This window comes from Coregonus clupeaformis, chromosome 23 (assembly GCF_020615455.1).
Source record: "Coregonus clupeaformis isolate EN_2021a chromosome 23, ASM2061545v1, whole genome shotgun sequence".
NCBI classification, from domain to species: domain Eukaryota; kingdom Metazoa; phylum Chordata; class Actinopteri; order Salmoniformes; family Salmonidae; genus Coregonus; species Coregonus clupeaformis.
Genome location: NC_059214.1, coordinates 40,423,311 through 40,495,399, shown reverse-complemented (window position 1 = coordinate 40,495,399; position 72,089 = coordinate 40,423,311). Strand labels below are relative to the sequence as shown.

Here is a 72,089-nt window from a genome sequence, read left to right as displayed (position 1 = left end):
TCCGCATGCCTCACATCAGAAACAGTTCGAAACAGCTTGTGCATATATTATGACGACATTTAGTGACGTTTTTGTTTGTTTGCGCTTCAGCAAGGGTTCTACTATTCGTGCACACAACATTTCTTATTGAGGCAAGCCGAAGTTCGGTAGCAAAAGTCTACGCCCCTTTGTCTGTGATTGTTCAACAGTAGGGATTCTTCAATTAAGTGTTTCTTGTCATTCAACGAGAGACAACACATTTTCATTAAAAACATTTTCAATTAAGAAATACTACACCAAACATCTTATTGTTACATGCTTTGTTTTTTCCATTTATGTTTTGAAGTTGGAAATCAAATCAAATCCAATTTTATTGGTCACATACATGTTTAGCAGATGTTATTGCAGGTGTAGCGAAATGCTTGTGTTTCTAGCTCCAACAATGCAGTAATATCTAACAAGTAATATCTAACAATATCACAACATATACCCAATACACACAAATCTAAGTAAAGCAATGGAATTAAGAATATATAAATAAATATATGGATGAGCAATGTCAGAGCGGCATAGACTAAGATACAGTAAAATAGTATAGAATACAGTATATACAGTGGGGAAAAAAAGTATTTAGTCAGCCACCAATTGTGCAAGTTCTCCCACTTAAAAAGATGAGAGAGGCCTGTAATTTTCATCATAGGTACACGTCAACTATGACAGACAAAATGAAAAAAAAAATCCAAAAAAATCACATTGTAGGATTTTTAATGAATTTATTTGCAAATTATGGTGGAAAATAAGTATTTGGTCAATAACAAAAGTTTCTCAATACTTTGTTATATACCCTTTTTTGGCAATGACACAGGTCAAACGTTTTCTGTAAGTCTCCACAAGGTTTTCACACACTGTTAATGGTATTTTGGCCCATTCCTCCATGCAGATCTCCTCTAGAGCAGTGATGTTTTAGGGCTGTCGCTGGGCAACATGGACTTTCAACTCCCTCCAAAGATTTTCTATTGGGTTGAGATCTGGAGACTGGCTAGGCCACTCCAGGACCTTGAAATGCTTCTTACGAAGCCACTCCTTCGTTGCCCGGGCGGTGTGTTTGGGATCATTGTCATGCTGAAAGACCCAGCCACGTTTCATCTTCAATGCCCTTGCTGATGGAAGGAGGTTTTCCCTCAAAATCTCATGATACATGGCCCCATTCATTCTTTCCTTTACACGGATTAGTCGTCCTGGTCCCTTTGCAGAAAAACATCCCCAAAGCATGATGTTTCCACCCCCATGCTTCACAGTAGGTATGGTGTTCTTTGGATGCAACTCAGCATTCTTTGTCCTCCAAACACGACGAGTTGAGTTTTTACCAAAAAGTTATATTTTGGTTTCATCTGACCATATGACATTCTCCCAATCCTCTTCTGGATCATCCAAATGCACTCTAGCAAACTTCAGACGGGCCTGGACATGTACTGGCTTAAGCAGGGGGACACGTCTCGCACTGCAGGATTTGAGTCCCTGGCGGCGTAGTGTGTTATTGATGGAAGGCTTTGTTACTTTGGTCCCAGCTCTCTGCAGGTCATTCACTAGGTCCCCCCGTGTGGTTCTGGGATTTTTGCTCCCCGTTCTTGTGATCATTTTGACCCCACGGGGTGAGATCTTGCGTGGAGCCCCAGATCGAGGGAGATTATCAGTGGTCTTGTATGTCTTCCATTTCCTAATAATTGCTCCCACAGTTGATTTCTTCAAACCAAGCTGCTTACCTATTGCAGATTCAGTTTTCCCAGCCTGGTGCAGGTCTACAATTTTGTTTCTGGTGTCCTTTGACAGCTCTTTGGTCTTGGCCATAGTGGAGTTTGGAGTGTGACTGTTTGAAGTTGTGGACAGGTGTCTTTTATACTGATAACAAGTTCAAACAGGTGCCATTAATACAGGTAACGAGTGGAGGACAGAGGAGCCTCTTAACGAAGAAGTTACAGGTCTGTGAGAGCCAGAAATCTTGCTTGTTTGTAGGTGACCAAATACTTATTTTTCACCATAATTTGCAAATAAATTCATAAAAAATCTTACAATGTGATTTTCTGGAATTTCTTTTCTCATTTTGTCTGGTCATAGTTGAGGTGTACCTATGATGAAAATTACAGGCCTCTCTCATATTTTTAAGTGGGAGAACTTGCACAATTGGTGGCTGACTAAATACTTTTTTTCCCCACTGTACATATGAGATGAGTAATGCAAGATATGTAAACATTATTAAAGTGACTAGTGCTCCATTTATTAAAGTGACCAGTGATTTGTAATCTGTGTATATAGGCAGCAGCCTCTAATGTGCTAGTGAAGGCTATTTAACAGTCTGATGGTCTTGAGATAGAAGCTGTTTTCAGTCTCTTGTTCCCAGCTTTGATGCACCTGTACTGGATGATAGCGGGGTGAACAGGCAATGGCTCGGGTGGTTGTTGTCCTTGATGATCTTTTTGGCCTTCCTGTGACATCGGGTGCTGTAACTGTCCTGGAGGGCTGGTAGGTTGCCCCCGGTGATGCGTTGGGCAGACCCCACCACCCTCTGGAGAGCCCTGCAATTGTGGGCGATGCAGTTGCCGTACCAGGCGGTGATACAGCCCGACAGGATGCTCTCAATTGTGCATATGTAAAAGTATTTTGAGGGTTTTAGGTGCCAAGCCAAATTTCTTCAGCATCCTGAGGTTGAAGAGGCGCTGTTGTGCCTTCTTCACCACACTGTCTCTGTGGATGGACCATTTCAGTTTGTCAGTGATGTGTACGCAGAGGAACTTGAAGGAGGTGAGGGCGTATAGCTTGGTCTCATTAGTGGGAAGGTGTTTCACCTGTGCTGGCCCAGGTGCTATTTAAGAGTGGCTGGCCCAGTGCTCCAGTTGTCTTGATACTGTAGATGCGGAGGGTTAACACCTTTAGTTGACGCTCCCTATTTAGATTTTTAGACAAACAATCCTTTATCTGATTTCGTTTTGCTCTACCTTTTTGGTTTGCTTCCTGTCTTTAAGTTTGGTGTTGGTTTTTCTTTTGTTTGCCTCTTCTTGGGCAAATTTAGTGGGCACTCATGGAGGGTGTCTTTTAGGTTCCAGTTGTTGTTGCAGTCAACTTTCAGTGGACACCCCATGAGTCTTTCAGAACCCCTCCTAAAACCCCACCTGTTTTTTTTGGGTTGTTGGTCAGTGACTCTTTGTTAGTTCCCTCTTCTGTTTGAGCAACATTTATGGTTTTCTTGCTGGGGAACGTAACATTATATTGAACAAAAATATAAACGCAACGTGTAAAGTGTTGGTCCCATGTTTCATTATGCACGCTCAAGTTTTCTTTTTTTTGGTCTTATTTCTTGTTTGTTTCACACAAAAAAATGTTTTTGCATCTTCAAAGTGGTAGGCATGATGTGTAAATCAAATGATACAAACCCCCCCAAAATCCATTTTAATTCTAGGTTGTAAGGCAACAAAATAGGAAAAATGCCAAGTGGGGTGAAAACTTTCGCAAGCCACTGTATTTCAATTGACTGATTTCCTTATATGAAATGTAACTCAGTAAAATCTTTGAAATTGTTGCATGTTGCGCTTATATTTTTGTTCAGTGTAGTTAGATGTGAAATTGTGCAACTAAGACCTCCTCTGAAATAACATCAAAATTAATTACAGATTTCTTGAGTTATCTTTGATTAATTCAGACTATTTAGAGCAGGGGTGTCAAACTCATTTTAGCTCAGGGGCCACATGGAGGAAAATCTATTCCCAAGTGGGCCGGACCGGAAAAATCATGGTATGTATAACTTCAAAACAACAACTTCAGATTGTTTTCTTTGTTTTAATACGATCAACATACAACATAAAGCTGGAGCCTGAGGACAGTGTGTCCAAACTAGTACAAGCACAACATCACTATTAATCATAAAACACGTCAAGTTTATTTGAAAATTCTAAAGAAAAAGAACACACAAACACACAATGCCTCAGTGATTAACAGAACTGTTTCACATATCACAGAACTATATCAGGGTGTCATTTCTCAGGCAGAAATGTAGATAAAAATAATGAAATCCTGTTCCCCAAACAAGTGCAAGAACCACAGAGTCAAGAATAGGTTAAATATACAAATAAAATAAAATCAATTAAAAACAATAGTACATCAACATAAAAACATATAAACATAAATCTGAAAGCGTTGCTCAAACTCCCGTAACAGTCCTGTTTTTTTAAATCTTTGAACCGCTTCATGTCTGCCACATGTTGGGTCGCGCACACATTTTTCAGACAGGGGAAGTGAGCTGCATCACCACCGGCAAGTTGCGTCTCCCACAATGACAGCTTCAACTTGTAAGAACGTATGCTGTCATAATACTGCGTGACAACTTTGTTGCGCCCTTGCAGCTGTTTGTTCAAGTTATTCAGGTGCTCTGTAACATCCACCATAAATGCAAGGTCCTGCATCCATTCTCCGGAATTAAATTCTAACACTGGTTTGCCCTTTTCTTCCATAAACTGTTCAATTTCTTCTCGTAAATCAAAGAAACGCCTCAGCACAGCACCTCGGCTTAACCATCTTACCTCAGTGTGGTATGGCAGGCCATAGATGTGGTCTTTCTCTCTGAGATGGCTGTCAAACTGACGGTGATTCAGGCTTCTGGATCGGATGAAATTAACAGTTTGGATGACCACCTTCATGACGTTATCCATCTTTAATGACTTGCAACACAAAGCCTCCTGGTGCAAAATACAGTGAAAAGTCAAAAAATCACGTCCTCCATTTGCAGATTGCACTTTCTCTCTGAACTTTGTCACAACGCCTGCTTTTTTCCCCGATCATTGAGGGCGCACCATCTGTAGCCAGGCTGACAGCGCGGGACCAGTCCACTCCGACCCTGTCCAGCGCGCCCGACGAGTGCGGTAAAAATATCAGCTGCTGTCGTTGTATCTGTCATCGGCACCAACTCCACGAACTCCTCGGTGACGGTCAATGTGTCATCAACTCCGCGGATGAAAATGGCCAGTTGTGCAACATCTGCAATGTCCGTGCTTTCATCAATTGCAACCAAAACGCAATAAATGACTTTACTTTTTGCTTCAACTGGCTGTCCAAATCCACTGAAAGATCGGAAATCCTGTCTGCAACTGTGTTTCTTGTCAGGCTGATATTTGCAAAAGCCTGCCGCTTTTCAGGGCACACAATCTCCGCTGCCTTCATCATGCATGTTTTTACAAATTCACCCTCACTAAATGGTTTTGAAGCCACTGCGATTTCATTAGCAATGAGGTAGCTAGCTTTCACTGCAGCGTCACTGATGTCTCGGCTGTGAGTAAACACAGACTGCTGTTTCTTCAGACCCGCCAACAGTTCATTCACCTTCTCTCATCTCCGCTGTCCTTGAAAGTTGTCATATTTGTCGGCATGAAGACTCACATAGTGGCGACGAAGGTTATATTCTTTCAGCACTGCAACATGCTCTGAACACACCAAACATACAGCTTTCCCATTCAATTCCGTGAATAAATAGGATGACCATTTTTCTTGGAACACTCTGCACTCTGCGTCCACTTTTCTCTTTTTTGACAGAGACATATTGGGGCAATGAGGGTGCCAAAGCACATACTGTTAAAAGTAGAAGCCGTAATAAATATCGCGGGCAAAACAAAGTAGCTCATTGGCTGCACGTGCTTGACCTACTTGCTCTGCCTCGGTATAAACAGTTTGCTTGCTTAACACAATTGCTATTGCGCCATCCAGTGGACGCAATTGGAACAGCAGTTTATTTTATTGAAAAATTGCAGCGCATTTTTATACTTTACAACAACAACAAAAAAAAAAGTTTTTATTTTTATTTATTTTTTAAATCATATCTGATCCTCATATCTGATTTTTTTAATCATATCTGATTTTTAAATCATACCTGATCCGGCCCGCGGGCCGTACGTTTGACACCCCTGATTTAGAGGAAGTGTATACTGGTTACGACGTCTCAAGAGGGACAAACAGTACTATTGCCGCTTTTTTCTTGTTTTTCAAGCGAAGGTCTTTAAGGGAGTATGCGAGGCACAGACGTTCACTTCACCTAGCTGAGTTCTGCTAGGAGAAAACCGAACCTAGTATGCAGATGCCTTTAGGACTCACACTCAGTGGTTGTGGTGTCTGTTTGGTTCAGTTGTTGTAGCCTTTGATGGACCACACCTGTGGAAAACTCATTATGGTTGACCATCCTCTCCTTGGATAAAAGTATCTGATGAGCATGTGAATTATATATGAACATATTCCCTTTTGATTAACTATTCAACACTTCAATAAATGTTGATATGAAGGTCTATGGATGAACAGTTGAGACTCTTTAAAGTCCTTCTCCAATCTCTTTTTCACCTCATTTAACACCTGATTTACTTAGAAAAAAGACATCTCAATAGGTGGTCCAGGGATGACATGGCACAAATGGGAGGAGGTGGGCCTTTCCTCTTTTGTTGTCTATTGTTCCTCACGCAAGGGGGAAGGCCGATGACATCACAGATTCCCATCAGGTCAACTCCTTGAATGCCCTACTCATTGAAGATTGCAGTCGTGTCTAAAAAACACTATTTTGCTAAAAAAACATATTTGTTTACCCTTTAGTGTGTGTACTTTATTGTATTTATACTTGGGATATCGCTTTTCAACTGGAAAAGTTCAACAATCGGTGGAGGACGTCTTTAAGCATTGTGGTTGCACATAAGTAAAATATTCACATCTGAAACAAGTAAAAAACTGTCCTTCTCCTGAAATACTGGCCTGGTTAAGAAACACCCCATACAGCAGGGTCTCCTAAACCGTTTAAGCTGCAACCCTCCTTCTCAATTACTTTTAAAATGTCCTGATAAATAAATAAAATTATAGGAATATATCCCCCAGACTTTAGCTGTTACAGAGGCTGGAACTAGCCGTGACCCACCAGCTGTGTAACACTGCTGTGAATAGAGCATTCAGAGTATCAAAACTAGTTGAACATACACTACCGGTCAAAAGTTTTAGAACACCTACTCATTCAAGGGTTTTTCTTTATTTTTACTATTTTCTACATTGTAGAATAATAGTGAAGATATCAAAACTATGAAATAACACATATGGAATCATGTAGTAACCAAAAAAGTGTTAAACAAATCTAAATATATTTTATATTTGAGATTCTTCAATAGTAACCCTTTGCCTTGATGACAGCTTTGCATACTCTTGGCATTCTCTCAACCAGCTTCATGAGGTAGTCACCTGGAATGCATTTCAATTAACAAGTGTGCCTTCTTAAAAGTTAATTTGTGGAATTTCTTTCCTTCTTAATGCGTTCAGTTGTGTTGTGACAAGGTAGAAGATAGCCCTATCTGGTAAAAGACCAAGTCCATATTACAGCAAGAACAGCTGAAATAAGCAAAGAGAAACAACAGTCCATCATTACTTTAAGACATGAAGGTCAGTCAATACAGACAATTTCAGGAACCTAGCAGTTAAGAGCGTTGGGCCTGTAACCAAAGGTCGCTGGATCGAATCCCCAAGCCGATGTGTCCTTGAGCAAGGCACTTAACCCTAATTGCTCTTGTAAGTCGCTATGGATAAGAGTGTCTGCTAAATGACTATAACGTAACGTAAGTGCAGTCGTAAAAACCATCAAGCGCTATGATGAAACTCGCTCTCATGAGGACTGCCACAGGAATGGAAGACCCAGAGTTACCTCTGCTGCAGAGGATAAGTTCATTAGAGTTACCAGCCTCAGAAATTGCAGCCCAAATAAATGCTTCACAGAGTTCAAGTAACAGACACATCTCAACATCAACTGTTCAGAGGAGACTGTGTGAATCAGGCCTTCATGGTCGCATTGCTGTAAAGAAACCACTACTAAAGGACACCAATAAGAAGAAGAGACTTGCTTGGGCCAAGAAACACGAGCAATTTACATTAGACCAGTGGACATTTGTCCTTTGGTCTGGAGTCCATATTGGAGATTTTTGGTTCCAACCGCCGTGTCTTCGTGAGACGCGGTATGGGTGAACGGATGATCTCCGCATGTGTATTTTCCACCGTAAAGCATGGAGGAGGAGGTGTTATGGTGTGGGGGTGCTTTGCTGGTGACACTGTCTGTGATTTATTTAGAATTCAAGGCACACTTAACCAGCATGGCTACCACAGCATTCTGCAGCGATACGCCATCCCATCTGGTTTGGGCTTAGTGGGACTATCATTTGTTTTTCAACAGGACAATGACCCAACACACCTCCAGGCTGTGTAAGGGCTATTTGACCACGAAGGAGAGTGATGGAGTGCTGCATCAGATGACCTGGCCTCCACAATCCCCCAACCTCAACCAAATTGAAATGGTTTGGGATGAGTCAGACCGCAGAGTGAAGGAAAAGCAGCCAACAAGTGCTCAGCATATGTGGGAACTCCTTCAAGACTGTTGGAAAAGCATTCCAGGTGTTAGGTTCTAAACAAACCGAGTAAAACTCACGGACGATTAGTGAAGCTCAACCAAGTTTATTCACCCACTGGGTCCCGCAGCTGCATAAGACAAAAAACATGTTCCAACCAACACATTTACTATATATATATATATATATATATATATATATATATATATATATATATATAATCCAATTTAGGTGAACTCCTCCTTCCCTCTAAACATTACATCTTCATTGCTAGGCAGGAAGTTAAGTGATGTGGGTAATAAACTGCTTCTTCTCCCTCAATGTGACCTGACCTGACCTCAACCCCATTCCTCACTAATCCACAGCTCTCCACCCTTATCAATAACTGTAATCATGTGATTGCCTCTCTTTTAATCAGTACATTCCAGAGCCCCCTGGCTCCTATCCAACCTTAATTGACCCCACCATATACATTCCTCCTACAGGTAACCATTAACTTCTGGTGTATAAACCAGACTATGGCACTCCTCATGTCTCTAGTATAACTGATGATTAACAATATTTAAAGTTTAGAAATCCGAACCCATCACAGGTGAAGCTGGTTGAGAGAATGCCAAGAGTGTGCAAAGCTGTCATCAAGGCAAAGGGTGGCTATTTGAAGAATCTCAATGATCAAATATATCTTCATTTGTTTAAAACTTTTCTGGTTACTACATGATTCCATATGTGTTATTTCATAGTTTTGATGTCTTCATGATTATTCTACAATGTAGAAAATGGTAAAAAATAAAGAAAAACCCTTGAATGAGTAGGTGTTCTAAAACTTTTGACCGGTAGTGTATAGGGTAGAGAATAACCTGTCAGATTTCTGATGATAGCCTGTGGGTATCTGATGATAGCCTCTGGGCTCATAAAACTCTAGACATTTAAGTCTGTCACTGGAATGGAGCTGGGCTTCTAACTAGCTTATACGGAGAGACCTTGGAGCAATGACAGCATTGTAAGACTCTCCCCAGCTCTGCTCTACCTTAACGGTTATAGCAATTTTGCATACCTCCACTACTACTTAGCCAAAGTGCATTATTTTGTATGTCAAATGGTTCCCTAGATGTTCAACTGGAGATACTGTATAGTACATATTGTATTAATACTGGGTACACTGGATACCAGACATAAATTGTGTTTCTGAAGGTGTAAAAGCATTATACATGTAAGCACATTGGAATTATTATCCTGTTTTGCTTTCTGAAAAGCATCCAATGGATCTTTGAATCTTTACTGTTTTTCTTCTCTTAGTAACCATGTGTGGATAAAGTGATGCTCCTCTTCTCTGTTGAGCACTGAAAACATTAGAGTGAAACACACTTGCCTGATTAAAGGTTTGTGTTACATTACCTCCCTGACAAAGACACAAATTACCTAATAAATTGACTGTGGTGTGTTTGTGTGTGTGTGGTTGTGTGTGTGTGTGGTGTGTCCCGAGTTCTGTGTGTCTGCAAACTCGCACGCACTCCCTTGAAGTTGTAACCAAACAATCAAACTGCCCACTGCTGACAATTACTTCATTGGTTGTTACCACATTGAGATGCTGTGCCTTCGTCAGCGACCCATCAGATCTTAGACAGCATAGTCATAGCACAACAAATCCCTTCAATAGACAGACTCTTTCTCTGAATGAAGGCACAAACGTATTGACTTGACACCCCATGTTGTCTGCAGGTTTGATGTTTGTTTATGGCTTGGCTTGTGCAAAGCTTGGTGGTTAGCCTACATTCAAGTACTGTGTGCCTCAATGAATACCACCTCATGATGTAGGACTGGCGGTCAATGACTGCCATAGGCCAGAGAGTGAAGTGGGTATTAAATTGTTCTTATTATGACAGCCGTGGAACTCAAGATATGTGCCATGCGTAGAGAGTGCGAAGTGACTGAAATTCCTACCAATACTGTAAATGGCACAACTACGAATTTGGTCTGAAATGTTTCCGTTTGTTACTGTTTGAAATGCCACTCTGTTTTTCAGTTATATTTTATTGCTGAGATTGAACATTGCTCATTGAGGTGTATTACAATGCATATTGATATTTTTTCAGCATAAAATCCATACTGATATTAATACCTACTCCAAGCACTTTATATGAGTATTTCTTTTTCATTTCAGTTTGTTTTCACTTTTAATTGATACTAAAGTAAACACATTTGTCTATGGCAAGAGATTAAAAGGAATCGATTAAACTGCTATGCTGCTTTGAATATCCAAGCCAAATACACAAAAACTGTTTTCAGGAAAACAGCTTGAATGAGATGAATTAGAGATCAAAGCCCTTTATAGAAACAATAATTATTTATCCTCTGTGAGAACATTTTCAAAGGCTAATTGAAGTAAAGGATAAACACCTGAGCCTTGTTTAAAAAAACATCACCTGCCATAATGATTGACACTAGGGTCACAGTAGCCAGCACTCTGACAGCATCTCTCTCTCTCTCTCTCTCTCTCTCACTCTCTCTCTCTCTCTCTCTCTCTCTCTCTCTCTCTCTCTCTCTCTCTCTCTCTCTCTCTCATTCTTCCCTCCATCCCACTGACTGTCTTGTTTTCCCATTTTCAGTTTCTCTAGGTCTCCTACGCTCCTTTCTCCCCATTCTTAATCAGTCCCACTCTTTCTTACTTCCTCACTTAATCATTTCATAGACTGACACAAGCTCAGTCACTAAAAGAAACCACAGAGACTGGGACAGGAGCCTACCGTACTCTTTCTCCTCTCTCCTTCCCTCTCTCCTCATATTTCTAATTAATCCATCCCTTCTCCCCACCCAGCTATTGAAGGGATTCCAGAATAATTATTTAAATAATGTGACCTAAATTAAACCCCTGCAGCCCCTTCTTTTACCCCTCTTAACATTACCTTAGGTGGCCGTTACCATGATGTCATGATGTAAGACAGGGAGGACCATCTGGCCCCAGTCTACAGGCTGGGAATTGCCTTTGTTGTTATTAATGTATATGTTATGTAGTTATGTTAGGCTTCAACTTGTGTTAATTGGGCTTTTTTATTATTTCCCTGTGAGAATATACTCATGATCCCAGTGACATTTGCTTTTTTTCTTCCTGGCTAATTACCCATTTCTAAATCATGATGGATCACCCAGGTATGGTTTTAAATGGTGAAGAAGTTAAAATGATCAGAGCTGATGGCCTTCATGAATAATTTAGTGGTAAGTTGGGTAATTTCAATAAAGAGGGATCGGGGAGCATGACAGCTGGGTTTAGAGATAGGTAATGATGACAGTGAATGGTGTATGTGTGTGTGTGGTGCTTTACTAATTCTAATACATAGCAGCCATTGAGGACTGGCATTTCATGCCCCCACACACTACCTTCATGGATAGGATTCTCATACATTAATGATTATCATCATCATCATTATCTCATTTACGCTATAAGACACTTGAACAGACATGCACCCAAACAAGCACTCAAACAGGACAAGCAATTAGGGTGTGTGTGTGTGTCTGTGTGTGCACGTGTGTGCGTCTGTTTGAATGTGCGTGCATAAGTGTTATTGAACAACAAGTTTTATCCCCTTAGTGTTGGGGGATAAAACTCCTAAATGATATGTTCGTTTTTATGTGAAGAAAATGAACATCGCCCACACACTTAGACACTTTGCTTCTCCTTGGTCTACAGTTAAAAAACAGGTCCGCTTTGACCAGTCAGACATACACACTAAAATGACCACCACACACTCATAAAGGCTTCAATTTCTATTTGACTTTGATTGGAAAAAGAAATTCTCATTTGTGTCAAGAGAAAAAATGGACACCATCAAATACACAGAACTCTCTCCGCTGGAGTTAGAAGTGGTTACCCAGGCAACATCAACATTGTCTATGTTTATAAAAGAAGCATCAGTTCTATGCTTAAGTAGGGTTGAGATCAGAGGACCTGGTAGTAGAGTGGCGATGGTGGGTTCCCTATGAAAAAGTGGGAGGGTTTATAACAACAGATCACATCAATCATAGGTACAACAACACTTAGTGCAAATGAGTCCCACGCCTTTACAAGGAAGGTCCTTTAGCCCCCTGAGCTATGCCTAGGAATCTCTCAACATATACATCTTCATTAGCCTACATCCCACCAGTACACATTTCTGTATTTTTATACTGCATGAAGGAAACACAAGAAAACACAAAAATGTGCTCTGTCTCTTCAGGTAATGACAACAAAAACCCACATTTATTTATGGACGGGCACAATGTATATACACAAATATATATTTGTATATGGTGTATGATAGCTTAGGTACCAGTACGTTTGGTTAACATTCCACTCCTTGACGTGTCATTGTGAAACATCTTTGGCACACAAGGAGTGGAATGTTAGCTAAACAGACTGGTACCCAAGCTAGGTGTATGAAAATATTTGGGGAAATGTATCCCCTCGTGCCCCCTGGCTGTTGCTGATAATTTAGCATTAGCTCAGTTGTTCTCTTCTGGTGTTACTAGTTTAAGTGTTTGTGAGGCAGGTTGTGTCTTTTCCTCTCGCTGTACTTCCTGCTTCCTACAGCTTATCGCTGTATTCACGCGTGGACAGATTTTGACGGGAGTGGACCCTCTCGCTTTGCGTATTCCTCTCTGGCATGAGTCTCACCACAGAGCTACTGAGCATGTTCCAGCACAGGAACCCCCTTTCCAAAGGTTTCCCTCCCAAAACAAGGCGAGATTGTGATCAAAACCCTGCACATCTCACTAGGATTATGGGAGATTCAGTCCTTACAGGCTCACACACAGCTGATGCTCTCATCTTGGTCCCTGGGTGCCTTGTCGTTGTCTGAGTTTGATTTGGTCCTTACCAGGGCTCGTAAGGAGTCCTTGGGTCCTCCACCACTTTGGGCCCCATTCCTGAGGGAACCCATTTCCTCCAGGGGCAGGTGGGTGGAGTTATAGGCCAGTGGAGGGATGGTGTTAACCAACATGAGCTGCAGAGGCTTCCTCTCTGGGCTGTACTGGCAGCGTACATAGCGGGAGAAGGCTGCACGGTACGTCTTGTTGAACAGAGTGTATACCAGAGGGTTGACGGCTGAGGAGAGGTATCCCACCCACACGAACACATTCAGCAGCCCCCCCATCACCCGTGGATCACAGTTCACGGGGTCGCACACCACTGCCAGCACGTTGGTGATGAAGAAAGGACACCACATGACCACGAACAGGAAGAAGACCACACCCAGGACCTTGGTGGCCTTCTGCTCATTGCTGATTGACTGCATTGTACGACGCCCGTACCGCGGGTCCACCCCGGCCCCGCCGACTCCTCCTCCCACCCCTCCTGTGTCACGGCTGAGCGAACGCCTGAAGAAGAGCTTCTCTGAGGAGAGCGAGGACTGTGGGAAGAAGCCCAGGGTCAGGGTGGTGCTCCACTTGGGCCGGGGCACCAGCTGGTCCAGGCAGAGGGTAGCCTCGTTCTGCAGGGCGCTGATGGTGAGGAAGTAGGTGACCACCATGATGGTGAGGGGGATGAAGAAGGCCACGAAGGAGCCCACCAGAACGAAACTGTCGTCTGTCAGCAGGCAGCTGCCATCTTTAAATACCTTGGTGTGGTCCCGCAGGCCTAGGACAGGGATGGGCATGGAGATACCTACAGAGAGACACAGAGAGAAGTTATTTTGGTGTGAGGTTTGCGTGTGTTCCACTTCTTGAGATTTCAAAGTAATTTTCTACAGCTTGTCTCTGCCTAAACCATAGCACTGTGGCGCTTCAAGATTGTACCAGTAATATCAAAAAGTAAAAAAAGTCAACAATCATAGCGCACCTGTTGCTCATTCCCACCGTAAATCAATCCACCAGGGCAGGATCCTCTTGCATTATTAATGCAATAGTCCTCATATCACCACTGTCTGCCCACCAGGACAGATAAACCCTGCAATTTCCCCTCACTGACCCAGCACTATTATCATTAGCGGCCAATAACTGGATTTGGGAGAGAGAGGGACAGAAGCATCTGGAGCCATTCACTATGGCTTTCATCCCCATAGCAACACAGTTAGATGCAGAGACCCTAATGCCCTCAGGGAGGAAGTGCAACTGGCCTGACACTGACAGACATTTTGGGGTTCAGAGTAGGAAAATAGACAGGGAATTAAAATCACATCACTTTAGGCATGGGTAACAGATTCAATTATTTATTACCTCCCATTTGCAAGTATACTGAACAAAAATATAAACGCAACATGCCACCATTTCAAAGATTTGACTGAGTTACAGTTCATATGAGGAAATCAGTCAATTGAAATAAATTCATCAGGCCCTAATCTATGGATTTGACTGGGAATACAGACAATGCATCTGCTGGTCACAGATATCTTTACAAAAATGGGCCTTAGGATCTCGTCACGGTATTTTTGTGCATTCAAATTGCCAGCGATAAAATGCAATTGTGTTTGTAGTCCGTAGCTTATGCCTGCCCATACCATAACCCCACTGCCTCCATGGGGCGCTCTGTTTACAACGTTGACATCAGCAAACCACTCGCCCACACGGCGCAATACACGTGGTCTGCAGTTGTGATGCCGGTTGGACGTACTGCCACATTCTCTAAAACGATGTTGGAGGCGGCCTATGGTAGAAATGAACATTCAATTCTCTGGCAACAGCTTTGGTGGACATTCCTGCAGTCAGCATGCCAATTGCACGCTCCCTCAAAACTTGAGACATCTGTGGCATTGTATTGTGTTACAAAACTGCACATTTTAGAGTGACCTTTTATTGTCCCCATCACAAGGGGCATCGTTGTAATGATCATGCTGTTGAATCTGCTTCTTGATATGCCACACTTGTCAGTTGGATGGATTATCTTGGCAAATGTTCAGAGAAATAAGCTTTTTGTGCGTATGGAACATTTCTGGGATCTTTTATTTACAGCTCATGAAACATGGGACCAACACTCTACATGTTGCTTTTATATTTTTGTTCAGTGTACATTAGCATATTTCTCAAATTCTGTCTGGTCTGGCATCCTGATCTGAAGGAATTAAATAGTCCCTCGTTTTATTACACATTCATGACTTTGCTTGGAAGAAGGATGAGACTTAAACTCAGGAGTCATTTTCGGGGTTAGGGTGGGTTATACGTCCTAAACGACTGCTCTGAAATGACTATTTCCTTGCTCTTCCTCTCTGGGCCTATGAAAGCTATGTTCTCCTGGTAGGTTGGGGTAGTGTTGGGTTATTATTGTAGACTATACACACACACACACACACACACACACACACACACACACACTACACTGACACTCTCACACAAAACCCACACACATTCACTACATACGCACAAACACTTTCACACTCATCATATGCTGCTGCTACTCTGTTCTTGATTTTACTCATATTATTATAAATCCTGATGCCTAGTCACTTTACCCTGCCTTCATGTACATATCTACCTCAAATACGTCATACACTTGCACATTGATCTGGTACTGGTACTCCCTGTTTCTAGCTTAATTATTGTGTATTTTATTCCTCTTGTGTTACTATTTAAATGTTTTATTTATATATTTTTTAAACTCTGCATTGTAGGGAAGGGCTTGTAAGAAAGTATTTCACAGTAAAGTCTACCACCGTTGTATTCGGCACATTTGACAAATACAATTTGATTCGATTTTCTGACAAGGCTCCAGTTAGTATTTTTATTGTCATATTTAGGAGGCCAAAAATCCATCATCATGCCTGTATACCCAGAATCCAGAAATAATCAAAAGATACGTTTTGTCTGCGTTTTTATTCGCCCTGGTGACCTCCTCCCACTTGGCACACACTGGTTAAATCAATGTTGTTTCCACGTAATTTTAATGAAATTACCTGGAACCAACGTGGAATAGATGTTGAATTGACGTCTGTGCCCAGTGGGCCCCATCTAAAGATATACAGTGCATTTGGAAAGTATTCAGACCCCTTCCCTTTTTCCACATTTTGTTACGTTACAGCCTTATTCTAAAATTGATTACATTGTTTTTTCCCCTCATCAATCTACACACAATACCCCATAATGACAAATCAGAAACAGGTTTTTTGAAAATGTATTAAAAATACAAATGGAAATATTACATTTACATAAGTATTCAGACCCTTTACTCAGTACTTTGTTGAAGCACCTTTGGCAGCGATTACAGCCTCGAGTCGTCTTGGGGACTTTCTCCAATTATTTTTTATTTTTTAAAATTCATTTAGCAGACGCTCTTATCCAGAGCGACTTACAGTTAGTGAGTGCATACATTTTCATACTGGCCCCCCGTGGGAATCGAACCCACAACCCTGGCGTTGCAAACGCCATGCTCTACCAACTGAGCTACACGGGACTACATGTGATCTTCTCTGCAGATCCTCTCAAGTTCTGTCAGGTTGGTTGGGAAGCGTCGCTGCACAGCTATTTTCAGGTCTCTCCAGAGATGTTCGATTGGGTTAAAGTCCAGGCTCTGGCTGGCCACTCAAACTCCAAGCGGGCCGTCATATGCCTTTTACTGAGGAGTGGCTTCCATCTGGCCACTCTACCACAAAGGCCTGATTGGTGGAGTGCTGCAGAGATGGTTGTCCTTCTTGGAGGTTCTCCCATCTCCACCGAGGAACTCTGGAGCTCTGTCAGAGTGACCATCAGGTTCTTGGTCACCTCCCTGACCAAGGCCCTTCTCCCCCGATTCCTCAGTTTGGCCGGGTGGCCAGCTCTAGGAAGAGTCTTGGTGGTTCCAAACTTCTTCCATTTAACAGTGATGGAGTCCACTGTGTTCTTGGGTACCTTCAATGCTGCAGAAATGTTTTGGTACCCTTCCCCAGATCTGTGCCTCGACACAATCGTGTCTCGGAGCTCTACGGACAATTCCTTCGACCTCATGGCTTGGTTTTTGCTCTGACATGCACTGTCAACTGTGGGACCTTATATAGACAGGTGTGTGCCTTTCCAAATCATGTCCAATAAATTACATTTACCACAGGTGGACTCTAATCAAGTTGTAGAAACATTTCAAGGATGATCAATGGAAACAGGATGCACCTGAGCTCAATTTCGAGTCTCATAGCAAAGGGTCTGAATACTTATGTAAGTAAAGTATTTCAGTTTTTTATTTTTGTTATAAATTAGCAAAAGGTTCTAAAAACTAGTTTTTTGCTTCGTCATTATGGGTATTGTGTGTAGATTGATGACGAAAAAAAAATATTGTATCGATTTTAGAATAAGGCTGTAACTGGAAAAAGGGAAGGGGTCTGAATACATTCCGAATGCACTATATAGAGGGGGTTGAGACTAAAAGGAGAGAGAAAGCTGAAGTTTTTCTTCGAGTGTCATGAGCACTCTCTCTCCCTGGTAGCAACATTAATTGCATTCAATTATCTTCCACTCTGCTCACCTCCCTCTCTCTACTCAGCCTAACTAGCTCCACCTGCCCTGCTCTGCTCTTGTTACCTGGCCAGCTGCACTGCATTTCCCACTCACCATCCTCACCTTGCCTCACTCTGTTCTAATTACTCTGCCAGCTGAACTGCATTTCCCCACTACCTCTCCCAGTATATCAAGCCCTGTTTTTCAGCCAAGCCCTGTCAGATCGTCTTCAAACCCGGACCAGTAACCTGCCTGTCTGCGCTCTGACTCCTGTTTGTGATACCGATCCTTTCTTGACTGCCTCCTTGTTCTACTGCCCCGTCTATCCCAACCTGTCTTCTGGACCTCGACTACTCTCCGATCTTCAGCCCCTCCGGTAACTCGTTTCTGCCTTCTGTCTCTCACCACGATATTTGCCCAGCCCTGATCTGTACTTCTGCCTGCCATTCATATTGCTGTTGTGTGTGTGTGTTCCCCCAGGTCTCCGACCACCAGATGAGCGTGCCCAGACGTTTCACCACCCTCAGCCCGATACGCCGCTCCATCACTGGGGAACACACACACTAAGCACTTGGACTGGACACCCCGGACATTTGGTGACCCCCGGAGCACAGGTACCCACAGGAGGACCCTGAAAGACCCCTGACACCCCTGGGACTCCTCTTCCCGCCTGTAACCTTGAATAAAGAACTCTGAATTTGAACTTGCGCTCTTGGGTCCTCTTCTGTTCTTGACAGAACGATCTGACCATCATGGACCCAGCGCACTCCCTGACCACGATGGAGGAAGAGCCAGAGAGGACTGCCCTACAGCGACTGGAACGCTCTGAGGGAGACATAAATCGGATGGCTGGCGACATCGCTTCCCTTCTCCAGCTATTCAACCAGCAGCAACAACAGTTCCAACTGCAGCAACAACAGCTAGCCCAAGCCCTGCAACTACTCTCAAGCCCGGCTACTCCACCTGCACCCCCCTGGTCCTTTTGTTCCTGTACCACCGATACTCCTTCATCCCTCCGCTGGAGGTCCCAATGCTGCAGGCCCGGCAGTGCTGCCACCAGATCCCCACGCTCCTGAACCAAGGATTGGGAACCCGGAACGTTTTGATGGCAACCAGAAGCAAGTAAGACCATTCTTGAGCAGCTGCCGAATCCAGTTTGCACTACAGCCCAGGACTTTCTCAACAGAGGGAGCCAAGGTGGGGTATGTCATCACACATCTCACCGGTCGAGCTCGGTTGTGGGGAACGGCGGAATTCGACCGGCAAACCCCAGCCTGTGCCTCCTTCAGTGCCTTTGAGGAGGAGATGTTAAAGGTCTTTGACCTAGGCTCGCCAACAGCCGAAGCGTCACAAGCTCTGCTCACCATCCGTCAGGGCAATCGGACAGTGGCAGACTTCTCCATTGACTTTCGTACCCTGGCCAGTCAAAGCTCGTTTAACCCAGAGGCACTGGTGCAAGCCTTCCTCCATAGCCTGGCGGACTATATCAAGGACGAGCTTGTTTCCCATGACCCGTCCTCAACGCTTGATGCCGCCATTGACCTTGCCGTTCGCATTGACCGCCGTATACAGACCCGGAGGAGGGAGAAGGGCCGTCTCAGTCAACCTGCCATCCGTACTCGGGTCGATACCGCTTCTGTCCAGCCCCTGCCTGTCAAGTCCCATAGCCAACTCAATCAGCCTGAGCCCATGGAGATTGGCCGTGCCTCTCTGACTCCCGAGGAGCGTCGGGCGCCGTCTAAGCTCCAACCTTTGCCTCTACTGTGGTGGCGAGAATCACCGTGTCGCTACTTGTCCGGCAAAAGCCGCAGCTCACCAGGTGTAGGGGAGATCCGGGTGAGCTCAACAAGCCTTCAGTCTCCCTCCATCCGAAAGACCCTGCTTCATCTCCGCCTTCAGCTTTCTGACAAGACTCATACATTGGCCGCCCTTGTGGATTCCGGGAGCCGAAGCAAACATCATGGACCCTGAGCTTGCACAGCAACTGGGCGTGAACCATCATCAACTGACACAACCCATTCCTGCACGAGCCCTGGATGGGCATCATCTTGGCACTGTCACTCATATCTCCGCCCCTGTGACAATCCTGCTGTCAGGAAACCACCAGGAGTCCATCCAGTTTCACCTCCTACACTCACCTGGCCAACCACTCATTCTTGGATACCCGTGGCTCCGTCAGCACAACCCCCACATCGACTGGGAGACAGGAACAGTCCGTGAGTGGGGAAGGAGTTGTCACCAGACCTGTTTAAGGGGGGCCACCCTGCCCGTTCACCGGGAAGGATCTAGCGCTACCTCCGACATATCCAATGTTCCGGCCTGTTACCACAGCCTGAAAGAGGTGTTCAACAAATCCAAGGCGACATCTCTACCCCCACACAGACCCTATGACTGCGCGATTGATCTCCTGCCTGGCACAGCACCTCCCAAGGGTCGTCTGTATTCACTGTCAGCCCCGGAAAGAAAGGCCATGGAGGACTACATTAATGACTCTCTTGCCTCCGGGATAATTAGGACCGTCGTCTTCCCCCGCAGGAGCGGGATTCTTCTTTGTCGGCAAGAAGGACGGTTCTCTTCGTCCCATGCATAGATTACCGGGGTCTGAACGACATCACGGTTAAGAATCGCTACCCACTGCCCTTACTTTCGTCTGCCTTCGAACTGCTGCAGGGAGCCACTGTATTCACTAAGCTGGACCTTCGCAATGCCTACCATCTGGTGCGGATGAGGGAGGGAGACGAATGGAAGACAGCGTTCAACACACCAACCGGCCACTATGAATATCTCGTCATGCCCTTCGGCCTCACCAATGCCCCAGCAGTTTTTCAAGCCCTAGTGAATGATATCCTCAGGGACATGCTAAATACGTTCGTATTTGTGTACCTTGACGATATTTTAATATTCTCAAAGACTCTGTCAGAACACACGCACTTCACGTCCGGTTGGTCCTGCGCCGCCTGCTGGAGAACTCTCTTTTCGTGAAGGCAGAGAAGTGCGAGTTCCATGCCAAGACCGTTTCATTCCTGGGGTATGTGGTGACCGAGGGCAGCATTCAGATGGATCTCACGAAGGTGTCGGCTGTCACTTCCTGGCCAGTTCCTGAGTCTCGGAAGAAGTTGCAACAGTTCCTGGGCTTTGCCAACTTTTATAGGAGATTCATCAGAAACTATAGCACAGTGGCTGCACCCCTCACGGCGCTAACCAGCACTAAACAACCGTACCAATGGACATCAGCTGCTGATAAGGCCTTCAATATCCTCAAGACATGTTTCACTTCTGCTCCCATCCTCCAGATGCCAGATGCAGCAAGGCAGTTTGTGGTGGAGGTAGATGCTTCGGACGTGGGAGTGGGTGCAGTGCTTTCTCAAAGAGCAGCTGAGGATGGCAAGATGCACCCCTGTGCCTTCTACTCCCGTCGGCTAACCCCTGCCGAATGCAACTACGACATTGGGAACCGCGAGCTGTTGGCTGTCAAGCTCGCCCTTGAAGAATGGCGGCACTGGTTAGAGGGGTCAAAGGAACCATTCGTAGTGTGGACAGACCACAAGAACCTGGAGTATATCCAAACAGCCAGGAGGCTGAACTCCCGTCAACAGCGGTGGTCTCTGTTCTTTACGCGCTTCAATTTCACGCTCTCCTACCGCCCGGGATCTCGCAACATCAAACCTGATGCTCTTTCCCGGATGTTTCAGAAGGACGAGACCACCGCCATGACAGCTCCCATTCTTCCCAGCCACTTGGTCGTAGCGGCCCTCACCTGGGAGATCGAGAAGCAGGTCATGGAGGCTCTTCGGGACCAGCCAGGTCCAAGCACCAGCGCCCCCAACCGTCTGTTTGTTCCAGCAAATCTCAGGTCACCTGTGATTCAGTGGGGGCACGAATCCCGTCTGGCCTGTCATCCCGGCATCACTCGCACCCTTCATCTGGTCCGCCAGCGGTTCTGGTGGCGGGGGATGAGACGGGATGTCCGAGAATTCATCCGAGCTTGTCCCACTTGTAACCGAAACAAGACTCCCAACCAGCCTCCTGCTGGGTTGCTGCAACCCCTACTCATACCCAAGAGGCCCTGGTCCCACGTTTCACTGGACTTTGTTACGGGCCTTCCGCCCTCTGACGGACACACAGTCATCCTTACCATTGTTGACCGCTTTAGTAAGATGACCCACTTCGTGCCCCTTCCCAAACTACCCTCTGCTAAAGAGACCTCCCAGGTGGTCCTGGAACATGTGTTTCGTATCCATGGCCTACCCCAGGATATAGTGTCAGACCGGGGCCCGCAATTCTCAGCAACCTTTTGGAAGGAGTTCTGTCATCTCCTTGGGGCCACCGCCAGCCTATCGTCTGGATTCCACCCGCAGTCAAACGGCCAGACTGAACGCATGAACCAGGAGCTGGAGAAGGCACTGAGGTGTGTGGCTTCCCAAAATCCCCGGGCCTGGGCTCAACACCTGCTCTGGGTGGAATATGCCCATAATTCACTCACCAGTTCCTCCACCGGGCTCTCCCCCTTTCAGTGTGTCTACGGGTATCAACCTCCACTGTTTGCCAGCCAGGAGGCGGATGCCACCTGTCCGTCTGCTCTTGCGTATGCCCGCCGCTGCCGCCGCACTCTGGGCCCAGGCTCGCACTGTGCTCCTGAAGTCTGGAACCAGCTACGCCGTCGGTGCCAACCGACGGAGGACCCCAGCACCTACTTACCGGGTTGGTCAGAAGGTCTGGCTGTCTGCCCGGGATCTGCCGCTGCGGGTTGTATCACGAAAGCTGGCCCCTCGCTTCATTGGTCCTTTTCCTGTGCAGAAAGTCATCAGTCCAACGGCGGTCCGACTTCAGTTGCCCGCTTCCATGCGGGTCCACCCCACCTTCCACGTCTCCAAGGTCAAGCCGGTCCATGAAAGTCCCCTGGTCCCTGCAGCTCCGGCGCCACCTCCTCCGCGCCTCGTAGATGGCGGTCCTGTCTTCACCGTCCGGCGGCTGCTCCGCTCTAGGCGAAGGGGTAGGGGTCTCCAGTACCTCGTTGATTGGGAGGGATATGGTCCAGAGGAGAGGACCTGGATCCCGGCCAGGAGGATAGTGGACCGGACCCTTATCACTGACTTCCACCGACTACATCCTGATCAGCCTGCAATCCGTAGGGGCCGTCCAAGAGGGGTTCCTAGCCGTCCGGCCCGCCCTGCTCCTGTCTCAGTGCCTGTCCTGTCTCCCGACCGTGACCCTCCAGCTCCTTCTGAGGATGAGGAGATTCACTCGGACCGCTCGGAGGAGTTCTGACCCGCCGCCTGCTCCCCTCCACCCTCCCGGCATGATGTTGTTCTTGGGACTTCTGGGGCCGTCCCTTGGAGGGGGGTCCTGTCATGAGCACTCTCTCTCCCTGGTAGCAACATTAATTGCATTCAATTATCTTCCACTCTGCTCACCTCCCTCTCTCTACTCAGCCTAACTAGCTCCACCTGCCCTGCTCTGCTCTTGTTACCTGGCCAGCTGCACTGCATTTCCCACTCACCATCCTCACCTTGCCTCACTCTGTTCTAATTACTCTGCCAGCTGAACTGCATTTCCCCACTACCTCTCCCAGTATATCAAGCCCTGTTTTTCAGCCAAGCCCTGTCAGATCGTCTTCAAACCCGGACCAGTAACCTGCCTGTCTGCGCTCTGACTCCTGTTTGTGATACCGATCCTTTCTTGACTGCCTCCTTGTTCTACTGCCCCGTCTATCCCAACCTGTCTTCTGGACCTCGACTACTCTCCGATCTTCAGCCCCTCCGGTAACTCGTTTCTGCCTTCTGTCTCTCACCACGATATTTGCCCAGCCCTGATCTGTACTTCTGCCTGCCATTCATATTGCTGTTGTGTGTGTGTGTTCCCCCAGGTCTCCGACCACCAGATGAGCGTGCCCAGACGTTTCACCACCCTCAGCCCGATACGCCGCTCCATCACTGGGGAACACACACACTAAGCACTTGGACTGGACACCCCCGGACATTTGGTGACCCCCGGAGCACAGGTACCCACAGGAGGACCCTGAAAGACCCCTGACACCCCTGGGACTCCTCTTCCCGCCTGTAACCTTGAATAAAGAACTCTGAATTTGAACTTGCGCTCTTGGGTCCTCTTCTGTTCTTGACATCGAGTTGGTCTTTTCTTAACCAGGGAGGGAATGTCATGAACTATTTTTGGCTGACTTAGAGAAAGAGTTAGTTTTTCTGTAGCTACTGCGTTTGTTGAAATCCAGGGCATGTTTAAAGGATGAACCAAGACATACCTGAAATGCAGAAAAGCAATCGCGTCAAGAGCACTTTGGAAATTCAGGAAGTTGAGAAAGAGACATCTGCTTGTGTGGGTTGGGATGTGGAGGCAGCTGACATATAGTCAAGACAATCTTCTGCTATCCAGATGGCCATGGAACCCTGAATCAATCATATAACTCAAGTCCAACATTTCATCATATAATGTGTATTAACATCATATATGATGTTAATATTCCTTCTACTCTGTTGTTATCCCCCCCCATCACGTATCTTTACTCCATTCCTCCCTAGTATTAAAGGTTGTTTGGACTAGCTTCACGTTGCCCTGGGTGTGTGTTAAGTGTTTTCTGTAGAGCAGAGCAGCAGTACATCCAGCCCAGCAGTTGGAGACCGACCAAAGAACACATACCTGATCCAGACATCTCAACCATCTCTGCCATGTTTCCACACTAACACGTCCACACCAGAACCACAGATACAAAGAGCTCCGGGTTGGAGAACACACTAGACTCAGACCTAGGATCAGTTCACCCTTCCCAAAACATGAGCTTAACCCCAGGAAGAACAATAAATCCTAAACTGACCTTAGGTCAGTATCTCTGCTCTGTAGGAGCAATTTGCTCCTACTCCAATAAACACAGCTCAGCTAATTATATCTCCATATTTGCCCCCAAAAATGTGTGCCAGTTTCATTAACATGGAACTGTTGATGCCAACATGTACATTGTTACGGCTTTGGTTATTGCGTGTTTCTTTGTTTGAGGAAACTATAGCTCAGTTTGTCTGAAGGGAGAGAAATAGCTCCGGGGGAGGCCTTCAGTCTCTGTCTTTCAGACCAACACTGAGGCACAATACATTACAGAGATACAGGAAGCTGTAGGAAGCTCCTTAATGATTCAATGGGAAAGAAAATGACTGCTGGTTTCAAAGACCAAATAGTAGTATTATTTAATTGAGCTTGGCGGTCTTACAAAAGTTATCTTGTTTGACATGAAAAGTTAATAACGTCCTGGTCATGGCCCAGGAACTTTCCTTGGTCATGGCGGGGTGAGGTGGGTGTGAGTGTGTGGACTCGTGCATATGAGTTTGTTAGAGCGTAATGTGTGTACGTACAGTATTTGTTATGTGTACAGGATGAGGTGTGTGTGTACGTGTAGATGTGTATGTGTGGGGTTTTGTAAGGTCTTCAGCGATATCTCTCTGTGGTAGCAGTCTTGTGCAATAGGCTGGGCAGTAGCAGCACTGTGTTCCAGGGTTTGTTTAACAGCATACATTATCTCAGTTCTGTGTAACATCACAGAGTGGGGGATGAGACATAACATGTAGATAAGCAGCAGTGACATACATCATCTTATTTAATTTGCAGGCAGCAGCGTATCATATTATAGCGCTCTGCCTGGGACCTGGAACCTGTGGAATGGTGAGTCATATCGGGAGTTAATTCCTCCCAACGTTGTGTGTTGTCTCTCTCTGCTTCCCTGGTTCTATGTGACATTGTCCCTCCCTGCCTCCCTGGGTCTCTACACAGCATGACTGGATCATTAGTGGTTGTATTGAGGCATTGGTTGAGGCAATAGAAAGGAGCCACACAAGTCATTGACTACAGCTCAGCGTTCAACACCATAGTGCCCTCCAAGCTCATCACTAAGCTAAGGACCCTGGGACTGAACGCCTCCCTCTGCAACTGGATCCTGGACTTCCTGACTGGATGTCCGCATGTGGTGAGGTTAGGCAACAACACATCTGCCACGCTGACCCTCAACACGGGGGCCCCTCAGGGGTGTGTGCTTAGTCCCCTCCTGTACTCCCTGTTCACCCACGACTGCGTGGCCGTGCACAACTCCAACACCATCATTAAGTTTTCTGATGACATGACGGTGGTAGGCCTGATCAGCCTATATGGAGGAGGTCAGAGATCTGGCAGTGTGGGGCCAGGACAACAACCTCTCCCTCAATGTCAGCAAGACAAAGGAGCTGATCGTGGACTACAGGAAACGGAGTGCCGAGCACACATATCGACAGGGCTTAAGTGGAGCGGGTGTCCACATCACTAAGGACCTGTCATGGTCCAAATACACCAGCACAGTCGTGAAGAGGGCACGACAATGCCTCTTACCCCTCAGGAGGCTGAAAAGATTTGGCATGGGCCCTCAGATCCTCAAAAAGTTCTACACTTGCACCTTTGAGAGCATCTTGCCTGGCTGCATCACCACTTGGTATGGCAACTGCTTGGCATCTGACCGCAAGGCGCTACAGAGGGTAGTGCATATTTTTTGTCACTGGCCTACACACAATACCCCATAATGTCAAAGAGGAATTATGTTTATTGAAAATTCCCCAATTAATTAGAAATGAAAAGCTGAAATCTCTCCATTCAATATGTACTCTACCCCTTTGTGATGGCAAGCCTAAATAAATAAACATTTGCTTAACAAGTCGTCACATGATAAGTTGCATGGACTCACTGTGTGCAATAATGGTGTTTAACATGATTTTTTGAATGACTACATTATCTCTGTACCCCACACATACAATTATCTGTAAGGTCCCTCAGTCGAGCAGTGAATTTCAAACACAGATTCAACCACAAAGACCAGGGAGTTTTCAATGCCCCGCAATGAAGGGCACCTATTGGTAGATGGGTACAAAAAAACTGACATTGAATATCCCTTTGAGCATGGTGAAGTTATTAATTACATTTTTGGATGATGTATTAATACACCCAGTCACTGCAAAGATACAGTCGTCCTTCCTAACTCACTTGCTGCTCAGGGATTTTACCATGAGGCCAATGGTGACTTTAGAACAGTTACATACTGTAGTTTAATGGCTGTGATAGGAGAAAACTGAGGATGGATCAACAACATTGTAGTTACTCCACAATAGTAACCTAAATGACAGAGTGAAAAGAAGGAAGCCTGTACAGAATAAAACTATTCCAAAACATGCATTCTGTTTGAAACAAGGCACTAAAGTAATACTGCAAAAATTGTGGCAAAGCAATTAACCTTTTCAATACAAAGTGTTATGTTTGGGGCAAATTTTCAAGCATAGTGGTGGCTGCATCATGCCATGGGTATGCTTGTAATCATTAAGGACTGGGGAGTTTTTCAGGATAAAAAAGAAACGGAATGTAGCTAAGCACTGGCAAAATCCCAGAGGAAAACCTGGTTCAGTCTGCTTTCCACCAGACACTGGGAGATTAATTTACCTTTCAGCAGGACAATAACCTAAAACACAAGGTCAAATCTACACTGGAGTTCTTACCACAAAGACAGTGAATGTTTCTGAGTGCTGAGTTACAGTTTTGACTTAAATCTGCTTGAAAATCTATGACAAGACCTGAAAATGGTTGTCTAGCAATGATCAACAACCAATTTGATAGAGCTTTAAGAATTTTGAAAAGAATAATGGGCAAATGTTGCACAATCCAGGTGTGGAAAGCTCTTAGAGACTTACCCAGAAAGACTCACAGCTGAATCGCTGCCAATGGTGCTTTTATTAATACCTGTTTTACTTTTCTATTATTTCTCTATTTTCTTTCTCTCTGCATTGTTGGGAAGGGCCCGTAAGTAAGCATTTCACTGTTACTCCACACCTGTTGTTTTGCGATGCATGTGATGAATAACATTTTATTTGAAGTCTGACAGGCAGTTGTCATGATGAGAGCTGATCGACCCTCTAATATTCTCATGTCAATAATTTTTGGTTAAACAAATTTACATCTGGTTATTTGGACCCTAAAAGTTGGTTGATGAAACAACTACAGCAGGGCATGTCTCATTTTAGCTGCAGCTTTAGCTTCGCGACAGAAATACTTGGGTGTGCCGACTTCACTTAACAGAAATGACTCGTACTGTTCTGTGCTAAGTCTAACGCCTTGATGTACCAGGCTGCATTAGTGGCTCATTATTTCATTTTCATGCTAGGCCATTGACTTGATCAGCTGGATATCAACTAGGCCATTAAGTCCTGATTGTTCAGTCGCCTTGACTCTTACATAAAAATATTTTGACCTTGAAACTTAAATTACAGCTGTTTAAGAGTCATTCGCCTTCTTTCATTCCCTCGTTCACTGCCTCCCTCCCTCCTCCAGCGGTACAATGTGGGGGTGTTTGACAAAGACTAGTTTCTAAATATTTTTTCTATAAAGATCTCAGAAATTCAGTATAACTACTTAACATTTCCTGTCTCCTTATGCAAGGAATTAAAACAGTTTTCATGGGCACACACATCTAAAATAATGTATGCGATTGCAAATACGAATGCTTCTAACCGAAAGAGTCACCTTACCTTGATACTTAAAACCTAAATCGATACTGTCATGAACGTGGTTCTTCAATAATTATGCATAATACTTGTTGGATGTGCATTTGGTGTCGAGCTGTTAAATTACACCGTGGTGCTTCACCACACATAATCTGATTCAGGAAGGAATTTTCGGAATGATAGTCAAGTGACAACAGCTGTTGTGATAGTGCATGCGATGCAACCACACTGGAAAAAACATTTTTGCGAGGAATGTCCAGAATATTTTGTATCATTCGTTACACCAGTGAAGCCTGGATCCACGTTGGATCTAATATCCCTAGCGAATTGAAGTTGATAATCTGTTGTTGTCTGCTTGATTTCAGAAGTAGTGCGTGGGTAACCCCCCCCCCCAAAAAAAATGTGTTTTGCCATATTACAACCTACACTGTATGTGTCATGATAATTGCGTTGTTTGCTGTTAATTCATATACCTCGTGATATATAGGCCTAAAGGCCGAGACAATAAGAAGACAGTGGCAGAATAAATTCAACCACACCTTTGTTTTATCACAAAACCGGATAGCAACCTCTGTCTGTTGAAGTCCACGACGCATATTGCATGTAACAGAAAGTTACATAACCTACAGCATGGTTAAGCAAGTTAATGTTTCCGACATTTTTGGACCACTAAACAACTATTGATTTAGAACCACAGAGAGTTACTGCAAGTTGCAAAGAAAACAGGAGCTGCCTCCACTATTCCAGCACCATTTCAACTTCAACATTATCAAATCACCTCTGCTTAGTCTAATACACTGACAACTAAAAGATAACAAAAACAATTTAGTCCAATCAACATAAGCTAAATATGATGTGGCTGTCCATGGTTCTGATTTCTGTGTGTGCGTGCACGTTCGTGCACGTTCGTGCAAGTAGAAAACACGTTGACTCACCCTACTTGTAGAGAAACGCCAATGCCATCCTCTTCTCTTTCATGTTGATGAAATGGTCTATCACTCTGTCATACAGTACACACTTTTATTTTGTGTTGTCCTAGGCTACCTGGCTAAAATGCTTGCTCGCTAACCTAACTTCCATTCATGGGCAACGTTAGCTATTAACATTAGCCTTCTACATCTAGCTACTGTACATATTGAACTTCCATCCTCTCAGGCCAGGGGCACAACAATGTATGACTTAATGGTTGGATCAGAATCGCTGTTATAATCATTGGCCAGTACGGAGAATGAAGTAAAACCACAAGTCCAAATCCCTATCTCCATCCATGGCTAATTTAGGAAAGGGCCAATTTTAGCAACTGGAGGACAACAACACAAGGAGATGAAAAAATTCAAGTTGTTTCTGTTAATGACATATTCTCTCAAAGCGATTTGATAGGAGAGACAACTTTTTCTTTGTTGCCAAGACCATTCATAGTTGAGCTCGCTCAGTTTAGCTCAACGCTGATTTTTATACTTTTTTTGGTAAAGGGAGGCCAAATGCTCGCTGGCTTCCCTTGTATTCAATGCTACGGTGGCAAGGAAAATTATGAAACACAGAGATTATTTGATGGTTTTCTATTTATATTTTTGGTAATTTTGGGGGGGAAATATAAATTATTTGATGGTTTCTTTTTTTTTTTTTGTGATTTTTTTGGGGAAGCCTGGCTTCCCTTGGTGACCTTGAATACACATCACTGCTTGATTTACAGCAGGGTCTTGTTAGAGTTAACAGAGAAAGCATCAAGATAATGAGTTCGGATTGGACACAGAGTCTACTGTGCGCGATTGTGTAGGATAGACTATCTTGCGCAACACCCAACGGTATTCCTAATAATTATTCTGGATATAGTGACAACAACTTACATAGCCTAGTGGGCTTTTTCACAATATAATCGGGTAATGAAATAACATGACAAATACATTTGTTTCCATGTTACAACTGAAATGTTAAACGAGACAAGCATTTCTGTATAGAACTTTGTGACATCTGCTGATGTAAAAAGGTTTTATGAATACATTTGATTGAAATATGATTGACTACTTGGATTAGAATTTGGAGCTCAGAAATTCAAGTACTGAAATAGGCCTACCTTGAAAATCTGACATTTCCTCAATTTGGTACTTGAAAGTCCTTGTCATTATTGTGGCCAATTTATAAGTTATCCTGCTCCCATATAATTATACAGTGGGGAAAGAAAGTATTTAGTCAGCCACCAATTGTGCAAGTTCTCCCACTTAAAAAGATGAGAGAGGCCTGTAATTTTCATCATAGGTACACGTCAACTATGACAGACAAAATGAGAATTTTTTTTCTCCAGAAAATCACATTGTAGGATTTTTTATGAATTTATTTGCAAATTATGGTGGAAAATAAGTATTTGGTCAATAACAAAAGTTTCTCAATACTTTGTTATATACCCTTTGTTGGCAATGACACAGGTCAAACATTTTCTGTAAGTCTTCACAAGGTTTTCACACACTGTTGCTGGTATTTTGGCCCATTTCTCCATGCAGATCTCCTCTAGAGCAGTGATGTTTTGGGGCTGTCGCTGGGCAACACAGACTTTCAACTCCCTCCAAAGATTTTCTATGGGGTTGAGATCTGGAGACTGGCTAGGCTACTCCAGGACCTTGAAATGCTTCTTACGAAGCCACTCCTTCGTTGCCCGGGCGGTGTGTTTGGGATCATTGTCATGCTGAAAGACCCAGCCACGTTTCATCTTCAATGCCCTTGCTGATGGAAGGAGGTTTTCACTCAAAATCTCACGATACATGGCCCCATTCATTCTTTCCTTTAAACGGATCAGTCGTCCTGGTCCCTTTGCAGAAAAACAGCCCCAAAGCATGATGTTTCCACCCCCATGCTTCACAGTAGGTATGGTGTTCTTTGGATGCAACTCAGCATTCTTTGTCCTCCAAACACGACGAGTTGAGTTTTTACCAAAAAGTTATATTTTGGTTTCATCTGACCATATGACATTCTCCCAATCCTCTTCTGGATCATCCAAATGCACTCTAGCAAACTTCAGACGGGCCTGGACATGTACTGGCTTAAGCAGGGGGACACGTCTGGCACTGCAGGATTTGAGTCCCTGGCGGCGTAGTGTGTTACTGATGGTAGGCTTTGTTACTTTGGTCCCAGCTCTCTGCAGGTCATTCACTAGGTCCCCCCGTGTGGTTCTGGCATTTTTGCTCACCGTTCTTGTGATCATTTTGACCCCACGGGGTGAGATCTTGCGTGGAGCCCCAGATCGAGGGAGATTATCAGTGGTCTTGTATGTCTTCCATTTCCTAATAATTGCTCCCACAGTTGATTTCTTCAAACCAAGCTGCTTACCTATTGCAAATTCAGTATTCCCAGCCTGGTGCAGGTCTACAATTTTGTTTCTGGTGTCCTTTGACAGCTCTTTGGTCTTGGCCATAGTGGAGTTTGGAGTGTGACTGTTTGAGGTTGTGGACAGGTGTCTTTTATACTGATAACATGTTCAAACAGGTGCTATTAATACAGGTAATGAGTGGAGGACAGAGGAGCCTCTTAAAGAAGAAGTTACAGGTCTGTGAGAGCCTGAAATCTTGCTTGTTTGTAGGTGACCAAATACTTATTTTCCACCATAGTTTGCAAATAAATTCATTAAAAATCCTACAATGTGATTTTCTGGAGAACAAAATTCTCAATTTGTCTGTCATAGTTGACGTGTACCTATGATGAAAATTACAGGCCTCTCTCATCTTTTTAAGTGGGAGAACTTGCACAATTTGTAGCTGACTAAATACATTTTTTCCCCACTGTACATTATTTCATTTTTTATCCGTTTTTGTGAGAGTTGTGGCCACTTTCGTTTGTGTCCGCAGCTTCAATTGAAGAGTGTTGCGCAACTCTGTTGCGTTAAAACCACATGCGGTTATTATGACGACAACATCTAATGTTGGCTTCAACTTGGCTTTCCATACAAATCCTTCCATTAAAAAGGAACCTGGTTTTTGGTAACTTTCTCATGATAAAGACAGCGATAGTGAGATTCATGCTACCACTATTCATGGATTTATTATGTGTGCCTGCGTCGGCCATATAGGCTACAGAAAAATCACCATGCAGCCAATCTATTTAGTCAGGCAATGTCCACATTATTCTCACATATTTTAGAATGGAGTAATAATTTGAAAATCAATGCATTGGCAAGGCCTAAAAAAGTAATTATTCTTAGTGGTAATGGCCTCCCTACTTTCTGGCCTTTTTGGCCTAAATGCATTATTCTTAAAGTAGTAATGGGGGGTGTTTATAAATTATATAATTGTATAACATTGAGGTCTGTGAAAATTACAATTAAGTGCTTGAAAAAGTCCCTGAATTTGACTTGCCAATGTCTGTATGGATAGTCCTACGCCTATGTTGTTGTATAGGTGGAGTTATGGGGCAATTAGCAAATATTCACTTTTATTCCTCTAAGTACACAAAATCTTTTTTTTATTTTTGTTTCAAACCATTTTGAAAGGTTTATCCCAATGTCACCCATTGGCCCCATTATTTATAGAAAGACCCACATGCTCTCTCTTCCTCTCTCTCTCTTCCATCTCTTTCCCTCTCTCTCTAAAGCAAGAGGGCGGCATATACTTGTGCAGTCTTCCAGTCTCTTACCCACAGAGATGGTCCAGACAGCCATGATCTTGAGGCGGGCCTTGGTTCGGGAGTTGAAGCGGCTGTGGTGGAGGGGGTTCCTGATGGCGATGTAGCGGTCCAGAGAGATGGCACACAGGTGCATGATGGAGGCTGTGGAGAACAGCACGTCCAGGTAGATCCAGATAGGGCACAGGTCCGAAGGCAGGGGCCACCAGTGGTCTGTAGGGGAGACACAGGGAAAACGCAATGAACTCTGGGAAATGTTTTTTTGCGGAGGTACCTTTTTTTTTACAGAGGGAATTAAATACCAATTACAGTAAGCCTGTCTTGTAATGGGAATACCAGTTACAGTAAGCCTGTCTTGTAATGGGAATACCAGTTACACGATATATGTGAGACTTTTAGCACCTACCACATTTGTTTTTATGGAATTGGTGTTGGTTGTAAAACGCATTTGCAGAGACAGTGAAGTTTTTACAGAGTTGTTGGGTAGTAATAGCCACTAAAAAGCTTCTTATGAGGTGACCAAAACACATAAAATAGAATGACTCAGATGCGTGGAACACCTCCAAACCCTCTAAAACATAGTTTGTGTCTGAGGTTCACACACAGCGCAAATCAGCCTTTCTCAGAATGTGCAAGGTAGTTTAGAGAGGCCCCTGTGCCCCATCTTTTGAGAACCTGTAGCTACATCCCCCATACAGACAGGACTAAATACAACCTCCAAATGAAAATAATGCACAGTAAAAGTGCAGAATAAAGACCGGGCAGTAGAATTGGATAGTCTGATGCATGTTCCTAATGCTGAGTTGGGACACATCCCCACACCAGGCCAACACAAATATACTGCCTGGATAATAAGCTGGAGATAGGGAATGTCACTGTTGGCATCCACAGTCAGACGTGGCAGTTACACTGTTTCTCCATTCTCCAATTTATCCTCCTCTATTTCTCTCTCTCTGTTGGGAGGTCACAGACTCCCTCTCTCCTGAAGGAGAGCCTTACGTAAAGCCTGTTTATTTGGACTCTTTGACTGATCGTCACAGACTGACAGCCCTATATCTCTCTCTTTCTCTTCCTTCCTCTCTATCTCTGTCTTTCTCTTCCTTTTCTCTCTCTTCCTCTCTCTCTCTCTCTCTCTCTCTCTCTCTCTCTCTCTTTCTCTCCCTAGCTATCTGTCCATCACACTTCATCACTCTTTCTCACTTCTCTCTTTCCTCTCCCATGGAGGTGGAAAAGGATTAGACCTCCAGCAATGCTAATGCCTCTTTCTACGTCTTTTTTTATCAGCAACTCTCTCTCACCTCTCTCTCTCTCTTTCTTTCTCTCTCCCTCTCTCTCCCTCTCCCTCTCTTACCTCTCTCTCTCACCTCTCTGAGGTGGAAAGTCATTAGACCTCAAGCCGTCCCAGCATGCATTTCTCTGTGGTATAAGATATTTTGGTCTGCCGTAATGGATGGAGGGAAGGGGGAAGAAAATGGACCCAGTCTATGTTAGGATCTTATAATGATGATGATGTGCCACCTGTGGCCTGTATAGTGTGGTACATTCCCTTATGCCGGGCATAAACTACACGTTTTTGCCGTCCCAGACAAATTTTCATGATCGGGGTGAAATCCTATGAATTCGGGCTAAGATCAGTACGTCGGGACTCGCGTAGTTTGAGCGGGTCAAGGACGAACCGATGATGGCTGTTCCGTTCTCCAGACCCCTGTCAGATGTCCTGTGTGCATCTTGTAGTATGAGCAGTGCTGCAACGTGATTGTGCAAGGACTGCTGCCAATAGCCAATGAGCACTCAGTATGTGAGACCAAAACAATGACGGCGAAGAGGAAAGCAACAAAAACACGCACCGTGTGGACCGAGTTGATGGAAGACAGATTGGTCAAGCTGTGGAGAGAAATCCGGTGCCCCAGATTTTGCTCTTTTTAGACCATTCCATTGGTCCTTAAGTGAAATCTCGTCCCACCCGGGGCACCGGGCCATGCAAAACGAACTCCACCAATAGTACATCTGTGTCCTACCATGACAGAAACCAAAAATATAATTTCATATTATCATGATTATTTTATACATATTCTGCACCTCTGTCTCTTTTTTTATGTTTCTGCACATAATAATGTGTACACTAATAAAGCAGCTTACTGTTTGCGTGTCTGCATTTTTTTCCTACAACAACCGAGAAACACAAGGCAGGATCAACTAGGGAATCATCGTGTCATGTGAGCACCCACGTACTGGGGTTGTGGATGGACGGAATGAAAGATTTGGGAAAATGCGAGCAAGTTAAGATTTTAGAAGTTGTGTAGTGTATGCCCAGCATTAGTCTCTAAGCAGAGCCTGCCTGAGTTAGCTCCATCCCACCCTGTAGGATTTAGCCTAAATTAGTCTTTCTGTCCTGCAGCCAGAGAAGCAGAGAGCCTAATGATGCTGGTCTAAGGCCAGGCAGAGCAGCCACAGTGAATTACCCTTCAATGCTTTTCGCTGAGTGACCAATAACCCCAGTGAAAAGAAGTCTGCTGAAAAGGGACCTATTTTCACTCCTTCTTTTCAAAAAGTCAAAAGCACTTGACACTGAAGCATTTCACAGGTCCGGCAGAGAAGTGCACACGCTCGTCTGAACACCCTAAGAAAGAGGACAAGTCGGGTTAAGTTATCATTTTTTATGCTTGTCCGCCTGTTGTACCCAAAGGGGTAAAAGCGGGAAACAAAACAATATTGACTGACGGAAGCAGAGCAGAGACTTCAGAGGCAGGGAATCCAGGGAAGCAGACTTTATCCACAAGGGAGGCTGTATATTTTCATACAGATATTGGCAGGGGCATCAATCTGGGCACTGGAGATAAATGAAATAGCTTTTCTCCTCAAACTCGCTGACAGCTTCAGGCTTGCTTGCCTTACGCCTGACGAAAGCTGGATTTGTGTTTCCTACCAAACAGAGAGCAGGGTGGAGGGAGAGATAGAGGGAGAGAGTGGTAGAGAAAGGGAAAGAGGACGAGTAAAAGATAAAGTGAGAGGAGAGGGGCATAGATGGAGAGAAAACAGAGAGATGGAGAGCTAGAGACCTGCATGACCACAAAGTGTATACACCAAGTCTTTCATCAACGACTCAGACATAAAGAGTCTCTCCAGAGACCGCTAAAGGATTTGTTCTGTTATGTGGACCCAACCAGCATAGAGAAATCTGAACAGGGTTTTTCTCTCTAACCCTGTCTAATTTACTTCCTCAAGGCTGCCATACTGTATGTCAGTGGTGAATTGTAAATAGTGTATTTCTAACGTGTTTCTCTCTAATCTCTCTTTCTCTCTCTCCCTTTCTCCCCCTCCTCCTCCTCTCTCTCTCTACCTCTCTAGGTCTACATCAAAGAAATTCTATAAGGTGCTCCTCACACTCATTACCATACAGAATGAGTCTGACTTTATAAAGCCTAAATCTCTCCACGAACACGTGAAATAAACTAATTGACATGAAAGCTCACAGAACTCTACTCCACCAGGGCCAATACAATGGGGTAAAAACCTTGACACAATGACAGGTTATTCCAACATAATGTCTGTGTGCTGACAAAACCAATCCTGTATATTAGCTGGAAGATTGTGATTCTTATTCAGAACAGCAGGAGGCCTGCTCCTTTTGAGAAGATTACATTCACAGTTATTACATTCTGTTCAGAACCTAGAAACACACCCAGACCATGTGAGTGTGTGTATGATGTTGGATCCTGTGGGCTGAATCCAAACTTGAGATGCGTGGGCGTAACTTAAACCCTTTGTAAATGATGCATGGAAACTCAAATTCAATTCAAATCACTGTAACCTCGCAGATTTCATTTAACTTACATGTTGAACATGAGGTCTGATGGGGCGAAAAGTCTAACCATCTCTTCCTTCTTGCACTCTGTATCAGACATGTCTTATGATTTTCACCAATTCAGGCCAGTTAAGGGACAGATCAAAATTTACTGGGGGGTACAAAATAGAGGAGTGTTGTCAAACAATTTGTTTTGCTTTGGGGATGGTTGTGTGTTTTTTTATTGGGCGCAGGGTAGTGTGTTTTTTCCCTGGTTTACATTTGCTCTTCTGCTCTTATTTTCCCTATAAACAATGGCTTGACTTACTTTTGATATTACCCTAATAAAGTTTAGAAACATTTGTGAAGGTTTGGTATGGTGTGGCTATTATTAAGCTTTAGCTACTGCAGGCCTTTGATATGAAGGCAGTACGCCCCGACGCTCCAACTGACTCCGACAGTTGAACTTGAGGTGAGGAAGATTGTTTCAGGCCTACCAGAGTTACTCCTATAATCTAACAATATAATGCTTATCTTTATATATACAAATATTCTGATAGAAAATTAACAAATTAGCATCCTTCTGTACTTCTATATCTGTATAGCAGACACAGTAGCCATCTGCCATAAAGAAATGCATGTCGGTGTTGTAGCATGCCATCGGCATATTTCTATCTCTCTGGGGTTTGGCCTAAGCTTCTCTTCCTTTATATAGGCTATATATATTTATTCAAATGTAATATCATACAGTGGACACCTAAGCTTATAGGCCTATGCATGCAATGCCCTGATACATGTAGTGCTCAAATCTCTGACAACTGAACCGTGGGTGGACAATTATTGTTTTAGGAAAGTAGCCTTAAAACCAATAAAAAAATAGGCTATAAAGGTTTGCATATGCTACACATCGAAACACAAGGAATGGTGTTTTTGTAATTTGTTATATGCTGTTTTTAAGGACACGTAAATGTGGCTCACTTGGCCAATATCCCTCATTTATTGATGGTGCTGGCTGCGCCAGGTCTGATCTGAATGCATATGGGTGTCCGGTAAATTTCTCAAATGTCTGGTACATTAAAATCTTCCTTGTCATGTTGTCCGGTGCTAAATTTTCCTAAAGGAAACTCTGAAATGGCATATTGTTTTTATGAAGATTTTAGAATATTCGCATGAAAATCTGTCGCGAATTGGATGGAAACCTAGCTAGTCAAGTGTAATTTTGATTATGCCTGCACATCATGGTTCACCAGCAGCCCCAAACATCTAAAGAATAAGCTACCAGCCAAACAAGCTTGTAAGAATTGTACTTAAACTCCCCCCTCATACTCATCTGGAGGTTGAGCATTTTTTCGTCTCTATCTCTGTAATGTGTCTGTATCAATGTAATTGTATATGTACAGTGCATTCGGAAAGTATTCAGACGTTGACTTTTTCCACATTTTGTTACGTTACAGCCTTATTCTAAAATGTATATAAAAAACGTTACAAAATAATCCATCTACACACAATACTCCATAATGACAAAGCGAAAACAGGCTTTTAGAAATGTTTGCAAATGTATAAAAAAAAAAAAACATATACCTTATTTACATACAGTATTCAGACCCTTTGCTATGAGACTCAGAATTGGGCTGAGGTGCGTCCTGTTTCCATTGATCATCCTTGAGATGTTTCTACAGCTTAATTTGAGTCCACCTGTGGTAAATTCAATTGATTGGACATGATTTGGAAAGGCACACACCTATCTATATAAGGTCCCACATTTGACAGTGCATGCCAGAGCAAAAACCAAGCCATGAGGTCGAAGGAATTGTCAGTAGAGCTCGGAGACAGGATTGTGCTAAGGCATAGATCTGGGGAAGGGTACCAAAACATTTCTGCAGCATTGAAGGTCCCCAAGAACACAGTAGCCTCCATCATTCTTAAATGGAAGAAGTTTGGAACCACCAAGACTCTTCCTAGAGTTGGCCACCCGGCCAAACTGAGCAATCGGGAGAGAAGGGCCTTGGTCAGGGAGGTGACCAAGAACCCGATGGTCACTCTGACAGAGCTCCAGAGTTCCTCTGTGGAGATGGGAGAACCTTCCAGAAGGACAACCATCTCTGCAGCGCTCTACCAATCAGGCCTTTATGGTAGAGTGGCCAGACGGAAGCCACTCCTCAGTAAAAGGCACATGACAGCCCGCTTGGAGTTTGCCAAAGGCACCTGAAGGACTCTCAGACCATGCCAAGTTAGTTTTGCTTAAATTCAACATCTCAGACCATGCCAAGCGTCACGTTCGGAGGAAACCTGGCACCATCCCTACGGTGAAGCATGGTGGTGGCAGAATCAATCTGTGGGGATGTTTTTCAGTGGTAGGGACTGGGAGACTAGTCAGGATCGAGGGAAAGATGAACGGAGCAAAGTACAGAGAGATCCTTGATGAAAACCTGCTCCAGAGCTCTCAGGACCTCAGACTGGGGCGAAGGTTCACCTTCCAACACGACAACAACCCTAAGCACACAGCCAAGACAACGCAGGGGTGGCTTCGGGACAAGTCTCTGAATGTCCTTGAGTGGCCCAGCCAGAGCCCGTTCTTGAACCCGATCGAACATCTCTGGAGAGCCTTGAAAATAGCTGTGCTGCGATGCTCCCCATCCAACCTGACAGTGTTTGAGAGGATCTGCAGAGAAGAATGGGAGAAACTTCCCAAATACATGTGTGTCAAGCTTGTAGCGTCATACCCAAGAAGGCTCGAGGCTGTAATCGCTGCCAAAGGTGCTTCAACAAAGTACTGAGTAAAGGGTCTGAGTACTTATGTAAATGTGATATTTCAGTTATTTTATATGTAATAAATTAGCAAAAATGTCTAAAAACCTGTTTTTGCTTTGTCATTATGGGGTATTGTGTGTAGATTGATGAGGGGAAAATTTTTTTATAATCAGTTTTAGAATAAGGTTGTAACTTAACAAAATGTGGAGAAAGTCAATGGGTATGAATACTTTCCAAATGCACTGTATCATCTCATTATCAGCTGGTAACTTTGTTATTGTGACAAAATTTGCTTCAGCATAGCCTATAGGCTACAGTAATAATAGGCCTAATATATACAGTATGAATGAACGTCTAATTTACACATCTCCATCTTTCTTCACTGGTCCCTTTTGCAAGTTCAGTATTATGGCTAGTGCTATCGGCTTTCGGGGGTCACCTATTTATTTTTTAATTGTAAAGATCATAATTTTTTAATTGCAGCTGCAGAATTTTTTAACCGCATCATCTTCGAATGCTGTTGCTTTAAATCAGTGCGCATGTGGGCACACACTGGTTTTGATTTACATTTTGTTGAGTTTTCAACTAACGCGAATTCAACGCAAAATGCCTTTAAGTTGATGACTTTTTGCAAATCCAATCACTTTTCCATGTTTATTCAAGATTTTGGGGTTTGAAATGACATGGAAACACCATTGATTCAACCAGTTTTTGCCCAGTGAGGAGCAGCTATGCCCAGTGGGAAGTACCATCCCCAGAAAGTTGTGGGAAGGTTGTATGCAAAATAACCATAGAACAACCACACTCTCAACAAGCTCTAAGAAACATATGGTTCTCAGAACGTTATGTGCGAGCTGGGTAATCGCTTTAGGAAAAAGTTTGGAAAACCAATTCTCCTACTATGGCTCCTGTAAAAACCTAAGTCTGTTTCTGTATATGTCTCTCTTGTTGTCTTTCTCGATTGATGTCACGTTGCTGTGGATTGGTGTGGTGTAGAATCAGGCGCAGGAAGCAGAGGATAAGTCCAACAAGACTTTACTAGAGCACACAAAAATAATCCAAACAGCCCGGAGGCAAAGGGACGCACACAGGCGTAAATAAGCGAGCGCACACACAGGTGCGAAAATACTCTCCTAAACACAAGGAGGAAGCTAAGAAAATAGCGTACCGACACGGGTAGCGCAACAACACGACACGAACAATTACACACAACACTAAACTAACAACAAGGAAACTAAATAGGGTGCTAAATGAGACATAACACAAAACAGGTGTGACTAACAGACAAAACCAATCAAACAAGAAACATAGAGCGGTGGCAGCTAGTACTCCGGAGACGACGACCGGCGAAACCTGCCCGAACAAGGAGGAGGAGCCGCCTCGGCCGAAACCGTGACAATTGAATTGTTTAATTTCAAATGCTTTATTGGCATGAGTGCAAGATACAATTTTGTTGTTGAATTTAAGCAAAACTAACTTGGTTATAGAGTGATATGAGTGTTGTAGAATGTACTAGAGAGAGTGAGAGTCACATACAGTTGAAGTCGGAAGTTTACATACACTTAGGTTGGAGTCATTAAAACTCATTTTTCAACCACTCCACGAATTTCTTGTTAACAAACTATAGTTTTGGCAAGTCGGTTAGGACATCTACTTAGTGCATGACACAAGCAATTTTTCCAACAATTGTTTACAGACAGATTATTTCACTTATAATTCACTGTATCACAATTCCAGTGGCTCAGAAGTTTACATACACTAAGTTGACTGGCCTTTAAACAGCTTGGAAAATTCCAGAAAATATGTCATGGCTTTAGAAGCTTCTGATAGGCTAATCAACATCATTTGAGTCAATTGGAGGTGTACCTGTGGATGTATTTCAAGGCCTACCTTCAAACTCAGTGCCTCTTTGCTTGACATCATGGGAAAATCAAAAGAAATCAGCCAAGACCTCAGAAAAAAAAATTGTGGACGTCCACAAGTCTGGTTCATCCTTGGGAGCAATTTCCAAATGCCTGAAGGTACCACGTTCATCTGTACAAACAATAGTATGCAAGTATTAACACCATGGGACCACACAGCCGTCATACCGCTCAGGAAGGAGACGCGTTCTGTCTCCTAGAGATGAACGTACTTTGGTGCGAAAAGTGCAAATCAATCCCAGAACAACAGCAAAGGACCTTGTGAAGATGCTGGAGGAAACAGGTACAAAAGTATCTATATCCACAGTAAAACAAGTCCTATATCGACATAACCTGAAAGGCCGCTCAGCAAGGAAGAAGCCACTGCTCCAAAACCGCCATAAAAAAGCCAGACTACGGTTTGCAACTGCACATGGGGACAAAGATCGTACTTTTTGGAGAAATGTCCTCTGGTCTGATGAAACAAAAATAGAACTGTTTGGCCATAATGACCATCGTTATGCTTGGAGGAAAAAGGGGGTCCTTGCAAGCCGAAGAACACCATCCCAACCGTGAAGAACGGGGGTGGCAGCATCATGCTGTGGAGGTGCTTTGCTGCAGGAGGGACTGGTGCACTATATACTAAATATGTAAAGGCAATGCTACCAAATACTAATAGAGGGTATGTAAACTTCTGACCCACTTTGAATGTGATGAAGGAAAAAAAACTGATATAAATAATTATCTCTACTATTATACTGACATTTCACATTCTTAAAATAATGTGGTGATCCTAACTGACTTAAGACAGGGTATTTTTACTAGGATTAAATGTCAGGAATTGTGAAAAACTGGCTAAGGTGTACAGTGGGGAGAACAAGTATTTGATACACTGCCGATTTTGCAGGTTTTCCTACTTACAAAACATGGTCTGTCATTTTTATCATAGGTACACTTCAACTGTGAGAGACGGAATCAACTGTGAGAAAATCACATTGTATGATTTTTAAGTAATTAATTTGCATTTTATTGCATGACATACATATTTGATCACCTACCAACCAGTAAGAACTCCGGCTCTCACAGACCTGTTAGTTTTTCTTTAAGAAGCCCTCCTGTTCTCCAATCATTACCTGTATTAACTGCACCTGTTTGAACTCGTTACCTGTATAAAAGACACCTGTCCACACACTCAATCAAACAGACTCCAACCTCTCCACAATGGCCAAGACCAGAGAGCTGTGTAAGGACATCAGGGATAAAATTGTAGACCTGCACAAGGCTGGGATGGGCTACAGGACAATAGGCAAGCAGCTTGGTGAGAAGGCAACAACTGTTAGCGCAATTATTAGAAAATGGAAGAAGTTCAAGATGACGGTCAATCACCCTCGGTCTGGGGCTCCATGCAAGATCTCACCTCGTGGGGCATCAATGATCATGAGGAAGGTGAGGGATCAGCCCAGAACTACACGGCAGGACCTGGTCAATGACCTGAAGAGAGCTGGGACCACAGTCTCAAAGAAAACCATTAGTAACAGACTACGCTGTCATGGATTAAAATCCTGCAGCGCACGCAAGGTCCCCCTGCTCAAGCCAGCGCATGTCCAGGCCCGTCTGAAATTTGCAAATGACCATCTGGATGATCCAGAGGAGGAATGGGAGAAGGTCATTTACATTTACATTTTAGTCATTTAGCAGACGCTCTTATCCAGAGCGACTTACATGAGCAATTAGGGTTAAGTGCCTTGCTCAAGGGCACAGACAGATTTTTCACCTAGTCGGCTCAGGATTTGAACCAGCGACCTTTCGGTTACTGGCACAACGCTCTTAACCACTAAGCTACCTGCCGCCCATCATGTGGTCTGATGAGACAAAAATAGAGCTTTTTGGTCTAAACTCCACTCGCCGTGTTTGGAGGAAGAAGAAGGATGAGTACAACCCCAAGAACACCATCCCAACCGTGAAGCATGGAGGTGGAAACATCATTCTTTGGGGATGCTTTTCTGCAAAGGGGACAGGACGACTGCACCGTATTGAGGGGAGGATGGATGGGGCCATGTATCGCGAGAGCTTGGCCAACAACCTCCTTCCCTCAGTAAGAGCATTGAAGATGGGTCGTGGCTGGGTCTTCCAGCATGACAACGACCTGAAACACACAGCCAGGGCAACTAAGGAGTGGCTCCGTAAGAAGCATCTCAAGGTCCTGGAGTGGCCTAGCCAGTCTCCAGACCTGAACCCAATAGAAAATCTTTGGAGGGAGCTGAAAGTCCGTATTGCCCAGCGACAGCCCCGAAACCTGAAGGATCTGGAGAAGGTCTGTATGGAGGAGTGGGCCAAAATCCCTGCTGCAGTGTGTGCAAACCTGGTCAAGACCTACAGGAAACGTATGATCTCTGTAATTGCAAACAAAGGTTTCTGTACCAAATATTAAGTTCTGCTTTTCTGATGTATCAAATACTTATGTCATGCAATAAAATGCAAATTAATTACTTAAAAATCATACAATGTGATTTTCTGGATTTATGATTCCGTCTTTATGATTCCGTTTTAGATTCCGTCTCTCACAGTTGAAGTGTACCTATGATAAAAATTACAGACCTCTACATGCTTTGTAAGTAGGAAAACCTGCAAAATCGGCAGTGTATCAAATACTTGTTCTCTCCACTGTATGTAAACTTCCGACTTCAACTGTACATAATTTCATAGCCCTGAGGCCACTGACCTTGACACGAACTCAAAGCAACAAAACAAGATAACCAATGAGAAAATCTAGGAAAGAATACAGTAGATAGGAGCAGACAGTTAGTTGTCTCTTTCTGTCTGTCCATGTCTGTCTGTCTGTCTCTATTTCTGTTGCTGTCTCTCAATGTGTCTGTTGCTCTGTCTCTCGCTCTGTCTCTAATTCTCTCATTTCCTCTGAGGCCTTTGACTTTTGCTGCAGTTTGGTGTTTCAGGTAACATCAGTAGTCTTCCTGGGTGTGCTGACTGGGCTTGAATCCCAGTTAATTTGGAAACATCAGATAAGCTTCACCACTATACCTGTATTTACAATCTGTACCCTCCCACATGTCAGAGAAATGTCAAAATAGAAGGAAAGATACCAGTCTTTCTACATTGTTTACACAATTCCACATAACGTTCAGAGAATGAAAGCTGACACGTACAGTCCATCTACCGTATGCCATACTATTTATGTAATAAAGTGTTCAGCATTCATTTTCACCCAACCAAAGACTATTTCTCAGTCATCAGTAATGCTGTCTGGTCCACAGGTTCATAGTTTGGATGACTGAGATTTCTGAAGGACTCATCTGAGAGTACAGTGCAGTATGTGTGACACCTCGCACAGTGAGGCTCATAGTTATAACGCTTGAGTCAATGGATGAGAGTCATGGCAACCCGCCATTTGGATTTATACTGGGGTTCACCATCACCCTGGTAACAGCATTTATGTCTGACGTGTTCCCAAATTGTCTATCACCGTGGATACAGTGTTCATTACTGATATCCTGTATTATTCTAGGATTCAATAGCAGTATTTTTTTGTGTTTGATACCAGGTTCTTAAAAGCCAATACTGACTGTGTGTGTGTGTGTGTGTGTTTGTCAGGAGGAGTGTTTGTGTGTGTGTGCGGTGCATGCGTGTGTACAATATATCATGGTTGATGCCCCCATTCCTGGTCTTGACATTGGTGAAAATAGGGTTTTATAACTAGTTAGAGGATGACTGGAAGCAGTCAGAGACTCCAAAAATAAACACACAGCAGTATAAATAAATACATCCCCCAATCCACTACCTCTGCCTCTAACTGCAGCATTTAAACAGTAAACCGCTGGTGGCCTCCCGTAGGTAGAATATGAAACATGGGGCATGTCTCAATAATACAGACGCATAAACAGTTGGTCAGAAACAAACTATCACATGTCCATGACTATGACATCATATACCAAAGAACCCCAAATGAGGGTAGTTATGTAGCTCAAATAACAGTGGGAGGATAAGCAAGAAAAGCTGTTCACCTCTCTTGATCTCTTTTTCTCTTTCTCTGTCTGTTTTCTAAATCTTTTTTCAAACTGCCCCCGTATCAGACACCTATACACTTAGTCAGCCTCCTCTTCTCTCTGTCTCTCTCTCCTCTCTTTCTCTCTCTCATCCCTCTCTTCTCTCTGTCTCGTCCCTCTCTAGTCCCGTTTATACCTGGTCCTAACATGTGTCCTTTGTCCTGATCTTGTCTGCATTCTTATTTTGCCCACATTTCCCAAAATGTGTTTACACATGGTATTAAAATGTGTCTGTTATCCGTCCACTGTGTCTGCATTGTGAACAGATTTCCTGGTCCCTTATGAAAATTATTTCACAGCTATTCTTTCAAAATAATATTTATGTATTTATTGTAAGACATATATTGATGTTCTCAGTCAATGGTGCCACCTGTCAATGATTCTAGAGGGCGGAATAATGATGATATAAATGGTTTCTCTGTCCAGATCTGTCTACACTTGTAAGATATCCAGACACAATGGGTGTCTAACTACCTCCGGTGGTGGGCAGGATGATCTGATCACAATCAGATCACAATGTGTCTTTTGATTGTCTACACCTGTCTATAAATGTGGGCACAATCAGAATGTGGACAAGATCAGGACAAAGGATGCAAGTTAGAACCAGGTATAAACAGGGCTTCTGTCTCGTCCTTCTCTTCTCTGTCTCATCCCTCTGTCTCATCCCTCTGTCTCATCCCTCTGTCTCTGTCTCTTTCTCTCTTCTCTCTCGCTCAGATTTTTCTCTCCATTGATTGAAGCATCAGGAACATCTCTTGTCTTTCGCCCTCAAAACCAATTTGTTTATTTTCCTCTTGTATTGTTCCTCTTCAAGCTTACATCTTTCAAAAAAACAAAAAGTAATTTCAGAATATTTAGGCAAGTTAGCAGGCTAACTCCTTGATCCTGTATTGTGGTATACCCCTCTTTTGCCCTGCTATCACACATCTGGTTCTCTGAGAGCAGATAATGACATGGCTTTGTTTTGTGTTTGGTCGTGTCTGAGAGGAAGAGCAAACGCTCTTATCCAGAGTGACTTAAAAGAACCTTTCGGTTCCTGGCCCAACGATCTTACCTGCCTACCTGCCACCCTAATTATCATGCTGGCTGCTCTTTTGACTATTTTTTTGCCACTGCTGGCTTGACCTGAAATCTCCCCTGTGTCAGGCACAGCACAAACCAAGTTTTCTCCCTAACCACAGAACCACTCATCTGGCTCTCTCGCTCTCTCGCTCTCTCGCTCTCTAGTCCATCACCCAGGGGATTAGGTCTATTTTTACCAAGGGGGTAATCTTCTTCTATAAAGACAGTCTAAAGAGCGAGGGTCAAATGATTTTAGGGGGTTATATGAAACACATTTCCCCTTAGTTCGGCATTAGTCATAACCCACTGGCCAAACAACTTTTAACCTAAATGAAATGTTTTGTTGATTTCACGTGAAAATCAACTAAAAGTAAATCAGAACTAGATGTTGAACTGATGTCTGTGCCCAGTGGGAAGACAATTATTTATTATCTATGTCATGATCCAGGCAATACCAAGAAACTAGAGCGCACTTACTGCATTGTCAACAGAACACGGCATACCTGCCCGTCAAAAAGTTCTGACTGCAAAAACACAAACTCTGAAAAAGAGGTCTCTGTTTTTCTCTGTCATGCACCCCTCTGAGAGCGTAACAGTACATGAGCGGAAGCAAAGCAAAGCAAAGGAAAGCGATTAAATCCATGAAAGTGGTGTAGGTGGGAGACACAGACCAGGTATCAGGATCCTGACATAACCGAGAAGAGAGAGAGACAAATCAATAAAGAGATTAAGTAATTTCCTTATTTCCAGAGGGCAGTAGAGCTGAATGAGTGGCGAGGCTGAGGAAAGGTGCTGTCTTCCTGTCTAATAGGCCCACAGGACAGGACTGGAGGGTCTGGCTAACCTCCATTAAGACCACAACAGAGTACTCTGTTCTCATGAGCCCCCAGACGTTGCCTTTGGTGACTACTCAGCCCAGTTAAAAGTGTCTATAAAACAGAGTGATTGATTATAACTCAGTGGACCATGAAGGCCTTAATCTCGCAAGCCTTCTAAGAATGGCTGTCAGGTGAGACTATTCATGTTCATGTTCTACCCTACCTGGAATCAGAGCCCTGTGGTGCTGTCATCTGGTGTCACATCACCTAAAGGCAGACAATTAATAAACCCTCACATAATCTATAGCAATGGCAAGCTAATAAATTATTGGGTGACTCTGGACGCTGTTCAAGGGGTAAAACCTAATTTATATGCATTCATAAGAATCAAGATGTCTAATCCCCAACAACATGTAATGGACAGACAGGACTGTAATACAGTTGTTGTTCTCTCTGTAATGAAAATATTCTCTGTTTGCTCAGTCTTTTCATGTGCCAAATGAATCCAATTCACTGTGGGCAATTTAGCGACAAAGTAGCGACACAAGAAAATAATGACAAAGTATTTTGATGAGTTTCTGCTGGCATCACAACGTTTAATTAGTTATTTTGTCTGCTTATTAAAGGGGAACATCTAATACGCAGCAGAGGTCATACTTTTACTACACTCCTCATTTTCATGCAAATGAGGTCCCTACTTAGGGCTTAAAGCTCATTATAAAAGCAGACTTGTGACATTTACACATTTAGAACGGCACGGAGAGAGACTTGGGAAACAACAGACTGACTAACTCCAATCCCTGGAGAAGCTGGGAAAGAGAGAGAGAGAGAGAGAGAGAGAGAGAGAGAGAGAGAGAGAGAGAGAGAGAGAGAGATCCATTCAGAGAGAATCCCCTCCACTCCACATTTAAGGTTAAAAAAAGGATGGTGACATTCATTACTTGCACAAAGCATTGTGGGTATGTGGTATGTTCACCACCTTTTTCTTCCAAGATAGCGTAGCAGTGCGGTCGTGTTCTCTTGTGTGTCCATGTAAATAGCCAGTTTTTTGTATTTTTTTTGTACGTATATATTTCCCTATTAACTTTTCATCCTTCTACTAAATATACTTTCCTGCAACCCGCCTCACTCAATGTGGAACGGATTCTATTATTTACTCACCTTTATCTAGAATCTCCAGTTGAAAGGGAAATCTTTGGGAAAACATCAAACAAACACACCTTATTACATCTTTGGGAAAACATCAAACAAACACACCTTATTATTGAGTCACACAAAAAACACAATTCTAGTTTGTGAATTTCGGTGGTCGGGAGAGGTTGTGTTTTCTCTAGCAGGAGGTAAGCTTGGCTTCTTATATGGTGTTGAGTAAAGCTTAAACCATGTATTTAGATTGTAGGTAGGTATTGTAGTTAGGTATTATAGGTAGTTTACTTAGGTAGTTATTGTAGGTTATTGTAGGTTATTGTAGGTAATTATTGTAGGTAAGTATTGTATTCGGCGGACCCCGGCGAAGCACGAGGCTAGCTCACCCACTACTTGGACCAACAAAGCTAGCTAGCTAGCTAGCGGGTAGCTACTGGTAACTTTTAGCAACTGTGGTTAGTTGTTTCCAATGTTATTTCACGCTTAAGAGTACCTGTGATTGAGCCAGCTAGCTGCCTACCATTCAGCTGTTTTTCTAACCTCATTATCCGAGGCATTAACGTTAGGTGGTTGGTAGCTGCTGTACTTAATTACAGCTACTGATTGCAGTCTGCCACCCAGACAGCTGGCGTCGGGTAAGTTTGGCTTTATACATAGCTTGGGCTTTGTCGAGTAAGGCTTAAACTATGTATTTAGATTGTAGTTAGGTATTATAGGTAGGCATCGTGGGCTGTATATTATTAGGTATTATAGGTAGGCATCGTGGGCTGTTGTGGGTAGTTGTTGTATGTAGTTATTGTAGGTTACTTTTGTATTCGGCGGTGCCGGTGTAGCACGAAGCTAGCTAGCTAACTCACCTCCTGGATTAGCTGGCGAGTAGCTATTAGCAACGGTAGCAACTAAATACAATATCCTTTTAGCCAGCTACATTCGTTCGCAGCGACGCCGTTTTTCAAACAAAGTCAACACAGCAGCCATTGCTAGCTAGCCAACACTACCAGCTAGCTGTACTGTAGTAGCTAAATACAATATCTTTGTGCTAGCTAGCCAACGTTTAATTATTGCTGCGTTATGAAAGAACTAGACACGGACACGAATTATCTGTTTAGTTTGTTCACACACTATTGGTAGTTTGTTGTAACCAAGTATTGGTGCTAAACTGTGTGTTATTGGATGCTAGCATGCTAGTTAGCTATGGCGTCATAGTTAGCTAGCTGAATAAAGTAAGTTGAGTCTATTCCTTGAAACATTGAACCGCTGTAGTTTACAACAATTCTAATTTCTAAAGTGGAAGTTGGGAGAGTTTTATTCGGGTGGTTCAGTGAAACAATTATAGTTTCTGAGGTGGAAGTTGGGAGTTATATATTTTTTTGGTGAGGGAGGCCCTGCTCTCTCCTTTCCCAGATGTTTAGTTCATTTCATTCCGATCTCCTCTGCATTATTGTAGCCATCTGCTACAACCTGTCAACTATGCCTCTGCCTATCCCTGTTCTCTCCTCTCCGCACAGGCTACACAAACGCCTCACACCACGTGGCTGCTGCCTCTCTAACCTGGTGGTCCCTGCACGCACCACACACCTGGAGTTCCAGGTCTCAGTCAGCCTCTGGAACTGCCGTTCTGCTGCCAACAAGGCTGACTTCATCCCAGCCTATGCTACCCTCCAGTCCCTCGACTTCCTGGCGCTGACGGAAACATGGATTACAACTGAAAACACTGCTACTCCTACTGCTCTCTCCTCGTCTGACCATGTGTTCTCGCATACCCCGAGAGCATCTGGTCAGAGGGGTGGTGGCACAGGAATCCTCATCTCTCCCAAGTGGTCATTCTCAATTTTTCCCCTAACCCATCTGTCTATCTCCTCATTTCAATTCCACGCTGTCACAGTCACTAGCCCATTTAAGCTTAATATCCTTGTCATCTATCGCCCTCCAGGTTCCCTTGGAGAGTTCATTAATGAGCTTGACGCCTTGATAAGTTCCTTTCCTGAGGATGGCTCACCCTTCACAGTTTTGGGGGATTTCAACCTCCCTACGTCTACATTTGACTCATTTCTCTCTGCCTCCTTCTTTCCACTCCTCTCCTCTTTTGACCTCACCCTCTCACCGTCCCCCACTACTCACAAGGCAGGCAATTCGCTTGACTTCATCTTTACTAGATGTTGCTCTTCTACTAATCTCACTGCAACTCCCCTCCATGTCTCCGACCACTACTTTGTATCCTTTTCTCTCTCGCTCTCCTCCAACACTACTCACTCTGCCCCTACACAGATGGTAACGCACCGCCGCAACCTTCGCTCTCTCTCTCCCACTACTCTCTCCTCTTCCATCCTATCATCTCTTCCCTCTGCTCAATCCTTCTCCCTCCAATCTCCTGATTCTGCCTCCTCAACCCTCCTCTCCTCCCTTTCTGCATCCTTTGACTCCCTGTGTCCCCTATCCTCCCGGCCGGCTCGGTCCTCCCCTCCAGCTCCGTGGCTTGATGACTCATTGCGAGCTCACAGAACAGAGCTCCGGGCAGCTGAGCGGAAATGGAAGAAAACTAAACTCCCTGCCGACCTGGCATCTTTTCACTCCCGCCTCTCTACATTTTCTTCATCTGTTTCTGCTGCTAAGGCCACTTTCTACCACTCTAAATTCCAAGCATCTGCCTCTAACCCTAGGAAGCTCTTTGCCACATTCTCCTCACTGCTGAATCCTCCCCCCCACCCCCTCCCCTCTCCTCCCTCTCTGTGGATGACTTCGTCAACCACTTTGAAAAGAAGGTTGACGACATCCGATCCTCGTTTGTTAAGTCTAATGACACTGCTGGTCCTGCTCACACTGCCCTACCCTATGCTTTGACTTCTTTCTCCCCTCTCTCTCCAGATAAAATCTTGCGACTAGTGACTGCAGGCCGCCCAACAACCTGCCCGCTTGACCCCATCCCCTCCTCTCTTCTCCAGACCATCTCCGGTGACCTTCTCCCCTACCTCACCTCGCTGATCAACTCATCCTTGACCGCTGGCTATGTCCCTTCCGTCTTCAAGAGAGCGAGAGTTGCACCCCTTCTCAAAAAACCAACACTCGATCCCACTGATGTCAACAACTACAGACCAGTATCCCTTCTTTCTTTTCTTTCCAAAACTATTGAGCGTGCCGTCTTTAGCCAACTCTCTTGCTATCTCTCTCAGAATGACCTTCTTGATCCAAACCAGTCAGGTTTCAGGACTGGTCATTCAACTGAGACTGCTCTTCTCTGTGTCACGGAGGCTCTCCGCACTGCTAAAGCTAACTCTCTCTCCTCTGCTCTTGTCCTTCTAGACCTGTCTGCTGCCTTTGATACTGTGAACCATCAGATCCTCCTCTCCACCCTCTCCGAGCTGGGCATCTCCGGCGCGGCTCACTCCTGGATTGCGTCCTACCTGACCGGTCGCTCCTATCAAATGGCGTGGCGAGAAGCTGTCTCCGCACCACGTGCTCTCACCACTGGTGTCCCCCAGGGCTCAGTTCTAGGCCCTCTCCTTTTCTCCCTATACACCAAGTCACTTGGCTCTGTCATATCCTCACATGGCCTCTCCTATCATTGCTATGCTGACGATACACAACTAATCTTCTCCTTTCCCCCTTCTGATAACCAGGTGGCGAATCGCATCTCTGCATGTCTGGCAGACATATCAGTATGGATGACGGATCACCACCTCAAGCTGAACCCTGGCAAGACGGAGCTGCTCTTCCTCACGGGGAAGGACTGCCCGTTCCATGATCTCGCCATCACGGTTGACAACTCCGTTGTGTCGTCCTCCCAGAGTGCGAAGAGCCTTGGCGTGACCCTGGACAACACCCTGTCGTTCTCCGCTAACATCAAGGCGGTGACCCGATCCTGCAGGTTCATGCTCTACAACATTCGGAGAGTACGACCCTGCCTTACACAGGAAGCGGCACAGGTCCTAATCCAGGCACTTGTCATCTCCCGTCTGGATTACTGCAACTCGCTGTTGGCTGGGCTCCCTGCCTGTGCCATTAAACCCCTACAACTCATCCAGAATGCCGCAGCCCGTCTGGTGTTCAACCTTCCCAAGTTCTCTCACATCACCCCCCTCCTCCGCACACTCCACTGGCTTCCAGTTGAAGCTCGCATCCGTTACAAGACCATGGTGCTTGCCTATGGAGCAGTGAGGGGAACGGCACCTCCGTACCTTCAGGCTTTGATCAGTCCCTACACCCAAACGAGGGCATTGCGTTCATCCACCTCTGGCCTGCTGGCTCCCCTTCCTCTGCGGAAGCATAGTTCCCGCTCAGCCCAGTCAAAACTGTTCGCTGCTCTGGCACCCCAATGGTGGAACAAGCTCCCTCACGACGCCAGGACAGCGGAATCACTCACCACCTTCCGGAGACATTTGAAACCCCACCTCTTTAAGGAATACCTGGGATAGGATAAAGTAATGCTTGAGTCAAGCACATCTCCCGGCTATCTACCTCTCTGTCAACCGGACGGGACCTCCTAGAGTCGACACGGAGCCCTGCCGATCCCACACTCCACCAACCCTGATGTTCTAGCAGTGTCTGAATCCTGGCTTAGGAAGGCCACCAACAATTCTGAAATGTCCATCCCCAACTACAACATTTTCCGCCAAGATAGAACTGCCAAAGGGGGTGGAGTTGCAATCTACTGTAGAGATAGCCTGCAGAGCTCTATCATACTATCCAGGTCTGTGCCCAAACAGTTTGAGCTTCTACTTCTAAAAATCCACCTTTCCAGAAATAAGTCTCTCACTGTTGCCGCTTGCTACAGACCCCCCTCAGCCCCCAGCTGTGCCCTGGACACCATATGTGAATTGATTGCCCCCAATTTATCCTCAGAGTTCGTACTGCTTGGTGACCTAAATTGGGATATGCTTAACACCCCGGCCATCCTACAATCCAAACTAGATGCCCTCAATCTCACGCAAATTATCAACGAACCTACCAGGTACAACCCTAAATACGTAAACATTGGTACCCTCATAGATATCATCCTGACTAACTTACCCTCTAAATACACCTCCGCTGTCTTCAACGAGGATCTCAGCGATCACTGCCTTATTGCCTGCGTCCGTAACGGGTCCGCGGTCAAACGACCACCCCTCATCACTGTCAAACACTCCCTAAAACACTTTAGTGAGCAGGCCTTCCTAATTGACCTGGCCTAGGTATCCTGGATGGATATACAGTGGCTGAAAAAAAGTATTTAGTCAGCCACCAATTGTGCAAGTTCTCCCACTTAAAAAGATGAGAGAGGCCTGTAATTTTCATCATAGGTACACGTCAACTATGACAGACAAAATGAGAAAAAAAATCCAGAAAATCACATTGTAGGATTTTTAATGAATTTATTTGCAAATTATGGTGGAAAATAAGTATTTGGTCAATAACAAAAGTTTCTCAATACTTTGTTATATACCTTTTGTTGGCAATGACACAGGTCAAACGTTTTCTGTAAGTCTTCACAAGGTTTTCACACACTGTTGCTGGTATTTTGGCCCATTCCTCCATGCAGATCTCCTCTAGAGCAGTGATGTTTTGGGGCTGTCGCTGGGCAACACGGACTTTCACCTCCCTCCAAAGATTTTCTATGGGGTTGAGATCTGGAGACTGGCTAGGCCACTCCAGGACCTTGAAATGATTCTTACGAAGCCACTCCTTCGTTGCCCGGGCGGTGTGTTTGGGATCATTGTCATGCTGAAAGACCCAGCCACGTTTCATCTTCAATGCCCTTGCTGATGGAAGGAGGTTTTCACTCAAAATCTCACGATACATGGCCCCATTCATTCTTTCCTTTACACGGATCAATCGTCCTCGTCCCTTTGCAGAAAAACAGCCCCAAAGCATGATGTTTCCACCCCCATGCTTCACAGTAGGTATGGTGTTCTTTGGATGCAACTCAGCATTCTTTGTCCTCCAAACACGACGAGTTGAGTTTTTACCATAAAGTTCTATTTTGGTTTCATCTGACCATATGACATTCTCCCAATCCTCTTCTGGATCATCCAAATGCACTCTAGCAAACTTCAGACGGGCCTGGACATGTACTGGCTTAAGCAGGGGGACACGTCTGGCACTGCAGGATTTGAGTCCCTGGCGGCGTAGTGTGTTACTGATGGTAGGCTTTGTTACTTTTGTCCCAGCTCTCTGCAGGTCATTCACTAGGTCCCTCCGTGTGGTTCTGGGATTTTTGCTCACCGTTCTTGTGATCATTTTGACCCCATGGGGTGAGATCTTGCGTGGAGCCCCAGATCGAGGGAGATTATCAGTGGTCTTGTATGTCTTCCATTTCCTAATAATTGCTCCCACAGTTGATTTCTTCAAACCAAGCTGCTTACCTATTGCAGATTCAGTCTTCTCAGCCTGGTGCAGGTCTACAATTTTGTTTCTGGTGTCCTTTGACAGCTCTTTGGTCTTGGCCATAGTGGAGTTTGGAGTGTGACTGTTTGAGGTTGTGGACAGGTGTCTTTTATACTGATGATAAGTTCAAACAGGTGCTATCAATACAGGTAACGAGTGGAGGACAGAGGAGCCTCTTAAAGAAGAAGTTACAGGTCTGTGAGAGCCCGAAATCTTGCTTGTTTGTAGGTGACCAAATAGTTATTTTCCACCATAATTTGCAAATAAATTCATAAAAAATCCTACAATGTGATTTTCTGGATTTTTTCTCTCTCAATTTGTCTGTCATAGTTGATGTGTACCTATGATGAAAATGACAGGCCTCTCTCATCTTTTTAAGTGGGAGAACTTGCACAATTGGTGGCTGACTAAATACTTTTTTTCCCCACTGTACATCTCACTCCGTCAGTAGAGGATGCCTGGTTGTTCTTTAAAAGTAATTTCCTCTCAATCTTAAATAAACATGCCCCTTTAAAAAAATACAGAACTAAGAACAGATATAGCCCCTGGTTCTCCTCAGACTTGACTGCCCTTGACCAGCACAAAAACATCCTGTGGCGTACTGCATTAGCATCAAATAGCCCCCGCGATATGCAACTTTTCAGAGAAGTCAGGAACCAATATACACAAGCAGTTAGGAAAGCAAAGGCTAACTTTTTCAAACAGAAATTTGCATCCTGTAGCACTAACTCCAAAAAGTTTTGGGACACTGTAAAGTCCATGGAGAATAAGAGCACCTCCTCCCAGCTGCCCACTGCACTGAGGCTAGGAAACACTATCACCACCGATAAATATACAATAATCGAGAATTTCAACAAGCACTTTGCTACGGCTGGCCATGCTTTCACCTGGATACCACTGTCCCGGCCACCAGCTCTGCACCCTCTGCTGCAACTTGCCCATGCCCCCCCTTCTCCTTCACACAAATTCAGACAGCTGATGTTCTGAAAGAGCTGCAAAATCTGGACCCCTACAAATCATCTGGGCTAGACAATCTGGACCCTTTCTTTCTAAAACTAGCAGCCGAAATTGTCGCAACCCCTATTTACTAGCCTGTTCAACCTCTCTTTCGTAACGTCTGAGATCCCCAGAGATTGGAAAGCTGCCGCGGTCATCCCCCTCTTCAAAGGGGGTGACACTCTAGATCCAAACTGTTACAGACCTATATCCATCCTGCCCTGCCTTTCGAAAGCTTTTGAAAGCCAAGTTAACAAACAGATCACCGACCATTTCGAATCACACCGTACCTTCTCCGCTATGCAATCCGGTTTCCGAGCTGGTCATGGGTGCACCTCAGCCACGCTCAAGGTCCTAAACGATATTATAACCGCGATCGATAATAGACAGTGCTGTGCAGCCGTCTTCATCGACCTGGCCAAGGCTTTCGACTCTGTCAACCACCGCATTCTTATTGGCAGACTAAATAGCCTTGGTTTCTCAAATGACTGCCTCGCCTGGTTCACCAACTACTTCTCAGATAGAGTTCAATGTGTCAAATCGGAGGGCTGTTGTCTGGACCTATGGCAGTCTCTATGGGGGTGCCACAGGGTTCAATTCTTGGGCCCACTCTTTTCTCCGTGTATATCAATGATGTCGCTCTTGCTGCTGGTGACTCTCAGATCCACCTCTACGCAGACGACACCATTTTGTATACATCTGGCCCTTCATTGGACACTGTGTTAACAAACCTCCAAACAAGCTTCAATGCCATACAACACTCCTTCAGTAGCCTACAACTGCTCTTAAACACTAGTAAAACTAAATGCATGCTCTTCAATCGAACGCTGCTGGCACCCGCCCACCTGACTAGAATCACTACTCTCGACCGGTCTGACCTAGAGTATGTGGACAACTACAAATACCTAGGAGTCTGGTTAGACTGTAAACTCTCCTTCCAGACTCACATTAAGAATCTCCAATCCAAAGTTAAATCTAGAATCGGCTTCCTATTTCGCAACAAAGCCTCCTTCACTCATGCTGCCAAACATGCCCTCGTAAAACGGACTATCCTACCGATCCTTGACTTCGGCGATGTCATTTACAAAATAGCCTCCAACACTCTACTCAGCAAATTGGATGTAGTCTATCACAGTGCCATCCGTTTTGTCACCAAAGCCCCATATACTACCCACCACTGTGACCTGTACGCTCTTGTTGGCTGGTCCTCACTACATATTCGTCGCCAAACCCACTGGCTCCAGGCCATCTAAAAATCACTGCTAGGCAAATCCCTGCCTTATCTTAGCTCATTGGTCACCATAGCAACACCCACCCGTAGTATGCGCTCCAGCAGGTATATCTCACTGGTCATCCCCAAAGCCAACACCTCCTTTGGCCGCCATTCCTTCCAGTTCTCTGCTGCCAATGACTGGAACGAATTGCAAAAATCTCTGAAGCTGGAGACTCTTATCTCCCTCACTAACTTTAAGCATCAGTTGTCAGAGCACCTTACCGGTCACTGCACCTGTACACAGCCCATCTGAAATTAGCCCACCCAACTACCTCATCCCCATATTGTTATTTATTTAGCTCATTTGCACCCCAGTTTCTCTATTTGCACATCATCTCTTGCACATCTATCATTCCAGTGTTAATACTAATTGTAATTATTTTGCACTATAGCCTATTTATTGCCTTACCTCCATAACTTGCTACATTTGCACACACTGTATATATATTTTCTGTTGTATTTTTGACTTTATGTTTTGTTTTACCCCATATGTAACTCTGTGTTGTTGTTTTTATCGCACTGCTTTGCTTTATCTTGGCCAGGTCGCAGTTGTAAATGAGAACTTGTTCTCAACTGGCTTACCTGGTTAAATAAAGGTGAAATAAATAAATAAATAAAAAGACCAGATGGGGATGGGGACTTCTAGGAAGGGGGACATAAATCAAAATCTAAAGCCATATAGGCACATTTCTGACAGCTTCCATAGTATGACTTAACGTGTCTATGCAGCTTCCAGAGTAAAGATCTCTCTAAGGGATGCTCGCAATATAGCCCATATTCAGTAACAGTCCCAGTAATTGGTACGGTTAAATGATATTCACAAAAATGCTTTACATGAATCAACCATGATCAATCTGTGTGAGATACACTCACCTGACAGTTTATTAGGTACACCCATCTAGTACCAGGTCGGACCCCCCTTTGCCTCCAGAATATCCTGAATTATTCTGGGAATTCTACACTGTGTCAAAAACGTTCCACAGGGATGTTGGTCCATGCTGATGCGTTGGCATCAAGCAGTTGCTGCAGATCGGACGGCGGTACATTCATGCTGCGAACAGCCCGTTCCGTCTCATCCCAAATATGTTTTTATTGGGTTGAGGTCTGGGGACTGCGCAGGCCACTCAAGTAAACTGAACTCGCTGTCATGTTCCAAGCAACGTTTTTCCACTCTTCAATTGTCCAGTGTTGGTGATTGCGTGCCCACTGGAGCCGCTTCTTCTTGTTTTTAGCTGAAAGGAGTGGAACCCGGTGTGGTTGTTTGCTGCAATATAGCCCATCTGTGACAAGGATCGACGAGTTGTGCGTTCCAAGATGCCTTTCTGCACACCACTGTTGTTCTGTTTGTGGCCCAGCTGTTAGCTTGCACGATTCTTGCCATTCTCCTCTCTCATCAACAAGCAATTTTTGCCCACAGGACTGCCGCAGACTGGATGTTTTTTGTTTGTCGCACCTTTCTCTGAAAACCCCAGAGACTGTCGTAGGTGAAAAGCTCAGGAGGGCGGCCATTTCTGAGATACTGGATCCGGTGCGCCTGGCACCGACGATCATTACACACTCAAAGTTGCTTAGGTCACTTGTTTTGGCCATGCTAACGTTCAATAGAACAGCAACAGAATGCCTCGATGCCTGTCTGTCTACTTTATATAGCAAGCCACAGCCACGTGACTCACTACCTGTAGGAGCGATCCATTTTCGTGAACGGTTTGGGGTACTTTATAAACTAGCCGCTGTATATAACATATAAATATAACCCAAATATCGATGCATTGCAAAACCGTAATTCCCAAAAATGTATTGAATTAAAATTCTCAAAATAATTATCTGGCTCTTGTCGAGTCACTTGTGAAATCCAATAGCTGGAGTTTCCACGCATGACTTAATCATTCTAACAATTTGAATAATAATGTTAAACAACCAACTAATTCTGTACAACACAACAATGAAGAATGTCAGCCCCAGCATAAATTGATAATGAGAAGATTGTGGGAGATTGTTAGACTTCAGTGCAGCTTTTGATATAATTGATCATAACATATTGCTGAAAAAACTTTAAAATGACCTTCCACTGACCTTGAATAAAGCCTGTGTGTCCATGTACGCTGACGACTCAACAGTATACACGCCAGCTGCAACAGTAAAATAAATAACTGACACCCTTCACGAAGAGCTCCAATCAGTTTTAGATTGGGTACAGTAACTAGCAATAGGCTGGTGCTAAATATCTCAAAAACTAAAAGCATCGTTTTTGGGACAAATCACTTGCTCAAACCTAAACCTCATCTGGATCTATTATTGAATAATGTGGCGATTGAGCAAGTTGAGGAGACTAAACTGCTGGCTGTTACCCTAGATAGCAAGCTATCATGGTCAAAACATGTAGACTCAATGGTTACTAAAATAGGAAAGAGGTCTGCTTTCTTGACATCTCAGTCAACCAGACAGGTCCTACAGCCCCAATTTTTTCCTACAGCCCAAAGGTGCGGCAAAGAAGGACATAGGCAAATTGCAGTTGGTCCAGAAGAGAGCAGCGTGCATTGCACTTAGATGTACATGTCAATGACATGCATTTCAATCTCTCCTGGCTCAAAGTTGAGGAGAGATTGACTGCATCACTGTTGGTCTTTGTGTGAGGTGTTGATGTGTTGAAGGTACCGAACTGTCTGTTGGCACACAGTTCGGACAGTTCGGACACTCATCGGTACAACACAACACATGCAACCAGAAGTCTCTTCACAGTCCCCAGGTCCAGAACAGAGGCTGGGAAACAAACAATATTAAATAGAGCCATGACTACATGGAACTCTTTCCCACCCCATGTAACTCAAGCTAGCAATAAAACCAGATTCAAAAACCAGATAAAAGAACACCTCATGGCACGACAGGGACTGTGAAGAGACACACAGACACTGTTTCCTGTTTAGACCCCAGGAAAAATAACAGCTGCCTCGGCAGCAGCAAATTGGGGATCCTAATAAATACTAATTACATACTAAATACTACTATAAATAAATTAAGAGTTTCATTCCAAAACGCTATATATCCATTTTCAGAAATGTAGGTAAATGAGCTTTTATTGTTTAAAGAAATTATGAAAGAGATTGGTGTGTTTTTCACTATCTAATCATTGTATGGGGTTGTTCAATGACAGACATGTACACTACCGTTCAAAAGTTATGGGTCACTTAGAAATGTCCTTGTTTTCGAAAGGAAAGCAATTTTTTTGTCCATTAAAATAACATCAAATTGATCATAAATACAGTGTAGACATTGTTAATGTTGTAAATGGCTATTGTAGCTGGAAACGGCTGATTTTTAATGGAATATCTACATAGGCGTACAGAGCCTCATTATCAGCAACCATCAGTCCTGTGTTCCAATGGCACGTTGTGTTTGCTAATCCAAGTTTACCATTTTAAAAGGCAAATTGATCATTAGAAAACCCTTTTGCAATTATGTTAGCACAGCTGAAAACTGTTGTGCTGATTAAAGAAGCAATAAAACTGGCCTTCTTGAGACTAGTTGAGTATCTGGAGCATCAGCTATTGTGGGTTCGATTACAGGCTCAAAATGGCCAGAAACAAATAACCTTCTTCTGAAACTCATCAGTCTATTCTTGTTCTGAGAAATGAAGGCTATTCCATGCGAGAAATTGCCAAGAAACTGAAGATCTCGAACAATGCTGTGTACTACTCCCTTCACAGAACAGCGCCATCTGGCTCTAACCAGAATTGAAAGAGGAGTGGGAGGCCTCGGTGCACAACTGAGCAAGAGGAAAAATACATTAGAGTGTCTAGTTTGAGAAACAGGCGCCTCACAGGTCCTCAACTGGCAGCTTCATTAAATAATATCCGCAAAACACCAGTCTCAACGTCAACAGTGAAGAGGCGACTCCGGGATGCTGACCTTCTAGGCAGAGTTGCAAAGAAAAAGCCATATCTCAGACTGCCCATCTTAATCTTTTCTTTTTATTGGCCAGTCTGAGATATGGCTTTTTCTTTGCAACTCTGCCTAGAAGGTCAGCATCCCGGAGCCTTCATTTCTCAGAACAAGAATAGACTGACAAGTTTCAGAAGAAAGTTATTTGTTTCTGCCATTTTGAGCCTGTAATCGAACACACAATTGCTGATGCTCCAGATAGTCAACTAGTCTCAAGAAGGCCAGTTTTATTGCTTCTTTAATCAGCACAACAGTTTTCAGCTGTGCTACCATAATTGCAAAAGGGTTTGCTAATGATCAATTTGCCTTTTAAAATGGTAAACTTGGATTAGCAAACACAACGTGCCATTGGAACACAGGACTGATGGTTGCTGATAATGTACGCCTATGTAGATATTCCATAAAAAATCAGCTGTTTCCAGCTACAATAGACATTTACAACATTAACAATGTCTACACTGTATTTATGATCAATTTGATGTTATTTTAATGGACAAAAAATTGCTTTTCTTTCGAAAACAAGGACATTTCTAAGTGACCCCACATTTTTGAACGGTAGTGTATTTATTAAAAATCTATCACTTGATGGTTTTATTTCAGAGAGACAAATAATAATGTATTTTTTTCAAAATGATATATGACTCACTCTCAGAGAAAAAAGTAGCACTAATAGGTTTTACACAGTCAAATGTAACAAATAATTACATTTTGAATAAAGAACTGTACAGATGATACATTTGTGTCATAACTATTTAATTAAAAAATATATATTGTAATTCAATACAGTAATAGGAGATCTGTATGTAAAACATTTACATTTGACATTTTAGTCATCTAGCAGATGCTCTTATCTAGAGTGACTTACAGTATGTGCATTCATCTTAAGATAGCTAGGTGAGACAACCAAATCCTGTACAGTCAAATATACAGAATACAACCATTCCATTCCAGCTAAGCAATGGATATATAGCATTTTGCAAAAAAACAAATTTTCATACAAATCTAAAATCTATGAATGCAAAATCTGAGAACAGTAATATTTTATACACACATTAATGTACCCATAAGCAATCATTTCTGATGAAAAAAATAACAAATTAGAAAAATTGGTGGATATAGCGTTTTTGGAAATAAACTTCAAATATACAAAATACACTCTTGTTTATAGACTTTGTAAGTATTATGATGTAATGCTCCTTTTTGTGTAAAAAAATAAAAAATCTTTACTGTGCTGTGTCTGAGCATGTATGTCTGCAAGCCAAAGACAAATGTACATTTTTAACCAAACAATGGGACAATAAAGTTTTGAACTTGAGTTGGAACTCACCATAGAGAATTGTCACCATGGAGATGGGCATGACCAGGATGCCCAGCAGCATGTCGGCGACAGCCAGCGACATCAGGAAGTAATTGGTGGCGTTCTGGAGCTTCTTCTCCAGAGACACTGCGATGATGACCAGGATGTTACCCGTCACCGTAACGGCGATGACCGCCAGGATCAGCAAAGCAGCCCAGTTCTTGTCCACTGCTGTCATCCCCTTCACACACTGCGATGATGCCAGAATCCTTGCTTTCTCACTGTAAACCCCGCCGCTATGTGTCCAGTTGCCTGGTGGAAAGTAATTCACGTTGCCACCATCATTCCCGTTACACCCATTTGAAAAATTCCTGCTTTCATTTCCCAGAAGTCCCTCTGGACCATTAGGCCAAGGGTCAGGGTCAGGGTCAAACGACGGAAGCGTTATGGCTCTGACGGCAGAAAAGATCAACTCCGATATGTTCCCATGCAGGTTCATTATGTCAGTCGCCATACACCTCCAACACGTCCCTTACAACGACACACTAACTCTTACAAGTCTGTTACCTGGTGAGAGAGGAGCGGAGAGGGATAGGTCTGGTCCTTAAGAGTCTCCACATGCTCAGAGCTCAAAGTCAAACCTCATAACGTCTGTCAGTGTTAAACTCCACGTGGGATTAAGTCAGAGGAGGCTGTCCATGGGTACAGACTTCACCTCTGTCAATTCTTGAAGTAGTCGTAGCTAATGTTGGACGGAAACGGAGAGCAACAATAACGTAGCAAAACGCCACCGAACAGTAGAGAGCTCTACGACTTTCGCTCTGTATTCCAAACCGGAGGGCAATTACCCTAAGCGCGATTTCTCACATTCAATCCTTTTCTCAGGTCCACGTTATCACCTGTTGATCAAAGAGGTTGAATCCATTTGAAATCAGGAAAGTATAATCATAGGAATGTGCTCAACTCCAATGTGCCAGTTTGGAGAGAAAGGTATCCACACTGTCAGATGGCAGCGATCGCTCGGTTTAAACTTGACGTCGTCATAGCGATGGAGAAGATGAGACAGGAGGTGTGTGTGCATGTGTGTGTGTCAGAAAATCCTCAGGTGTCTCAGCTGCACTCGCTAAGGACTGCACCTGTGTGTGTGAGTGCTATGGAGATGGATCAAAAGCATAATGAGTGACGACAGGTGTCACAGACACTCTCTCTCTCTTTCTCACTGTCACACACACACACACAAACACACTTCCAGCCAGGTCCGTCCTCTGTGCTGGGAAGGAGGTGAGTTTCGCCAGATGTGATGGATGGAAAATGATGGTTTGGGAAAAACAGTCACCCTGAAAACATTCCTCTACCTTTATTCCGTTTCTCCTTTTTTTATTCCATATTCCTTCAGCCCTTTAGTTCAGCCTCTACAGAGGATAGATCGTTTTGTTTCCTCTTTGACAAGTGACAGGTTCTCCAGGTCCTCTGATTATCAGGAAGTCCCCAACAGCTCTACACCTCAGCCGCCAGTCACTGAGCACTACTCCACTGTGTGCCGTTTATTTTCTCTCTCACACGCTCACATACGCTCTCCCTGCCTCACACTCGCTCTCTCTCTCCCTGCCTCACTCTCTCCCTGCATCATACTCTCTCTCTCACTCTCGCTCTCTCTCTCACTTTCTCTGTTCTGTTCCCCTCTCCACGCACCCCTCTCTCTCTTCCTGTTTCACTCCCTCTCTCCCTCTCTGTCTGTCACTCTCACACAGGGCAGGCTCTCTGTACTGTATGTCAGGCAGCTCTTCCTCCTGACACATTCCAGGATAGGTCTTCAGTGTACACACAGTAGCTTTAGGAGTTGTTCTGTGAGAGCTCATAAAAGTACAGCTTTGCAGTGATAAATCAGCTGAATCCAGGCAGCGTAGTGTGCATACAGGGGTCCCTCTGAGCACTGTCTGTTCCGAGTATCACAGAGCAACAGAGCAACAGAGCACAGACACTAAACCCCCCTGTTGTGCACACCAAAGGGCCACCTCTTTCCTCCCACTCTGGGGTCTCTCACATACTCACTCAAGCAGAAACATGTAGGAAGACATAAAGTTCAAGCGCGCACACACACACACACACATTGCATATTTAGATACATACTCAAGCATACAAACAGTACATGTACAGTATGCATGCAGGCAGACAGGGACAAGGAACATAACAGCCCCATTCAGACCTTTCTCTGTACGCAACAACATGTGTTTGAGTCATGAGAGCCATAACGGGAATACAAGGATAAAATGGGATTAGGATAATTGATAGATAGTTAGATGACAGAGATACATTATTGAGAATATGAAGTGACAGCCAGCACCACATATAGGGTGACCACATTTAAAATACCCATATGCACGAAAACAAGATGATTTTGCGGGACATTCACGGCATTATGTAATCTCCCAAGACATTGATTCAGTTTTGATCTAACTTTACTAAACAAGCACCATTGTAAGAAGTGGCAGCAATACACCTCTGCTCCCGCTGCACTGAACAAGCTAATTGAAGCACACCTAGCCTACTCTTTTGCCTCGCATAACATTTGGCGATGCAGAAACGAGAAACCACAAGTGTGGCTGTTTTATGAAAATCTGGGAATATGTGGCCATGGAAACATTTCTGATTGGTGTCTGGGAATGTAAAACAGTTAGGAAGGGAAGGTATGCTTTTTAAAACAGGATTGAGTGAAGTAGCAGCAAATATGTTGAATGAGCAACTAATGAGCATGGGAGAGCCTCACAAGGTTGAAGAAATAACCTTGTCTTTCAGTCTATTACGGCTATTTACTTCCTTTTGTAGCTCCTCGTCAGAAGCACGCTTTTTGTAAGTAGTTAAGCCTAATTGTCCTCTCCAAGTTTTTTGCTGGAATTTAGCCCGAAAGGATTTGAGAAATGTGATTGGTTGACAATAGGCCTATGACATTGGCTTACGTCTCGTCTTGCTCTGCAGAGAATATCAGATCTCAACAGCGATTAGAGAAGTGTTTAACATCACCAGTACCACATCCTTATGATATATCTAAGCGCAACAGGACTGCAAGAGACAGGTTGGAATGTCTGACTAAAATACGGGACAAATCAGCCTTTTTTTTCTAAATTAGTGGTGTTTTTTGGATTATGTGTGTATTGTTTTGTATTGCTAGGTATTACTGCACTGTTGGAGCCTGAAACACAAACATTCCGCTGCACTTGCGATAACATCTGCAAATCTGTGTACGTGACCAATAAACATTGATTTCATTTGATTTGTTTGAATTTGTTGATAAAATGCTGGACAAGATTGTTTGGTTGCGGGACAAAGGGCCAAAATGCGGGTCTGTCCCGCACAATCCAGGACACTATTACTCCTATTTACATGTATATATTACCATTAGTATATTACCATAAGTATTTATATATTCCTTCTACCAGTCACTTTTCAGCCCTGTTTACATGTATATCCGCTTATCATGCCTACACTGACACTCTTGCACACACACACTCACACCCACATACTTATACTCCCATACACACACTCACCACAACTCACACACCCACCCACCACTTATGCTGCTGCCATATTGTTTACTATTATTATTATTATTATTATTATTATTATTTATCCTGTTACCAGTCACTTTCTCCTAACCCTCCTAACCCTACCTCAACCACTCCAGTATCCCTGCACATTGTACATCTGGTACTGGTACTGACCCTGTGTGTGTGTGTGTGTGTGTGTGTGTGTGTGTATATATATATATATATATATATATATATATATATATATATATATATATAGTGCCTAAATTGCGATTATTATTATTTTTTCACTGGCCTACACACAATACCCAATAATGTCACATTTTCACTAATTAATAAAAAATGAAAACCTAATTGTTATGGCAAGTCTAAATAAGTTCAGGAGTAAAAATTACCTTAAAACATCACATAATAAGTTGCATGGACTCACTCTGTGTGCAATAATAGTGCTTAAAATTATTTTTGAATGACTGCCTCATCTCTGTACCCCGCACATACACGTACAGTGGGGAGAACAAGTATTTGATACACTGCCGATTTTGCAGGTTTTCCTACTTACAAAGCATGTAGAGGTCTGTAATTTTTATCATAGGTACACTTCAACTGTGAGAGACGGAATCTAAAACAAAAATCCCCCCAAAAAATTGTATGATTTTTAAGTAATTAATTTGCATTTTATTGCATGACATAAGTATTTGATCACCTACCAACTAGTAAGAATTCCGGCTCTCACAGACCTGTTAGTTTTTCTTTAAGAAGCCCTCCTGTTCTCCACTCATTACCTGTATTAACTGCACCTGTTTGAACTCGTTACCTGTATAAAAGACACCTGTCCACACACTCAATCAAACAGACTCCAACCTCTCCACAATGGCCAAGACCAGAGAGCTGTGTAAGGACATCAGGGATAAAATTGTAGACCTGCACAAGGCTGGGATGGGCTACAGGACAATAGGCAAGCAGCTTGGTGAGAAGGCAACAACTGTTGGCGCAATTATTAGAAAATGGAAGAAGTTCAAGATGACGGTCAATCACCCTCGGTCTGGGGCTCCATGCAAGATCTCACCTCGTGGGGCATCAATGATCATGAGGAAGGTGAGGGATCAGCCCAGAACTACACGGCAGGACGTGGTCAATGACCTGAAGAGTGCTGGGACCAGGTCGTCAGCTGCCAAACCCCAATCGTGTCAAGGTACGATGAGTTGTGCATTATTTTATGGGTCTTTGGGCAGCAATGTTGTACTGGACTGTCAGTTGACTAACTGTAGCCCGTCTGTTGCTCTGCACAATTCATGTCAGCCTCCATGCTGGTATGGAATCGTCGTTGTGCTACTTTACCTTTACGGGATCGGTGTCCATTTTCGGGACGGTTGAGCTAACGTGCGCTAATGTGATTAGCATGACTGTTGTAAGTAACAGCAAACTTTCCAGGACATGGACATGTCTTATATGGGCAGAAAGCTTACATTTTTGTTAATCTAATTGCACTGTCCAATTTACAGTAGCTATTACAGTGAAAAGAGTACACAACAACAAAAAACGTATCACGGCAACTGGTTTGATACATTCACCTCTGAAGGTAAATAATGAACTTACATTCAGTAATCTTGCTCTGATGTGTCATCCTAAGGGTCCCAGAGATAAAATGTAGCATAGTTTTGTTTGAACCCCTGCTGTCTCTGGCTCCACACCAACCCCGCCCGGCCATCTAGATGTGTGAAAGTTAGTGTATAAGCTAATGATCCATCATGTATGACATTCCTGGGAGTGTGTAAACTTACATTTTGTATTACCATATCATTTTTGTATGTTCTCTATAGTTATGTGCTTGAAAATGTATCAATTGACCAATTTGGCACATTTGGACAGACTTGATACAAAATAGTCCAGTATTGCAATGCTTCACTGGATCAATCTGAAACTTTGCACACACACTGCTGCCATCTAGTAGCCAAAATCTAAATTGCGCCTAACCTGCAATATTGTATTGTGGCCTTTCTCTTGCATTTCAAAGACGATGAAAAAAAATAGAAAACGCATGTTTTTTTGTTTGTATTATCTTTTACCAGATCTAATGTGTTATATTCTCCTACATTAATTTCACATTTCCACAAACTTCAAAGTGTTTCCTTTCAAATGGTATCAAGAATATGCACATCCTTGCTTCAGGTCCCGGGCTACAGGCAGTTAGATTTGGGTATGTCATTTTAGGTGAAAATTGAAAAAAAGGGTCCAATCCTTAAGAGGTTAAGGGCTCTTAAAATGGAGACTGAATAATGTGTCTGAGAGTATTAAATACAGTACAAGCAAAGACAGTACAGTATGAAGATAGAATAGAAATCCCTCCAATAGAAATCCCTGATCACGCTTGTAGGCGATGTCATGCCTACGTTGGCTAGCTAAACTCATGCGCAGAAACATGTAAACGGGTCTAACGGTTATCTCGGGCCGAATGTGCAGGCCGTCAAATCAAAGGCACTCCTTCAATATAAAGTTGTTTTTGACGAAAATGAAAATGAGGGTTGGAGTATTAACATGTTCAACTACTTAAGACATTGGCTCTAATCTAGGTTGTGCCTAAGGAATCATTTTTCACTGCTCTCATTGACTTCTCAAACCCCTGCCTTGTCTGCTTGGTTGGTCATACTTTCTTTGGATAGTCCGAATCTTCAACAAACTATCTGTTAAGCAACTGCTTGCTAATGTTACGGTTATGGTTAGGTTTGAATAAGGGTAAGGGTTAGGACATGTCCTCCCCACATTCTGAAATTGCATTTTTGTTCCCCCCAGTTTTATCATTGGAATGTGATACAACACGAGGCAACGGTGTGCTTTAGGACCATGCGGACGCTTCCGAGCGTCGGGTAGGCTGTTTGGAGTGTTTATCCGACTGGATAGAAAAAAATATATATATATACAAATGTGTCCCCCCCCACTTCTAAAACCAAGTATGCCCCTGATACTGTAAGCCTGGACACAAGGATGTTGCTCAAGGTACTGTAATCAATCTACATTACCCCATATGTTAACTATAGCTCATGATGACAGCCACGTCAGAATTAACAGGTGTTCCTGCCCTGGGCTCGTCTTTCAGGAGGCATGTATTTCTGGTTCTTTACTGGATTCATTCCATTCGTATAACGTCATTTAGGTTGGTACAGTGGCATTAAACACAAAAACATTTAGAAAAGGAGAAATATTGTCCAATAAGAACAGTGGTTCTTAAAAAATTTGCCCCTTTCATGCCTGCTGACTGAAGCCTCCCTCAGATAAAACAGCATCAGACGTTGAGTGGATGACAGAGAGAACAGAGGTCTGGATGAATGATCGGCTCAATAGACTAAACAGTCATGTTACTGATAACACTCCCCTCCCACCTCCTCCACAACACTTCATCTTCATAAACGACTTGTCCTCACTGTTCACAAAGAGAGATAAGGGCATCTCCTCTCCATCCCTCTCTCCCTCCTCCCTCATTTTGTCTTCCTGTGTCATTGGTTATATGTGGATATACAGAAGTGATCGATAGGTATGAGAGGGGAAGGAAGGGAAATAATAACACAAAACGTTTTATTGTCACATACACCAGATAGGTGCAGTGAAATGTGTTGTTTTACAGGATCAGCCATAGTACTACGGCTCCCCTGGAGCAAATTAGGGTTAAGTGTCCTGCTCAAGAGCACATCGAAAGACTTTTCAGTTTGTCGGCTGGGGTATTCGAACCAGCGACCTTTCAGTTATTGGCCCAACGCTCTAACCGCGAGGCTACCTGCTTAAATAAACTGATGTAAAAAGTAAATGGTCGCTCTGATCCATCATATCTCAGTTGAAAGGCTTATAAATCATGTTTTTCTCAATCAACAGTGTTCTTGTACATCAACAGTTACTGACAGTGCAATGGTATAATTCAATGAGAGGAGAACGAAGGGAAGCAAACCGATGCCTCTGTAATGGTCAAAGATCATTGTGCTCAATCAGATCCCATTGGAAGGCTGATCTATATCGTACAACAGTTATAGATGGACATTGTAAACCAGGGGTGTCAAACTCATTCCATGGAGGGCCTAGTGTCTGCTGGTTTTTGGTTTCTCCTTTCAATTAAGACCTAGAAAACCAGGTGAAGGCAGTTCCCTACTAATCAGTGACCTTAATTCCTCAATCAAGTACAAGGGAGGAGCGAAAACCCACAGACACTCAGCCCTCCGTGGAATGAGTTTGACATGTGTTGTAAAGAGTAACTGACTGCTTATCTAGATCTCACTGATCTAGGATACTATGCTACATAGTGGCATGCAAGAGTTAGACTGACCTTGTAAATGAAATGCTGTGCAACATGTAGAGAGCTGAACTGACAGTGACATTGGCATCAATAAGCTGTTGACATACAGTGCATAGGGCAGGGATATTCAACTCTTACCCTACGAGGTCCGGAACCTACTGGTTTTCTGTTCTACCTGATAATTAATTGTACCCACCTGGTGTCCCAGGTCTAAATCAGTCCCTGATTAGAGGGGAACAATTAAAAAACGCAGTTGAACTGGCTCCGAGGTCCAGAGTTGAGTTTGAGGGGCATCGGGAGTGTAGACAGCAACACCAAAGCCTTACTCACAGATTGTCAATAAACAGGGTGAGCTGGGAACACTGCCTCAGGTGTCCTTCCTTAGAAAGAGAAAAATAACATGACAATCACCAAGTAATAAACGACAGCTTATATTAAGTGAGATTATTTTATTCCCTTTCATCAGGGGTGAATGGCCTCTACAAAGATTCAGCTGAACACAATAATGAACCCTCTGATTAAAATGACGATTTTACTTAATCATCATGACCTTTCTCCTGTTATGGAGATAGGTGGGAGAATGATAGCTTAATGTCATTCACATGGTCTTCTCCTCACCTTACCCCTCTCTCCTCTACTCATCTCTCCTCTCTTTGCTCCAAACCCCCTCTCAATTCCTCCCCCTCTCCTCACACTCTAATCCCCTCCACGCTCTTCCTTCCTTTTTTCTCTGCTCTCTTTCTTTCTCCTTTCCAGTTCAATCTCCGGCATCATGTCACTGTCACATCCCCCCGGTCTCTTGTATCACCCATGGGGGACAGAGCTGCTCTGTACTGGGGCTTATGTCTCAGCAGGACACAGAGGGTTGTCGTGTCTATGGGCAAGGTGCTGTGTGGGCTGCTGCTGCAGCCACTGTACCTGCCAGGCACTTGATGAGTTGAGGGAGAGGTTCTGTCTATGACATCCGAGACAGGCTCCCTGAGAGCCCTACAGTACATCAATCACTGGAGGAGTCCAAGAGGATGTTGGACATAAACTCATGATAACACTGCCTCTCTCTCTTTCTATGACTCTTTTGCTCTTTCTATCCCTCTCCATCTATCTATTTTATCTCTCCCCTCTACAACTATTTTGTCACGACTCGTTTCTCCTGTCTCTCTTCCCCTCCTCCTCTTTCCCTATCACTCTCGTTTCCCTCCTATTTTTCTCTCTGGCTAAGCCTGTTATGTTGTTTGTTTTCCTCAGTACCAGTGATGCTAGATTAGGGTGCATTGGCTCCTGGCAGTGTTTCAGCTTTTCCACACACACACAAACACACGTTAAGACCCTCTGCTCCTTCTCTCAGCTGCCCACAAATCACAGCGCCAAATCCCCTCGAGTTTGATTAGATAATGACTTGTACAGTGGGGATTCTACAAGGAACTCACATACACTTTGATGTTGCTTTTGTCCTCCTGCCCTTGAGCCCTGCCCTGCCATGCTGTATTACAGGGTATTGGGATTTCACAGCCAGGGCAGAGCTTCATGGCACAAACATTTTGGTGATATGGTATATTTCAAGTTGTATAGTCAATATGAATCATCCAGAGTGTTATTACAAACAGACTATAAATAAACAACATGTACAATACATATCTACAGTTGAAGTCGGAAGTTTACATACACTGAGGTTGGAGTCATTAAAACTCATTTTTCAACCACTCCACAAATTTCTTGTTAACAAACTATAGTTTTGGCAAGTTGGTTAGGACATCTACTTTGTGCATGACACAAGTAATTTTTCCAACAATTGTATACAGACAGATTATTTCACTTATAATTCACTGTATCACAATTCCAGTGGGTCAGAAGTTTACATACACTAAGTTCACTGTGCCTTTAAACAGCATGGAAAATGATGTCATGGCTTTAAAAGCTGCTGATAGGCTAATTGACATCATTTGAGTCAATTGGAGGTGTACCTGTGGATGTATTTCAAGGCCTACCTTCAAACATCAGTGCCTCTTTGCTT

At 43.9% G+C, this 72,089-nt stretch overlaps 1 protein-coding gene across 1 annotated transcript; it reads right to left on the bottom strand.

The window, feature by feature from the left end:
- Window positions 1–12,122: 12,122 nt before the first annotated feature.
- On the bottom strand, window positions 12,123–63,837 carry LOC121536311 (5-hydroxytryptamine receptor 2A-like). The gene is made up of 3 exons (XM_041843583.1): window positions 62,285–63,837; window positions 32,879–33,079; window positions 12,123–14,013 (listed from the first exon to the last, which is right to left on the bottom strand). The coding sequence occupies exons 1-3, from the start codon at window positions 62,766–62,768 to the stop codon at window positions 13,157–13,159; spliced, it is 1,542 nt and encodes a 513-aa protein (XP_041699517.1). The 5' UTR covers window positions 62,769–63,837; the 3' UTR covers window positions 12,123–13,156.
- Between the last annotated feature and the right edge of the window lie 8,252 nt (window positions 63,838–72,089).

Excerpts from the sequence above, each read along its gene's own strand:
- LOC121536311 (XM_041843583.1), bottom strand. The coding sequence starts at position 62,768 with ATGGCGACTGACATAATGAACCTGCATGGGAACATATCGGAGTTGATC. Across the intron at positions 33,080-62,284 it reads CATGGTGACAATTCTCTATG|ACCACTGGTGGCCCCTGCCT; the intron begins GTGAGTTCCAAC and ends TCTCCCCTACAG. Across the intron at positions 14,014-32,878 it reads TGTCTGGACCATCTCTGTGG|GTATCTCCATGCCCATCCCT; the intron begins GTAAGAGACTGG and ends GTCTCTCTGTAG.